The 60,948-nt window shown below is 50.8% G+C and overlaps 1 protein-coding gene across 3 annotated transcripts; it reads left to right on the top strand.

Annotated features, from left to right (window-relative positions):
- The first annotated feature begins 20,372 nt into the window (after positions 1-20,372).
- On the top strand, positions 20,373-58,353 carry Ptgis (prostaglandin I2 synthase). 3 transcript variants are annotated; one of them, XM_038330417.1, is made up of 10 exons: positions 20,373-20,526; positions 32,473-32,596; positions 35,118-35,296; positions 36,443-36,586; positions 39,031-39,182; positions 44,018-44,199; positions 50,769-50,937; positions 52,042-52,223; positions 52,431-52,582; positions 55,254-58,353. In XM_038330417.1, exons 2-10 carry the CDS (start codon positions 32,567-32,569, stop codon positions 55,396-55,398), a joined length of 1,335 nt encoding a protein of 444 aa, XP_038186345.1. In that variant the 5' UTR covers positions 20,373-20,526; positions 32,473-32,566; the 3' UTR covers positions 55,399-58,353. The 3 variants fall into 3 exon arrangements, with proteins under 3 accessions (XP_038186345.1, XP_038186344.1, XP_038186346.1); XM_038330416.1 differs by lacking the exon at positions 20,373-20,526 and adding an exon at positions 20,669-20,920; XM_038330418.1 differs by lacking the exon at positions 20,373-20,526 and adding an exon at positions 21,813-21,947.
- Positions 58,354-60,948: the final 2,595 nt, after the last annotated feature.

Consider the following 60,948-nt stretch of genomic DNA (forward strand, 5'->3'; position numbering starts at 1 on the left):
CATGAACTAGCAGTGCCTGGGCCGCCTCCAGGTCTGGGCATATTTAGTTTGCTTAGTACTGTGTGTACGTGTTGGAAAAATGCACTTGGGAAAACAGGCATCGCCCCTGGCCACAGTCTCTTTATAAAACCATAGGGCTGGGCTGAGAGCTTTAAGGGAGTCAGTTCACCGCTGAGGCCCCAGCTGGGATGAGGCCACTCTGTGGTGGTTTTCTGTGCCCCGCCTGGCGGTCTCTTCTGGGTAAACCCAGCCACTGACTGGATCCTGCAGGGCGGATGAGGTATCTTATTCCGCCAGCCATTGTCTGTAAGGGGCAACCAGGCCTCCGTGCACACCAGACCCCACATCTCAGCTCTGTGGCTACCTTGCCAAGGCCTGTGCTTCTCTGGCCTCTGTGTTTCACATCTGTGAAATGGGCACATACCCTCCTGACCCTCCTTTCCTTATTTGGCCATCCATCAGGTTTGATGGGTGAGTGTGTCATACAATCCAAGATCAGTCAACCTGACTCTCTCAGGAGACTTGGTCCTCCAGGGGAGCCAATGGCAGCAAAGGAAATAGCTGAGCTGGAAGTGTTTGGGGAGCAGAGTGGGAGTTGGGTGGGGGTGTCTTGCTCTGTTTCTCCCTGCCTGGGAGGAGCATTTCCTGTATCTTTTAAGTCTTCTGGTTGACTTTTCCTTCCAGCGAGCCCCTGTTGGTTTCTGATGCTCCCCCAAGCCCGAGTGCTCTCCCGCTGCCAGGGTGACGTCTATTTAAATGTCTGATGTGTTGAACGGCCTGGGCTGTGTAGACTGTGCAGAGGTCATGGTCACCCGGGTGCTGGCCCAGGAGGACTTCGGTCACGTGGAGCTCTTGAGCTCCTTGAGTCCCTGTTCTGAGTCTCAGTTTCCTCAGCTGGAAGGTGGAGTGACTGCTTGGATCAAGACTAGTGCCAGAGTTTGTGGGGCCCCTTTTCAAGGACATGTAAAAGGCCTCCCTTTTGCCAGGGTGGTTGTTGTGTTGTTTTGATTTCTGTGAAGTAGGTTCTTATGTAGCCCTGCACAGCCTCAAGCCTGCTCTGCAGCTGAAGTTGACCTTGAACTCCTGAACCCCTGTCTCACCTCCTGAGTCTGCGGTGACAGGCTCATGCCACTGCACATGGCTCTAGGAAGGTTTCTGTTATTATCTATTATTTATTGTTTTGTGTCTTTGAGACAAAGTCTTACAAGGTAGCACTGGCTGTCCTGAAACTCTCTATGTAGATCAGGCTGGTCACAAACTTACAGAGATCCACCTGCCTCTCCCTCCCGAGTGTGGGATTAAAGGTATGTGCCACAATTCCTAGCACTTTTCTTTATATTCTGACATTAATCTAGTCTAATATAATCTAACCCAATCCAATTTAATTTAATTTAATTTGACTGGCCTCGAGGTTAGTAACAATCCACCTGCCTTAGCTTCATAAAGGCTGGGATTATAGGTATGGCCACAACCCCCAGCTGCCCTAGTTTCTGTCTAGCTAGTCCCCGACCCCAATAGTCCCTAAATCTCATCGTTTTGGAAACTTTTATGCCAATTTCTCCCCCCCAGAAAGGGTTTCTCTGTGTTGAACTCAGAGATCTGCCTGTTTCTGCCTCCTGCTAGAATTAAAAGTGTGTATCACAGCTGCCTGGCTCTTTGCCAGTCTTCCAGTCTCCTCACTTGGTGAAACTTGCTTACGCAGAGGCCCTGCTGTGCTCCCAGATCAGCCCACCCTCCCTCTGCTTTGCCACTTTTCCTCTGTTCAGATTCTATTACACCAGCCGTGAAGGACCGTGGGTTGGACCCCAACCAATGGGGAAAAGACACAGTCACCACCATGTTAGAATAAAAACCACGTGGCCATCCTGACCCAGCCTGCCAGCAAGTCTGGTTTGGGTCATGAAGTAGTACCCTTTTTGTGAAAAAGAAATTGCCTTGCTGGGTTGTTTCTGCTTTGTTCCTGTGTTTCTTTGTGGGACTCTGAAAACATGTGTTTCCAACAGAAACATGTGTCTTGCGTTAATTATTTTAGAGAATATCTCAGCTGCCCCAACACCACTTATAGAATAACACATCCTTTTGTCAGTGGTTTTTGGTGTTAACTGTTCCATTGTGCTCACCTGTCCATACCTGTGTCCCTGCCACATATACATATGTGTATATGTATTAAAAAATCAATCTTAAAAATACAAACACAATCTGCCACATTGATTTTTACTGTATAGCAATTTCTGAATAGACTTGGGTTTATTCTTAGGCTATTTTCCCCATTAATCTATTGATATACCAGTGCAAAAGAGTTTAAATTATCAACTTTGCAGCACCTAGTGGAGCTCTAGTAACCCACGGAGCTCATTGGGACCCTTGTTCTCATTCTAGAGATTTTTCTGGATATTTTTGCTCATGCAATTTTTCATTATTACTTTAAAAATTGGAGTGGAAAGGCTACTGGTACTTCTATTCCGTTAACAATGAATCACCCTGGGGGTGACAGACATTGTTAGCTATGAGCCTTCCTGTCCATGACCATGGTATACCCTTCCATCTCTCCCAGTGTCCCTCAGCGGTCAGGTCAAGTCCGTTACATCTCTTGCTAAGTTTGTTCCTAGAGAGTTAATCTAATTTTTTTGTCTGTGTGTAGGGGTGGAACTGTGGCTATGTGCACTGTGCGTGTCTCTGCGTAGTCCTTCTTTTCAGTTGTCTCGGGCTTCCTTGAGGACCCAAGCTGTGCATCTCTTGCCTTCTACCACGTTCCTGCCCTTGCCATTTCTGCTGGTCTAGCTAATGCTTTCTTATCTCTAGCTGCTTATTTTTCTCTTCTCGTTCCCATGACTATTTCCATCACGGTATTTCCTGCAGAATCGATTTAGGCTCCTTCCATATTTGTCTTCCATTTGTTTGTTTGTTTGAGACAAGGTCTCACTCTATAGCCCAGGCTGGCCTGGAACTCACCATGTACCTCAGGTTAGCCTCAAACTCACAACAATCCTCCTGCCTCAACCTCCTAAGCGTTACGATTGCAGCACAAGCCATCACACTATGATTTGTCTTAATTCTTCTCATGTCCCCCATCGCGGTCTTTCCAGTGTGTGATTATAACCAGGGCCCTCACTGCCTGTCACCTCAGAGGCCGACGGATGAGCAGAGGCAGGAATCGAGTCTTCAAGCTGTGCTTTACTTACAGAGCCAGCACTCGGAGAAGGCAGCAGGCTAACGCCCTAAAAACTGCCTTCCTCTCATCTCCGGCCAGCTGGCTTTATTGGGGAAGGAAGGACAGAGGCGGTCAGCCATTCCTGTGCTCAGGCTTGCCTCTCCTGTCACGTGGTCAGTCACGTGGCTGAGACTTGTGACATCTGTGCCCCTCTCCCGATCATCCCTTGCACTCTGCCCTGTTCCCTGGATGTCTGGACTCAGACTTTTTTTTTTTTTTTTTAATAATGTCAGGCTGCACTCAGAAATATCTCTAAGGTCGAGGCCATCCTGGTCTGCAAAATGACCAGGACAACCAGAGATGCATGGAGAAGCCCTATCTTGAAATACAACAACAATAACAACAGCTATAACTATTTTTTATGTATATGTGTTTGTGCCTGTGTGTATGTCTATGCACCATGTATGTGCAAGTGCCTGCAGAAGCCAGAAAAGGGCATCAGATGCCCTGGAGTTCCAGGTAGTTGTGAGTCACACTATGTAGGTCCTGGGAATGGAACCTGAGTCCTCTGCAAGAGCAGTCTGGGTTTTAACCTCTGAGCCATCTCTCCAACCCCTTAGGTACTTCTTAAACACTGAATCTAGCTATTTCTGCCCTCTCAGCCCCTCCAGGCCATCAGGACAGTGTGTATACATGCTGGGCTGCAGCCACACCTGTGCTCTCTGTCTCCTTCCTCAATGTGCAGTGTGTCTCTGAAATGCAGGGTTCACGAGCACGCAGCCTGTCCCTCCTGTCCCACCGCCTGTCCCTCCTGTCCATCATCTGTCCCTCCTGTCCTGTTGTGACCATCTTGTGCTCATTTGACCTTTCCATTATCAAGTTCCCTCTGAGCTCACAAACTTCTCCTTTATTCTGCTCCCTCCCAGATGCAATTGTCACTTGACTGTTTTTAAAGGTTTTAAAACCTTAGCTGGGCGGTGGTGGCGCAAGCCGGGCAGTGGTGGCACGCGCCTTTAATCCCAGCACTCGGGAGGCAGAGGCAGGCGGATCTCTGTGAGTTCGAGACCAGCCTGGTCTACAAGAGCTAGCTCCAGGACAGGCTCTAAAGCTGCAGAGAAACCCTGTCTCGAAAACAACAACAACAACAACAAAACAACCCTTTAAGACTGGTTTTCCAGCTAGGCATGGTGATCCCAGCACTGGTGAGGCTCAGGCAGGAGGGTTCTCCCCACGTCTCTAAATTTGCGGCCAATCTAGAATACATATCAATATCCTGCTTCAATACAACAACATACACACAGCCCACATTTCATGTCAACATGATTTGGACACTGGTCTGTTTTATTTGTTTGAGACACGGTCTTGCTGTGTAAGGCTGGCCTTAAACTCACAATCCTCCAGCCTCGGCCTCCCCCAATATGAGGATGATAGGCACCCACCACCATTCCTAACTCCACTCCATCTGTAGCAGAAGGGAATGCTTCTTCCCAGGAAGTGTTTATTTTGTCTTGAGATAGGCTCTCACTATGTAGACCAGGCTGGCCTGGAACTTGCTACATAAACCAGGCTGGCCTCAGATTCACAAAGATCTAGCTGTATCTGTTGGGAGTAAAGGCATGCATCTGCCCCTGCAAATGTTTTGCTAAAGCTTCCTGGGGTGTCACCAGTGACCCCCTCCCCTGCCCCCAACCTTCCACCGCGTGTGACTTCCCCTCTCTCACCTGCTTTGGGAAACCATCACCCTCACACTAAAGTCCATGGACTCCTTTCTCTGCTGGTTTTGTTTGCTTCTCTATTCTTTGATGCTCTGGTACAGAGGAGAGTGTTGCTATGCAGCCCCATCCCTGACCCCCACCATGTTATTGGGTCCCTCTAGCAACTCTGGACACAGAACGGCCATGACTGGTCCTCATTTTCCACAAAGGAAGGCAGGTTCCCAGGTTGGGGCAGGGGAGGCTTTCAAAGTGGCAGGAGAATGAACCAGTTCTGGGGCGCGTGGGGGACAGGGGGATGAAGCAGTGGTGCCTCTTCTCTGTCCTCCCTGTCGGGCAGGCTCTTGTCAGGACAGCAGGAGTTAAGAAGGTTGAGACCTGGCTGCATCATGTCCCTTCTCCAGACTGCTGAAGGGGCTGGTGAGGAGCAATACAGCTGCCTGGACCCCAGTACTGGGCACTCAGAGGCAGAAGGAGACACAGTGGACACCGTCTCCCAGCCCCAGCTGAGGCCCAGGTGGGATTAGCCTGGCAAAGAGCAGAGACCGCCAGCCAGCCAGCGCTGTGTTCATATGGGCTGCCCTGGGTCCCAGATCTGTTCTGGCTACATTCTCCACCTAATTCGGCTCTCCCTGGGGAGGCTGCTGCAGCTGAGAACGGAAAGGCCTGGGTTTGAGGGGAAGGTTGTTTCTTGCTTTGGCTTCTGACCTAGACATGCTTCATCTACTGCACAGAAACTTAAAGTGAGGTGGCTCTCTTTTTTTAATTAATTTATTTTTTATTTTGCTCTGCTCCCCCCCCCATCTCTCTCTCCCCCCTTCCCTTCTACCCTCTCCCATGGTCTCCATGCTCCCAATTTACTCAGGAGATCTTGTCTTTTTCTACATCCCATGTAGTTTAGATCCATGTATGTCTCTCTTAGGCATTAGGTTCTCTGGGGTTGTGAATTGTGGGATAGTTTCCTTCGCTTTATGCCTAAAAGGAGGTGACTCTTTTTTTCTCCTTTAAATTCCCAGCAGAGAGGCTGGCATGGTGCTGAGGACTTAAGTACCTGGTGTGGGTACTTATTATTATCCTTTGTCTTTTCTATTTTATGTGGAGTGGGGTGTGTTTGTCCCACATGGCCATGTGGGAGTCAGGAGACAACTTTGGGAGTCAGGTTTCTCCTTCCACTGTGAGATCCAGGGATTGAACTCGGGTTGTCGGGTTTGTGCACACACACTTTGACCTGCCAAGCCACTTCACTGGCAGACATGAACTTGATTAAATCCTGGGGTCATTGCCACAAGAATCCTGGTCTCTGTGACTGAACCCGCGTGACCTTTGCTTCTTTTTGTAGTTTCTCAGCAGATTATAAGGAAAAGCCAGAGAGAGAGAGAGAGAGAGAGAGAGAGAGAGAGAGAGAGAGAGAGCCCCACTCTGATCTCAGTGTCAGACAAACCAGGACTTTGCAGCCAAACCACTTGGTCTCGCTGTTGCTAAGTATCCTCAGCTGAGGTCCTGTAGGTCTCACTCTGCCATCCTGGGTCGGTCGGCCTCTCTCTTTAGTCTTGCAGTACCTTGAGGCTGATTCTCAGACAACTACAGATTGTTTCAAAACGCAGGCCCTTGGCACAGCTAGACTCCGGGGATCAAACTAGGAGACAGATATATGTTGTTGGCTGTCCTGTGTTTTGAAAGAATTTGAGCCGCTATTTCTGGCCTCTCTTCAGTCAGGAGACCTGGCCATGAGGGCCTCTCTGGCTGGAACTGAGAAGCTGGGGTGGTTTGGGATAGGAAATCACCCTCCAGTTTTCCGTGGTCCTCACCCTTTCCTGCACTTTCTCTGACATGCAGGCTTGCACCATTCATTAGTAACATTTGCTGGGAGACAGAACCCCTGTTTCTCTCTGGAGCATGAAACAGCAGAGACTTGGCAGTTGGGGGCTCTGTCTTTTCTGGCAGTCGAGGGGGCTCTGACTTTTCACTTCATTGTTTAGCACTTGTGAGTGGAGGGTACCACCCTTGCACCGAGGAGATAGGAGGGACACCGGGCACAGCTCCCAAGGGCTTCTCGGGGCTCCCTAGTTGGGGCCTCATGTGCTGAGACCAAGGCTCCTCTTTGCACTGGGTGTTAGTTATGTTTCCGGGTGCTCAATGAGAGAGATGGGAGTTCTCTGGCTTCTTGAAACTCCCCGCAGCCCCCCTCCCTTCTTCTTCTCCTTCCTTTCCATTCTGTCCTCCCCTGCCCTCCCCTTCCCTCTCTCTCTTTCCCCCTTCTTCCAACCTCCCCCGGCTTCCTCTCAAGTACATTCTAGCCTAGTTTGGAGGTAATGAGCACCACAAAGGCTTATGCCTTGAAGCATGGTCCCCCATGTGGGGTTCAGAGGTGACTGTGGACCTCATCAATAGAGTAATTCGCTGACTCTTGGAAGTGGTAGGAACTGGAAAGTGGGGTCTGGCTGGAGGGGGTGGACCACTGTGTCCCCTAACCTCCCACCCCTCTGCTTATTGAGTGCTGTGAGCAGACCCTGTCAGCCACAAGTCCCCACCACAGTGCTCTGCTCACTGCAGACCCATTGTCGCAAAAGCTAGCCAGGCTGACACCTCTGAAGCCATGAGGTGCACTGTCTTAGTTTGTCCTCCAGGGCATGGCACCCTCTTTCTGTCCTAACTGATGAGGGCTCTCATCAAGCACCTGTCCCCATAGCTGGCACATATCACCCACAAAAAGTGGAAGAGAAGGTATCCAGGCAGCCAGCAGCACAAGCCGGGGATGGAGGTCAGAGGCCTCTGTGTTCTTAGCAGAGCCAAGTGGGCATGGACACAGAGGACATCACAATCCATACCCAGGCCTAGCACAGGAAGTGCTGTGTGGCCTTGGGCAAGTTACTGATCCTCTCTGAGTTTTGAGCTCACCTTCTGAAGATCGGGGATAGCTACAGTACCTACTTTAGAGGGTCTGTGTGGGCATTAAATGAGTTATGAAAAAGATCCAGATGCCCTAAGTCCCCAGCGGAAGCCAAGGCTTCTTTGATGACCCCATTTTCAGTTTCAAAGACAGCAACGCATGGTGTTCCCTCTTCTGGATAGTTTGCAGTCTTTCAGTTACAGACACGAAGCAGCTGGAATCCTGGGGGGAGAAAGCAGGAGGAGGAGAAAAGGGCCGCGTGTTCCCAGGCCGAGCCCCTGTTCCGAGGCTGTGTCCTGACACCGTCCTCTGACTGTGTGGCCTCGGGAAGGAGAGCAGAGGTTGAATGGAGATTCACTCATCTGTCAGCCTGCTGCAGACGGGGGACATCTGGACACAGGGGCTTCTCCAAGGCAGTGCTGGGCGCGCGCCTCAGTCCCCAGAGGGGGGGCTTCCACGCCAGGGTTGGCAAGCTTTATTTTTAAATTATCATATTTCATTTATTTATTGTGTGTTTGTGTGCACACGCCATGGTCACCGTCAGGGAATGTGTAGTAGCCAATCCTTGCCTTCCACCACGTGAGTTCTGAGGACTGGACTTGGGTCTTCAGGCTTCGTGGCACCGAGCAGCCCCACTTGCCCCATGCCAGGCATAAAACTTGGCTGAAATCCCCTTCTGTTCCAGTCCCAGTCATATACCTTTGGGCAGCTGAGGCCTGGGGTCACCTTCTGGGCAGCCCTCATTCTTCTTCCTGTTTGAGGCAACACTAGCCCAGTCCATCCCTCAGGCCCTCAGCAAATCCTTTTAACTAATCCTCAGTGGGGTAAGAGGTGTAGGGAGTAAGGGGTGTGGGGTGAGGGGATGGGCTGAGGGTGTGGGCGTTCAGGAGTGTAGAGTGAAGGGGTAGGGGTGAGGGGTGTGGGGGTGAAAGGTTGGGGTGAGGGAGTAGGGGTGAGGGGTGTGGGGGTGAAGGAGTAGGGGTGAGGGGTATGGGGGTGACTTTTGAGAGGCAGGGAGGGTTTGGTTTTCTGAGTGTTTTAAAATTTTTATCTTATTTTCTATGTGGTGGTGTTTTGCCTGCACAGATGTCTGTGCACCAAGTGCATTCCTGGTGCCAATGGAGGCCAGAAGAGGGTACTGGGTCCCCAGGAACTGGAGTTAGAGATGGTTGTGAGCAGTAATGGGTATGGGGAATGGAACCCAAGTCCCTTTCAAGAACAATAAAGGCTTTTAACTGATGAACCATCTCTTCAGCCCTGAGACAGACTCTTAAGTTGTGCAGGCTAGCCCAAACCCACAACGACTTCAGAATCCCCATCCTCTGAAGTGCTGGGATTACAGGCATGTGCCATTGTGCACACTGGTGTGCCCTTCCAAGTTTCCACAACTGGAACCTGAGGACTCTCTAGATCCTCTTATGGGAGGTGTACCACAGTCCTTGGTGTGGTAAAACTGAAGCAACCAGCGGGTGGTGGTGGTGGTGGTGGCGGGGTGGCACACACCTTTAATCCCAGCACTCCGGAGCCCAGGGCAGGCGGATCTCTGTGAGTTCGAGGCCAGCCTGGTCTACAATGCGAGTTCCAGGAAAGCCAAAGCTATACAGAGAAACTTGTCTCGAGAAACCAAAAAAACAAAACAACCCCCAAATGAGGCAACTGGCCAGGCAGTGGCTCTGGGCTCTCCGGGTGAGTACCCCTAGTGGTTCCCTATGGCTCAATGAGCCCTGTTGTCAGGGAAAGGTCACTCAGACATGCTTGGCTGCAGTGGTGACTGAGTGATCTGCTATCTTATCTTGATGCACTGAGCTAAAGTCTAGAGACAAGCACTCCAGGCCTGATGACTCCACAATTTCAGGACACTGGTTGCCCGCCTTGCCCTGTCCCCACCCAGCCACCTCCAAAAAAGAGGAAGCAGAGAAGAGGGAAGACAGTTTAGTTCCCAGCAGTCCCAAGAGGCATCCAGAAGGATCCAAACTCTGGACTAAGCTCCTGCAATGAGGGGTTCCCATACTTTCTGGGAAGGATCAAACGGGGCCCCAGCTCATCAGTTTCACCTGTGAAAGGGGTCAGAAGTAAACACACACCCACTTTCTTACTCTCTTGTCATGATGAAACCCCATAACCAAGGCAACTTATAAAAGAGATCATTTAATTTGGGAACTCATTCCAGAGGGGTAGAGTCCATTACCATCCATGGTAGGGAGCACGGCAGCAGGCAGGCAGGAGCCAGAGAGATAGCTGAACACTCACACCTGATTCAGGAGCAGGAGGCAGAGAGAGAGAGAGAGAGAGAGAGAGAGAGAGAGAGAGAGAGAGAGAGAGAGAGAGAGGAGAGAATGGATTAAGCTTTTAAACCTCGAAGCCCCTCTATGCCAGTGACACACCTCCTCCAACAAGGCCACACCTCCTAATCCTTCCCAAACAGTTCCACCAACAGGAGACCAAGCATTCAAATATGGGAGCCTGTGGGAGCCATTCTCATTGGAACCACATATCCACTCCCCTGGTGTGTGAGCAGGGGCTCTTTCTCTGGGTGAGAGGGAAGAGGGCTCTTGGAGGGATTCAGGCCGAGTCTCTGTTGGAAGAAGACCTAACATATATTGAGCACGGACAATGAACCTAGCCTTGGGCTGGTGGATATCATTCTTTAATATTTATTTATTTATTATGTATATAATATTCTGTCTGCTTGTATGCCTGCAGGCCAGAAGAGGGCACCAGACCCCATTACCGATGGTTATGAGCCACCATGTGGTTGATGTGGTTGCTGGGAATTGAACTCAGAACCTTTGGAAGAGCAGGCAATGCTCTTAACCTCTGAGCCATCTCTCCAGCCCATGGTGGATATCTTTCTTTGTCCTCTAGTCCACAGAGATTTGGGAAGAAGGACAGGCACATCCCATTGCTCAGATAAGAAAACTGAAACCCTGGTCAGACACCGAGTGGCTCAACTGGAATAAGCGGTGTTATGATTGATGTACTGTGGTTGACTGGCATGGGTGCTCACTCTCTGTCAGGGACTCTGGGTGTCTGTCCTTCAACCGCAATCTCATGAGGGTCTCTCTCCATTCTCCCCAGCTGGGCAACATACATAAACAAGAGGTTCTGGAAATGACTCTTGCTGTTCTGAATCTCTTGAGCTCACTTAAGATCCGTGCGGCTGTCTTGAAGGCCAGCATGAGGAAGGCAGGCAAGCGAGTCCCTAATATGACTGAGTTTGTGGAATAGACCCTCAGAAGCAGCCACATGGAAGGCAAAAGGAAGTAGAGTAGTAGTGGCAGATTAAAGTCACTGAGACGGTTGTTTTTAACTTGACACCATCTAGAACCAACCGGGAAGAATGTCTCTGTGAAGGACTGTCTAGATCAGGCTGGCCTGTGCCTGCCAAGGGTGGGAGGTACCTTTTATGGCCTTAACTGAAGAGCCACCTTGAAAGCAGGAGGCGTCATTCCCTGCCTATGGGGTCTTGAACTGTATAAGTAGAGGAAGCTGAGCAGTGAGCTGGAATGCATTCATTTCTCTCTGCCCTTGACTTTGGATGTGGTGGGCAGCTTCACCTCCTGCCCCGACTTTCTGCTGTAATGGAGTTGTGAGCTGAAAGAGACTCCTTCTCTCTGACTGACTTTTGTCAGGGTGATTTTTGGTTTTTGTTTTGAGACATGGTCTCCCTATGTATCCCTGTCTGTACTGGAACTTTCTATATAGACCAGGCTGAACTCTAACTCACAGAGATCTGCCTGCTAAAGGTTTCTTAGGGGTTGTTTTTTCTTTTCCTTTCTTTCTTTTTTTTTTGTCACAGCAACAGAATGAACTAGGAGGAAGGGACAGTTGTGCCAAGACATGGGGACACGAGCTTAGGAGAGAGCTGTGAAAGTCTCTCAAGGAGAATTTCTGGAGATGGGGGGTAGCTAGCAAAGGCCCTGGGGCAGTGTGAGTTTCTAACAGGGCAATTTGTAAAGTGCCACAGGCTCTCCATGCTGCCAAGTGACTGACTCCACTAAGCGAAGCTGGGTGAATCCCATAGACACAAGGACCAGCCTGACAGTGTGTCGTCATTAGGGCTTCCCCTGCTGCGACAAAGCACCTGCTGCACCGTGACCATCGGGCAAGCTGGGGAGGAAAGGGTTTATTAGGCTTTCACTCCCACATTGCTGTTCATCACTGGAGGAAGTTAGGACAGGAACTCACACATGGCAGGAACCTGGAGGCAGGAGCTAATGCAGAGGTCATAGAGGCCTAGAGGGGACCTGCTTGCTGGCTTGCTCAGCCTGCTTTCTTATAGAACCCAGGACCAACAGCCCAGGATAGAACCACCCACAATGGCTGGTACTCCCCACACTGATCAATAATTGAGAAAATGCCCTGTAACTGGATCTCAAGGAGACATTTCCTCCACTGAGGTTCCTTCCTCTCTGATGACTCTAGCTTGTGTCAAGTTGACACACAAAACCAGCCAGTACAGGGTCACAGCTAAGTCTACACAGCTTCCGGCCTTTGCCTCATGGGCTTCTGTAGGTTATAAGATTGCTGTGGGCACAATGGAGAGAAATTAACTTCTTAAATCCTTTTGTTTTCTGATTTCTGCTAGAACATGGGGGGGGGGGGGGTGGAAACTGAGGCAGCAGACCTCAGTGTCTGGTAACAGTTTTGCTTCTCTACACAGAGGAGGTGGCCAAGCAAGAGTTCAGCTGCATGGCGGTAAGAGCTGCCCTGAGTGTGTCTCTTTCAAGAGGCCACCATGCTGCATGGGTGCTGCATGGGCGCTGCACCGGTGACAGTGGACAGAACTTTGAATCCTGCTGTGGTCTTATTTCGGAAGCACACTGATTGCTGTTATGATCTGGAATGTCCCTGGTAAACGCCTGGGGTCAGGACCTGGTTTTGTTTTGTCTTGGCACCGTTCTGTAAAGATGTTTTGAAACAAGCCAGGGGCCTTGGAGACGCCTGTCACTGAGGCCTGGACCGAAGAATCGCTTGGCTACATGACAAGGGAGCTCAGCTTTGTTTGCAAGTCGCTCTACTTGGTCTGTTAGGACATCTGTGGGCTCAGCTGGCACCTTTAGGACACTCGCCTGGCTGGTCCATCTGGGTTTTCTCATGCACAGCGTCCAAAGTGGCATCTGTCTGTCCAGATTGGGAGTTATTTCTTTCTTTACTTTGTTTAATCTTATCCCTGCTCCCCACCTTGGAGACAGAGTGTCACTGTGTAGCCCTGGCTGTCCTGGGACTCTCATGTAGACCAGGCTGGCCTCAAACTCAGAGATTCGCCTGCCTCTGTCTCCTGAGTGCCGGGATTAAAGGCGTGCGTGGCCGTACCCAGCTCCAATTCTGTTTTAATCTTTTTTTCTGCATTTGAGGAGGGGAGATGGTTTGGGCACCTCACCGCATCAGCTGCCTGAGGTGTGGGTGGCAATGTTGCTTAGTTTTGGGGTACCACTTATGTTGGATAAAGATCCAGAAAGCCAAAATTTCCAGCAAACCTGTCTATTTGAATTTTAATTTGAACACCATTTTAAAACCATTTATGTTATATTGTCCCCTGAGGACATGAAGAGGTCAGAGGACAATTTGTGGGGGTCAGTTCTCTGCTTCTACCACGTAGAGGACAATGTGGGGGGTCAGTTCTCTGCTTCCACCACGTAGAGGACAATGTGGGAGGGGGTCAGTTCTCTGCTTCCACCACGTAGGTTCTGAGGACTGAACTCCAAGCATTAGGCTGATAGCAAGCACGTTTACCAGCTGAGCCATGCCACCCGCAAGATGAAAGCTCGACATTAAAATTTTTGTATTGGTTATAAAGATCTGGATAAGAAGTTCTTCCTAAACTAGATTCTGAAAAAGAAATTAAATTTACATTGATTTTCTTACTGAGTAACCAAGGGACACAAAAAAATCAAGAGGATACAAAAATATTTTATGTTAATCAAAATACATTATTTGAAATACATTGGAGGAATCCAAATGCAATTGCATTATGACATTTTCTTGATATGTAGAGGCTGCCACACATGAGCTTGCTGAGATGTATAAATAGTTTGATGCATAATTATGGAGATGAGATCAAATCCCTCTAAGTGATGTTCCTCAACATTTTTTATTGTATTATTGCTGGGGGCTTACTTTCAGGATTGTAATTGTTAGTTAAATAGGAGATTTTAGAAAAGATTACATGTAAGATCACAGGGGGTTTGGGCTGGCAAAATGGCTCTTCAGGTTAAGGCGCTTGTCCTTAATGATGAAGACCTGAGTTCAATTCCAGGGACCCACGTGGTTGAAGGGGAGAACCAGCTCCTGCAAATTATCCTCTGAGATGCATATGTATGCTGTCGCTTAAGAGAAAATAATGTTGGGCAAAAGATACTGCTTAGTGGTTAAGAGAGACTGTGGCTCTTACAGGTGACCCAAGTTGGGTTCCTAGTACCCACATGAGACCCTCACAACTCCCTGTAAACTCCAGCTCCAGAGGATCCGACGCCCTCTTCTGGCCTCTGTGGGCACTGCACTCACATGCAAAGACACAAACACATGAATAAGAAAAGATCATAGATGTATATGTTTGTTAGGAGTCTTTTTTTTTTTTTTGGTTTTTCGAGACAGGGTTTCTCTGCAGCTTTTTTAGAGCCTGTCCTGGAACTAGCTCTTGTAGACCAGGCTGGCCTCGAACTCACAGAGATCCGCCTGCCTCTGCCCCCCGAGTGCTGGGATTAAAGGCGTGCGCCACCACCGCCCGGCTTTGTTAGGAGTCTTTTTATTACACATTTTTTTTTGTGTATGAGGTGTGTATGTACGTGTGTGTAAGTGGAAGACAGCCTAGTAGTTAAGAGCATGTATGCTTTTGTAGAGAGGTTCCAGGCACACCCACTTCAGGTGGCTCACAACATGCCCATGACACCTCCAGGAGATCTAGTATTCTCTCTTGGCCATATTTGGTACTGCACTTGTGTGCAAAATTCACATTCTCTCTCTCACACACACATGTACTCATAATTAAAAATAAAAATAAAAACAAGCTGGACTTAGTGGCATGCTTATAATCCCATCTGGAGAAGTGGAGACAAGGGTTCACCAGCCAGGCAGCCGAGACTACATGACAAGTTCCAGGCAAGTGAGTAGTGGCTCTGTCTCAAATTCAAGGTAGATGCTGTCTAAGGAATGATACATAATATTGTCCTCTGACCTCCACATATGTGTGTGCCTGCGCATGAACACAGGAACACATTCTTACAAAAAAAGATTCAGAAACAAAACAGAAAACCAAAACCAAATAAACCCTTAGACTTTTCCTGCCAGGCTGTCTGTCTGGAGTGGCAGTCTGAGCCAACACACATGTTAATTAGCCAAGTAATATCTGTGAAGCTGTCAAGAGGGCCACTCACTAAGTTTAGCCATGAGGTGAAATTCTAAAGAGTTTGGTACATATCATCAGAAATCAGCGTTTTTTTCATTTGTATTTAATTGGTTATGAGTGTACATGGGAAGTGTGTGTGCTGGCACACTTGTGCCTCCATACTCGTGTGGAGCTCAGAGAATAGCTCACACCAGTTGCTTCTCTCCTTCCTTTATTAAGTGGATTCTGGGATTGAACTCAGGTCATCAAACTTAGCCACAGGTGCCTTTAGCAGCTGAGCCAACTCGCTGGCCCAAATATCTGCATTCTTATGCTCGAAAGATATAATTCTGGGACTGGAGAGATGACTCAGTGGTTAAGAGTACTGGCTGCTCTTGCAGAGGTCCTGAGTTCAATTCCCAGCAACCAAAGGTTGACTCACAACCTTCTGCAATGAGATCTGGTGCCCTCTTCTGGCTTGCAGGGATACACTCAGGCAGAACACTATATACATAATAATATTAGTAATAATAATATTAGTAATAATAATAATAATAATAATAAATCTAGCTCTGCCAGGCGGTGGTGGTGCACACTATTAATCCCAGCACTCAGAAGACAGAGGCAGATGAATCTCTGAGTTTGAGGTCAGCCTGGTCTACAGAGTGAGTTCTGGGACAGCCAGGACTATATAGAGAAACCCTGTCTCAAAAAACAATGAAACAAAACAAAATATCTAATTCTATTTGGTCTTACCTTTTCTTTCCTTTTTTCTAATAATTTATTTTTATTTTATTTGCTTTGGTGTTTCGCCTGCATGTATGTAGTGTGAAGGTGTCAGATCTTATAGTTACAGACAGTTGTGAGCTGTCATGTGGGTGCTGGGAATTGAACCCAGGTCCTCTGGAAGAGCACTCAGTGCCCCTAAACACTGAGCCATCTCTCCAGCTTCCCATGTCTTACCTTTTCTTATTCTGAGCCAAGTTTTTGAAAAGGAAGAACAAATGGCTTAAAGAGTAATAAAAGCACAGCCGTGGTGAGATGGCCGACACTGAGCAGCAACCTGACGGAACGTAGACTCACCTGGCTGATGAGCCCTGGACAGTTGGCATTAACTGAAGCGGGAGGACCCGCCCACTGTGGGTGGCACCATTCCCTGGCTAGGATCCTGGCCTCTACAGTGGACGTAAATGGAGAGGGGCACTGAGTGGCAGCATGCACTCTTCACTGTGTCCTGATGGTGGGAGAGATGTGGCCAGCTGCTTTGAGCTATTGTTGTGACCTCCGTGATGGACTGCACTCTTGAACCGTAAGCCAAATGACCCCTTTCTCCCTTAAGCTGTTTCTGTTGGGGCATTTTCATCACAGCGACAGAAAAAGAATCTAAAACATCTAGGGCTTCAGATTTCTGGGATAATACCCTCTTCTAGCAACGTAAAGAATACGTGGTTTAGAACTCCAGAGGAGTTTCAAAGGCTTACATCAGTGGTTCTCAACCTTCCTAACGCTGCCGTGACCCTTTAATACAGTTCCTCATGCTGTGGTGACCCCCATCACAAAATTACTGTGTTACTACTTCATAATCATAGTTTTGCTACTGTTGTGAATTGTAATATAAATACCTGATGCAGAATATCTGATATGTGACCCCTCTGAAAGGATTGTTTGACCAAAGGGGTCCCGACCCACAGGCTGAGAACCATTGATTTCCATGGTTGCAAGAAACTTAAGTGTGTGTGTGGGTCCACACGTGCTGTGTGTGTGTGTTGCGTGTGGTGTGTGTGTGTGTGTGTGTGTGTGTGTGTGTGTGTGTGTGGTCAGAGAACACTTTTAGGAGTTGCTTCTCCCCTTCCATCATGCGTATCTTGCTGACCCATTGTCTTTATTTTTTTTGTTTTTTTGTTTGTTTGTTTGAGGCAGGGTCTCTCTGTGTAGCCTTGGCTGGCCTGGAACTCTCTGTAGACCAGCGGGCTGGTTTCCAACTCAGATCCACTTGTTTCTGCCTCTCCAGTGCTGAGATTAAAGGAGCGCACCACCACGCAAGGCTGTCATCTTCATTTTTAAGCACAGCTAAATTAGATGTGCCTAAGTACTCACATTCCAAGAATACTACTGTTCTTACAGAGTAGAGGGTGAAATCACGGGAGGAGTCCTAGTGCAAGCCTGAAGTCCTCAGCCTTCTTCCTCGGTTGTTTTGATGTCTGTTTTTGAAACTTTGTATCTGTTGATACTTTGGCTACAATCCTAAAACACAAACTTCTGTCAATTACAGGGTGTGATGGTTACTGTGCCAAATTGATACAGCCTGGGAAGAGACTCAATGAGGGGCGTCTATATTGCGTTAGCCTGTGGCTGTGTCTATGAGAGATTGCCTTAGCTAATTGGTGTGGGAAGACCCAGGCCCCATTCCCAGGCAGGGGAATTCTGAAGTATATAAGAATGGTGTGGTGGTCCTCAGGCGGTGGTGGCACACACCTTTAATCTGAGCACTCCGGAGGCAGAGGAAGGCAGATCTCTGTGAGTTTGAGGCCAGCCTGATCTACAGAGTTTGTTCCAGAACAGGCTCCAAAGCTACACAGAGAAACCCTGTCTCAGAAAAAAAAAATTGTGGTGTAGTGGTTTGAATGAAAATGGCCCCCATTGACTTAAAGAAAGTGGGCGTTATTTTAAAGGATTCGGACATGTGACCTTGTTGGAGTAGGTGTGGCCTTGTTGAGGAAAGCGTCACTGGGGTGGGCTTTGAGGTTTCGGAAGCTCAGGCCAGTGCCAGTGGCTTGCCCTCTCTTCTCAATGCCTGGCTATCGGATGTAGGACTCTTGGTCTCTTCTCCAGCACCATGTCTGCCTGTGTGACGTCATGCTTCCTGCCATGATTTAATGACTAAACCTCGTAACTGTAAGCCAGCCCCAACTAAATGTTTTCCTTTATAGAAATTATCATCATGGCGTCTCTCCACAGCATAGAACCCTAACTAAGACAGGCGGAGGAATAGAGCTGGGCTCAAACAAGCCGGTGAGCGTGCATGCATTTGTTTCTCTCTGATCTTGATTGTGGGTATGTTGTGACCAGCTGTTCTAAGTTCCTGTCTTGACGTCCCCATTGTAATGGACTGTGCCCCAAACTGGAAATGGAAGTAAGCCCCCTTTCCCTCTAAGTGTGTTTTTGTTTGTTTGTTTGTTTTGTCAGAGTGTTTTACCCCAGCAGCAGAAATGACTCTAAATCAGAAGTTTAGTCTGCCAACTTGTCACTACTGGAAACCTAACTTAAAGGTGATCTCAGAGAGTAAAACAGGGAGAAGCTTCCCCTGAACAACTTGTCAAAGAAGGAGCTTGGCTGGGCTTTGAGACAGAGCTCTTGAGAGGACCCAAGTTCATTTCCCAGCATTCATGGGATGGTGGCTCCTATGGATCTGATGCCCTCTTCTGGCCTCCACAGGTACTGCACCCACATGCACATACCCACAAACAGAAACATACATATACACTCTTTTTAAAAGTAAGAATAGATTCCAGGTAAACAGCCTGATCAACTAGGTCAGATTCCTCAGATGCTTAATTTTGGTCAAGAAAGTAGGCTTCAAGCACAGGTCTATGCATGCCCCTGTCTCCTCCTTTGAAGTATCATAGCAGACCAAATGTAAAGACCCTACAATGAGGGGCGAATAAGCAGCAATGTGTTCAGAAACTGTACCAGACAAGGGAGGAAACTAAAACCAAAATAATACAGGGTGAGAGGCCAAACCAGCCTGGGCCACAAAGACATCAGCAAAGAGCAGGCTGGTTCTGGTTTGTGCTAGCCCTTCCCGACATAGCTGCAGCTGGGAGCTTGGGCAGAAGCAAGCTGGGCTGGCTGTTTCCTCAAAGTTTTCAGCTCCTGGCAGTGCTTTCTGATAGGGACATAGCACAGACATGTTCACACTGATCCAACAGATGACAGACTGGGGAAATATGTGAAGAAAGTGCTTGTTGGGGCTGTCTAATGTCTTGTGAACATATAACAGACCCCGTGCTGAGAGCCCAGGTAATGGAGTCAACCTGTGGCCCTCGTTATCCTCCTGAGGAGGACTGACGAAACTCCACAGCTGGATCTACCCCCTCCTCACCTTCTGGCCTCTGTCTCATGGGTGTCTATAAAGTTTAAGATTGCCAAAGCTGTGATGAGAAGGATTATGTCTACCCCAGTTTGGCTAAATCATATATAGATCCACTAGACCTGAACGTCCGGTAAGAAGCTTGGTCCTCTGGGGCAGGGACAAGAATAGCCGCGTGACCAGAAGAGAGGACAAGGTCTAGTAGTGAGGGTGGGCTCAGCAGATACGCTTGTTCCTGGGGGGGGGCATGTAGGGATGTGGCTGTGCTCTGAATGACAAGGAGCCAGGGTGGACTCTGGGCTTGTACGTCGACAGTTCTGGTAGGATGTATGTGTGTGTTCTCTGTGTGTGCCTGTGCGTGTGCATGGGCGTATGCACATGTGTGCGTGCACGTGTGTTGTATGTGTGCTCTGTGCATGTGCGTGCATGTATGTGCATAAGTGTGCATGTGTGTGTCTGGGCTTTATGAAGCTCAGACTGGTTTCCAACTCACTATGAAGCCAAAGCTGGCCTTGAACTCCTGATCCTCCTGCCCCCACCTTCTAAGCGCTAGGAGATTGCAGGCCTGGTAGGCAGGCTCAGCTCTGGTGGGATTCTTCTGATACTGTGGGGGAGGACTGACAACCGAAAATGAGCATGGAAGCCAGAGGGCCAGTTGAGGCAACACCTTGGGAGATGGTAGGAGCAGATGAGGAGGTACGGGGGGGGGGGGGGGCACAAATGCCAGGACTCAGGAGTGTGTGACTGGGGTGTACGGGTGGAAAGTGGGGTCCAGCGCCACCTGGGTCCCCTTTTTATGGCACTTGAGAGAAAGTCTGTGATCTTTTTTTAAAAAAAATTTATTTATGTATTTAGCGTGTGTATAAATGTTTTGTCTGCATGTATATCTGTTTGTCACATGTGTGCCTGGTGCTTGTGGAGGTCAGAAGAGGGCATCAGATCCCCTAGAACTGGGGTCACAGGTGGTTGTGAGCCACCGTGTGAGGGCTGGGAACTGAACCCAAACCACTGAGCCATGTCTTCAGGCCATGATCTTCCTTTCTTGACAGACACATCAGTCACTCTTAGGTAAGTAGAGCCCTGATCAATGGTCTTCAGAAGAAACTGCCCTCTAGGCTTGGAGTCAAGCCCTCCCCGAGTGGGCGGGGTGGGAAGGGGGGGCGGACGACACTGATGGCGGATGGAGAGACAGAGAGAGTAAAACCGCGTGGGGCTGACTCCCGAATGTAATGTGACCACAGGATCCTAAGGCCCTGCTGTGATCTACACTACAGTCAGGACTGTAGGCTTGGGGCGATTCTGAGTGGCCCTAGTCCCGGTGAGGTGGACAGTTCCCCAGCTCTCACGGAAACGAAGGTCAGGGCGGGCGGGGGATGGGCTGGGAAGTGTGGTTTGCACGAATGTGTAGGAAGGGCTTCCCCTGGTCGCTCTGATTCTGTCTCCTCCTCTCTGCCCCCTCCCATCACCACCGGGAGCCCGCCTTCCCAATCCCCTCTCCTCCCCTCGGCAGCAGCCCTGGCAACCCCTCCCTTCCCGCTCCTCCCTCTCCATCCCACGTTTTCCAGCCCGGCCCTTAGAGTGGGGGCCTTCGGGGCTGGCTGGACTGGGGCTCCTGTGGTCTGGTGTTGGTGGCGGTGACCTGTTGCCACCCTAAAGCCGCACACCCTCGAGCCATGTCCTGGGCCGCTCTGCTCGGCCTCCTGGCCGCGCTACTGCTGTTGCTGTTGCTGCTGAGCCGCCGGCGCGCGCGGTGAGTGTCCCCGGGACCCGCCAGGGTGGGGAAGAGAAGCCAGGTGAGGCCGAGGGTTGGAGGTGCGCTACAGGGACTGAGTTACCGGACTGAGTTACCATTACCCACGCTGCAACCTCCTCGGAGTCCCGTGCCCACTTATCTCTAGACTCACCTTAGCTCGACCAGGGTGGGAATGCTGAGGCTGGACTTGAGGCTCTGCTGGGGACACACTGATTCTGAGGGCTCCCCACTCATGGATGACGGTCCCAGGATTCACGACATGACAGCAGAGAAACTGAGGCCCTCCAGTCCCACAGACTGGGCAAGGTCGGACCAGATCCTTGGTCCTTAAAGTTTAGTGCCCTTGGAGACACTGCCTTTTGGAGAAAAACTAAAAACTTCTCTTCATGCCGGGTGGGGGGGGGGGTGGGTTCAGCTGGCAGTAAGTCTTTGTGTAAGGTATTTTAAAGTTAATTTGAATTGCTCGGGACCAGAATACATTTGACTTAAACCAAGGGCCCTCCTCGTCCTGACTCTCTTCCTTTCTCCAGGCCTTTCCTGTTGCTCAGTTTGGGAGGAACTTTCCAGATTTTTTTTTTTAAGAAAAGAAAAAAAAAGAAAGAAAGAAACGCAAAAATAAAAAAAAACAAACAAATCCCAGCTCTCCTAATTTCCAAACACTATTTCAGACCAGTTTGGAAGTTAGGAGAAGTGGCAAGTGTTATCGCACTTCCTTCGGCTACTGCTCCAGCAACTCAGGGCTCACATCCGACATTCTTGTGGGATGTTTGTTTAAAAGCCAGCCCTGGTCCACGGCTGGGCTGGTCGCTGAGTTTCAGACTGTGGGAGTCCATCAGCCTTCTCAGTCAGCTGCCAGGGTCGCCTGGAGTTGTCCCACCCGGCATCCGCAGCTGGTTCATCGATGGAGCTCTCCTGTGTTTACATCGCAGCGCCGTAAAATCTCAGAAACACTGAGAACCTCACATTTCAGACAGCGTGTGAGTTGAGTTTTCCAACAGTCAGCTCCTTCCAGGCACTTTTCCAGGTGAAATTTAAACTATGTGTTTGCTTATCTGCCCCAAAAGAAGGGAAGGAAAATTCAAAAGCCGTTTCTGTAAGGAATAGCTGGGTGTCCTCAGTTGCTGGCTCTGTCTGCACCAGATCTGTTTGTGGTTTCAGCTTCCAGAGTTTCTTTCCTCACACCAGATGTTAGACATCTGTTCATGCTTCCGTCCCGGTCACCTGTGCGCCTCGTTAGCCTTTCTGTCCATGTTTTTGTCTATGGACTTTTTGGTTGTCGTGAGAGCTTTCTTTTTAAACAAATTACTTTTGCTTATTTATTTATTTGTGTGTCTGTGTATGTGTGTGTACGTGTGTGTGTGTGTGTGTGTGCACGCGCGCACGTGCATGAGCACGCACACCACAACACACATGTGGAGGTCAGAGGATAAGTTGCAGGGAACAGTTCTCTCTCCATGCGGGTCCTGGGGATCCAACTCAGGTCAGTAGACTTGGTGGTAACCACCTTTACCCACCGAGCCATCTCGCCGGCCCTGTTTCTATAGCTTTCTGCGACTCACGTATGGTGCTCTGGTTTGCCTGCAGGGGTGTGTGACCTGTGCTATGCCTTGGGGCAGGTAGGACATCTAGGAAGGGTGGACATCTGGGTTCTGGCCATTCTCCCAGCAGGAAGTTCCCAGCCTGAGGGGCAAGTGAGTGTCCTCTGCCCCAGTTCTGTGGTTAAAGATGACGATGATGATGATGATGACAGTGTCCTGGGGTGGGGGCGGGGGTATGCAACCTTCCAGCGGTGCAGATTCTTGTGGTTTGACGATTTGAGAGCTCCTTTATCAGTGGTTTTTACGCCTCTGAGCGTTAGCAAAGATTCTTAGTGCGGCACAAAGAACCATGGGGGAAAAAAGCAGAAGGAACCCAGCAGGGCAATTTCTTTTTCCCAAAGGGCTGCACCATGACCCAAGCCGGGCTGGCAACAGCTTGTCTAGCACCTGGCCATCTGTCTTTTGGTTTCAACCGTCTGTCCATTTCCAAGACACAGCCCTTGCGTGCTGTAAATTCACATGAGCCTCCCAGGTCTGGGCCACCTCCGTCATTTCCTGATGATGTGCTACTAGTGCTGGAGTACGTGGCTGGGAAAACTCTAGGTCCCCTCTGAAAACCAGCTAAAAACAGCCTACAAAACAGTACGTCCAACATGCAAAAGTCCACCATGGTGAACTGGTGTCACTTCCTTAGCTTGACATAAAATACAATAGAGCCAGTGTTGATATCTCTCTGGAGCTCCCATTTCCACGACCACATCAGACATCCAGCAAGGTGAAGAACCAAAACCAGAGAAGGATTGGGACCTGGGACCGAATGCCTGTGGTATAGGAAACTTTAGGGGTGTTTCCCCTAGAGCCCCCCCCCCCAAGGACTCAGTGGTACCAGGAAACTTTAGGGGTGCTGCCATCTTGGCTCATGTCATGTGGTTGGTTCACTGTCTTCATCATCTTGATGTTGTCACCAGACAAGACAGCAACCAAGTCACACTGTTGCCTCCATCTTGATGAGGTCACCAGACAAGATGGGAACAAGCCGCAGGGTTACTTTATGTTTCCTGTGGGCTCAGCTCTGTGGTGAAATGAGCCCACCCACACTGGACACACGTTCTTATGGGATCTGTGTAGTTCATGGGCTCAGTGTGGACTATCACCCTCTTAATTTTTCAAATCAAACCTGAGTCTGTTTAGCATTGGACAGAGCAGCGTAAGTTACTAGCAAACTGAAGAAGCAGAGAAAGGAATTCTGTTGTCCCGATCCAAGGAGGGAGTCCCTGTAGCTTACCACAAATTATACTGGGAGACACAACAGCGTCCAGATGTTTTGATGTCCCCTGGGTTCCGAGGTACAGGTTGTTGCTGGCCTGGGAGTCCGTGAAGGAAATGGAGCAAAAGGGGAGCATGCCCAGAGCCTGTAGGGGGCACCATTTCTCAAGAAGCCTAGGAAGAAACTGGGCTGGAAAAAGTGACCTTTGTGCCATTCTGTCACACCTGAGCATGGCACGGCCTGGGACTGGCAGGGGTTGGTTTTCTTTTTAATTTTATGTGTCTGTGTGTTTTCCTCGCATGTATGCCTGTATGCCATGTATGTGTCTGGTGCCTATAGAGGCCAGAAGGGGGCACCAGATCCCCTGAAACTACAGTTACACGTGGTTGTGAGCCATTATGTGGGTGCTGGGAACTGAACCTGGGCCCTTTGAAAACAACAAGTGCTCTTAATCACTGAGCTGTCTCTTTAGCCAGCATTGGCAGGAATTTAAATCATTGAGAAACCAACTTGTTAAAATAGTTAATCCTGATTTAAAACCTTGGCAGCTGTGTGTGGTGTTTTTACCCAGTCAGAAAAGCAGCTGCCTGGAACCATATGGTCCCAGACACTGTTGGACCTGACCACACTGAGTGGATGTCTCTTGTCCCTTTCCGAAGTCTCCCGGGCTCGCTGAGGGAACTGGTCGGAAAGGGAAAGACGGGACCCACGCCCGAAAGGGGAGATAGGAAATTGCACGTAGAGTTTTGAGGTCTCTTGCATTGTTCAGTCTCTCCTTTGGTGGAAAAGGAAGAGAATGTTGAATAGGAACCTCTGGGCTGGCCAGAGGAGTTGGTTCCCCCATCTGGAGGAATCTATTTCCTTTCTTTTTCTTTTATATTTTTGACCTGATTATTTTACATTCCAATCCTTAGAGATCAAGCCCCGATTTTTGTATCGAAATACAGAGTCCATTCATGTAATATTTTCCTGGGCCCTTCCCTGAATTGCTGGAAATTTTTCCATTCTGGTATTGTTACTTATCGGAAAGAGTTTCGTTTGCCCCAGCCCCTGTGGGCCCCAGCAATGGGCCATGGGATGTGTCTCCCCCAAGTGAAGGGAGCCAGGTGGATTTGAAATCCAGGATGAACCTTAAAATCTCTGGAAGAGAATAATCTTGATGCCGCACAAAGGAACACACCAACAATGTCAAAAGTAACTAGGCAAGGGAGTTTCTTTTTTGTAAAAGTTGTGTGCCATGACCCAAACTGGGCTAGCGGGCATGCTAGGGCAAGGTCACCTCGTGTCTGTCTTAGTGCACGTTGTGACTCTGTGTTTCTCCATGGCTGGCGTCCAGTCTCTTAGTCTGTCTTTTAGCGTTCTGTGGTTTTAAGTGAATCTACGCAAAGGAAATGAGGGACTGGTGGGGTGGGATCAGCTGCGCCAGTAACTGAGTTCTGGGGATGATGTAGCCTCAGCCAGGGGAGGAGATGAAAAGATGTCCATAAACGTTTTACAAGGTGGGGGAGATTTATGGAATATTGGCCCTTGGTAGCCTAGCCAATTTTTTTAATAGAAAAAAAAAACCAAACCAAAAACATTCCTCACATGGCACCTGGGAAAGTAATTGAGAAGGCTTGGGAAGACATGGGCGTGGGAGATACTGGTCACTGGGGCTGACAGTAGGACCCTACTCACCCGCCTAAAAGCATTCTGGTTATTCCCAATAATATATATATATATATATATATATATATATATATATATATATTTAATTTTATGGGTGTGAGTTTTTGGCTTGAATGTATGTCTCTAAACCATATGCATGTAGTTCTCAGAAGACAATGTCAGATCCTCTGGAACTGGAGTTATGGGTGCCGGGAGTGGAATCTGGGACCTCTGAAAGAGTCACCAGTGATTGTAACCATTGAGCCAACTCTCCAACTTTGGTTACCCTCTTTGTAGAGGGGAACACAGAGGCTCAGGGAAGCCCTATAACCTGTTGGAGTTCTGCCCTGATTAAGACTCTGGGCTGCAGGCATTTTCCAATCCCTGGAATGACTCCTTTCCTTTTCCCTCTGTTGCTTCGCTGATCTGACCACTCAAAAATCCCAGACGATAAGATCCACGGCTCCGAACCAAACAATCCCATGGAAGGAAAAGATAGGCAAGCATTGGAAGACAAGCACATAGGCGGGACCCAAAGTTCGGGTGGAAATACGCAAGGCTCTCCTCCACCCTGCCCCATTCCTTTCTCCTGACCAAACTTGGGGGTGACTTCTACCACCCCATCACACTACTGAGGTTTGACAGGCTGCACAGAAAGTACATGCCATATCTATCCTTCAATTCCCCAAGTCCCTGCTTGTCCCAGCAAAATTAGATTATGCCAGTGGGTGGGTGACTATCCACCCTCCAGCATTTCCAAAAAAAAAACACCCCAAAAAACAAACCCTCAATTTTGTTTTTAAATAAGAGCATTGTTTTCAGAAGAAGAGGCTTACTACACAGCGTTAAGGAAGCAGGTCATAATTACAATAATTTAGCAGGGTGTGAGTCGGTTCCTGTCACCTAAGACTCTCCTCGGTCCTGGAGTCCAAATTAGAAATGAGGACAAAGGGAACACGAAAACCATCTCTTTCCTGGGACTCTTACGTTCCCACGTGTTTTGTGGTGTTCTTTCACGTTTAAAGAAGCAAAGCTCGGTCATAGGAAAGACAGCAGAAGTGAACCGTGCTCTCTCACGTCCCATGTGAGTCCCCAGATCTCCACACAGTGCTAAATGTAGTAAACTTTGTACACACAGAGGATTCAGCTATGCCTGAGATGAGTGATCCAAGGCCCCCTTCCCCCGTGTTTGTTTTAAAATATTACATAAAAATGTTATGATGCTGTACTCCCAAATGTTCCAGACCATGTATCAAAAAGGGAGAGTCTTAATTCCATGATCCTGTCCCTAGTGAAACACTGGGCTTGCTGGCTTGCTTGTCCCTTCCAGATGCAGATTTCTGTGACTGTTGACAGGACTTTAAAGCCTTGTTTAACATCTATGGCTGTTCTCTCTGGGGACAGTGTAGATGACGGACGGCTGTGTGGGGTGGAGTTAGCGATCTCCTGTGTGGGCCCATTGAGCCTAGTGACTTGCCAAGTAGTTACCAGCAACGTTCTTTTGGCTTTCTGGGCCTTAGTGAGAAGATGGTCAGTCAGGATAGAGTCGTTTGCTGCCAAGCCTGGCCTCCCAAATTCACTGCCCAGAACCCACGAGTGGAAGTTAAGAACTGACTCCCCCAACTTGTCCTCTGACCTCCACACATGCATCACAGCCCACAGACCCACACAAGTTTCCCCACTGGTAATCTGAGGTAGCTTGCAGAGGCGTGTGTGTGTGCTTAGTCTCTAGCCGCTTTTCCAGCGGAGTGTGGGCTGGCTGCTGTGGGAAGCTTTGAGAGAAGTCTCATGAGTGGGGTCCTTGACTGAGGGATTAGAGGAGGTCCTCAGTGTTATTGAGGAAGGCGTGGCTTGGGCTGGGAAGGAGGCGAGGTTTCTATGTAGGAATGGATGTCGTTTTAACAAGTGTAAGACAGAGGTCACTAAATGGTCCTGCTACAGGGTTAGTTCCTTCTGGTAACAAGTGGGGGTGGGATGGGGGTGAGATGGGAATGGGATGGGGGTGCGTGGAGGGCTTCATACACAAAAATCTAGTCCTCCAGCTTCACGTGGAATTGGGAAAGCACAGTCACACTTCCTTGGGTTTTGTGCTGCAGCTGCCTCTAAGCCTCACCACAGACCCTGCCTTCTACTGCTGCTACTCCAGCCCACAGCTGGTCTGTCTGTCACAGGACCCTCTGCTTGCTGTGGGGAGCCATATGTAATAAGAAACTGGACTCCCTGTCTGCCTCAAAAGCCAAGTCCAAACTAAGAACCTGCCCCGAGCAGGCCATGCGCCACTACCAATGCTTTCTCTAAGGATTTGGCTACATGTGTTTATGCTTGTGTGTGCATTGTGTGGGTCTGTGGGCTGTGGCACATGTGTGGATGTGGAGGTCAGAGTACAAGTTAGGGGAGATGCTTCTTAACTCCCACTTGTGGGTTCTGGGCAATGAATTTGGGTGGCCAGGCATGGCGTCAAACGACTCTACCCTAAATGACCATCTCGCTGGCCCCTCCTCGTGTGCATACATGTTTGTGTGTGTGCTGTGGAGGAGGCTGGAGGTAGATCCACGGTATTGTCCTCAGTTGCTCTCTACCTTATCTTGTGAGACAGTCTTTCACCGAGTCTGGAGCTCAAAAAGCAGTCATATTTGATTTTTTTTTTTTTTTTTTTTTTTTTGGTGGAGGTTAACATCTGAAAACCCTCCTTTTCTTTTCTTTTCTTTTCTTTTCTTTTCTTTTCTTCTTTATTTCTTCCTTCTTTCCTTCCTTCCTTTTTTTTTTTTTTTTTTTTTTTGAGACAGGCTCCCATACCTCAGGCCGGCCTTGGCCTTGAGTATGACCTTGAACTCCCCACCTCTGGTGTGCTGGGGTTCCGGGGTTTACAACCACACCCAGTTTATTCATGCTGAGGATGAATCCACGCGTGCTTGGCAGGCCTTCTACCTACGGAGCCACAGCCCCACTCTCAGCCCCACTCTCTGCCATCTGCTTTTTCTAACAGGCAATGGGAAGCAACATGGAATAGCTTTAGGAGAGTCTCTGTTAGTGGAAAGAGGAATCCCCAGAGGTCTGTGGGTGCATTCTGGAGGAAGGCTGGGCTAAGTAGGTTAAGATAATTGGAGCTCCCCAACCTGCAGAGAACTGAGCCTGGCTCCATTTCTGAGAAAACCCTTCCGGGGTTCCCCCTCTACTCTGAATTCAAGTTCGCACAGAGAGGTTGGGCAGCCTGCTAGCAATGCACAGCCAATGAAGCCAGTCTCTGAGCTGGGCGTTCCGGAACCCAGACTGCATGCCAGCTTCTTCACCTGCCTTGCTTTCTCGATCCTCTCAGCAGCTCTGGTAGGCTAGCCTGCTTGCTGAGTCTGACTATGTGCACAATGCGGTCATGTGACGTATGTTCTTTTTTTTTTTTTCTTTTTGGTTTTTCGAGACAGGGTTTCCCTGTAGTTTCTAGAGCCTGTCCTGGAACTAGCTCTTGTAGACCAGACTGGCCTCGAACTCAGAGATCCACCTGCCTCTGCCTCCCAAGTGCTGGGATTAAAGGCGTGCGCCACCACCGCCTGGCGTGACGTATGTTCTTTAAGCACCTAGCAGGTTCCATGCAGTTCCCAGAGTTTGAGTCTTGGAATATACCACCCAGTGAAGACACCATCCTCAAGTCGGGTTACCGTAGAGGGCGCGACAGCCACCACAGGCTCCCTTCCCTGCTTCACAAAGGCTGTGGCAGATCTGGCTCTGGGGTCCGCTAGTGAGAACCCATCAGAGTCTAGAGGCCCCTGCCTGGTGGGATCAACCCTCTAGGAGAGGCCACAGGGACGTCTTGGTGTCTGACCGTGGAACCCAGGAGAGGAGGGCCAAGCCTCAAGTATTTCCCTCCCCCAGTGTCTGGCCTGGCAGCGCCTCAAAAGAGTGAGAGTGTCAGTTAGCCTTGGGGGACCGCAGGTCCTGAAATAGAGCCTCCTTAGCCCCAGCTGTCCACAGGCTGAGTCACTCTGGAATGTGGCCGGCTAGGATTGGCTTAGGGTCCTGAGCAGGGGAGCCGCTGGCTGCCTGAGGGGCTGGGCGCCCAGGCTCCAGCTTCCTGCCTTTGTCTGGGCCTTCTTGGGTTTCTCTGTGGGAAGAAGGGCATAGCCAGAAATAACACCTGGTTCAAGCCTGGAGGAAGAGGCCCCGAAGATGGCCCAGGGACAATCACAGGTGACTGTTTCCTCAGCTGTAAAGTGGGGGTACAAATGCTCACTAGGGGTGACCATGTGGAAACCCAGCACTCCCGTGGGGAACCTCCAGGCAAGGGCCTCAGTCTCCCCATGCCTCAATTTTCTTCACTGTAAAAGTGGAGCCTGTGGTCTACCGAGGATCAGGGGAGGAGTCACGGAGTTAGGGGAAGAGCCAATGAGTCAGGGGAGGAGCCACCGAGTTAAGGTCTCTAAACACCAACTGCAACTACCCAGGAAAGTAAACTCTGATGTTCTGAGCGGCAGCTCCGGTGGAACTATAGCTCAGTAAAGCACACTCAGGAGGCTTCTGGGTCTTTCTCCCAGTTGCTCCTGGCTGCCAGGTGTCATGGGATTTCCTAGACATTCTTTTTACCCTTGTTGGATGGACAGTGTTCATAATCAGCTCTTCCCATTTTATAGACCAGGAAACGGAGGCAGAGAACAGCTAAGTTATAAACTGGCTGGAAGTCCAGCTGGATTTGAGGCCAGGAAGACCAGCGTCCAAGTCTGGGTGATGACCGCTGGCCATCTGGCCATCTGGCCACCTGTGCACAGCCCACTTTTCTGGGTCTTGATCCCAGACTTGGGTCTGGGTTGGTAGGGGCAGGTGCACACTAGCCACTGGGCCCCGGCATGACAGAAGAGCCCTCTAGCCCAGGACTACAAAGGGATTGTGAAGGCAGAAGGCCCCTGCAGGCCCTGGAGCCCCTAGCAGCGGAGACAAGCTGACTTTGTTGGGCTTCTCTTAGCTCAGAGAGGCTGAGTTTGCCAATGATTCAGAAGCAGTCTGGTGTGTGTGTGGGGGGGGGGCTGAGGTGCTGAAGAGCGAGGCCCTTCCTGAGGCCCCCAACATCGTCTCCTGGTATGCTGCGGTCTTCTCCAGCCTTGGCCATCTTGTCCTGTACGCCTCTGGCCCCCACTCTCTAGGGACAATCCAATGGAGATGCAGGAAGCAGAGGGAGAAAGGTTGGGGAAAGCCCTGTGAATTGCTGGATATGAACCAAAGTGGAGAAACGGATGCCAGACCTTTCCTCTTAGACAGTCACCCGAATCCCCAGCCCTGTCCTCCTCCCTCTTGCCCCACCTTACTGCTACCCTATATAAAACACAGGTCACCGAGAGATTCCTGCTTCGACCGCTCCACAGTATCCTCGGTATATGTGGTGTAGAAGCCAGACTCTCTCCTTGACCTTCAGTCCTCAAGGTCTTCAAAGTCATCTCTAACACCCTTTCTTACCTAACGTCTGTACATTGTCCACTTGGGCCACACCACCCTAGAAAGCCCCATCCCGCACGCTTCTACCCCAGGGCATTTGCACTCGCCATTCCCTCTCCCCGCAGCTTCTTCTCCCTCCTCCCACAGTCTTTCGTGAGGACATCCTCCTCCATCACCTTTTTCTTCCGTCCAGGCTTCCACTGTTCTGGTCATTGTTCTGAACTTTTTATTCAGTGAGATGCAACTCACATATCATAAAATTCAACACTTAAAACTGTAACTCAGGGTTTTAGTATCGTCATGAAGCTGGACAGCTGTCACCCCAATTCCAGAACATTTTCTCGTTGAACCGAAACATTGTATCTGTTGGCAGCCATTCTCCGTGCTCGTTCCCCAGACACCCTCTAATCTATGCCTAGCCCAGTGGATTTCCCGACTCTGGGTCTGGCTTCCACTTAGCACCGTGTCTGTAAGGCTCATCACTGCTTCATTCTTTCTTCGAGGCTGAATGGTATTCTGTAGCACGGCCACGCCACGTGCAGTTGATCTCATGCAAAGCTGTTTCTGCTCCGCAGCTGTTATGAGTAATGTTACTGTCAGCAAGAGCGTGCCTGCTCACCTGTGAGCATGTTTCTATTTCTTGGGGATAGATTGCTTCGTTGTGTAGCATGGGTAAAGGTTAAGGAGCTGCCAGCCTGGTTTCTAAAGTAGCTGCATCCGTGAACACCGCGTATTCCAGTTTCTTATTTATTTGTTTATTTATTTATTCATTCAGTTGTTTGTTTTTTCAACACGGGGTTTCTCTGTGTAGCTTTGGCTGTCCTGGAACTCATTCTATAGACCAGGCTGGCCTCGAACTCACAGAGATCCTCCTGCACCTGCCTCCCAAGTGCTGGGATTAAAAGTGCACACCATTACCGCCTGCCATGTTACAGTTCCTTCATATCCTCGCAAATTCTTATTTTTCTTTTAACTTAAAAATAAAAAAAGCCCTGCAGCCAGGGGTGGAGAGTGGGCACAAAATAAGGCCTTTGTGGGAAGGAGAGACAGCCTACATTCTTGGCCTTCCCCCAGGACATGGCCTGGCTCTTGCTGTGAAGGGCTCTCAGGTTTGGAACCACTGAGCAGAGCTAAGCCTGCATCCTGCCAATCTGTCACTGGCACTACTCTCTTCCTGTGGGCAGCAGAGGGAATGTGAGATGACCCAAGCCTAGACTGGCTCAGAGAACTCTGCTTTTCTGCTGGGTGCTGGAAGCTTCTTCCCACAGGAGCTGCCTATGCCTGGCCCTCAGCCTCCACCCGCACCTTTGAGTCTATTCTCTACCCAGAGGCCAATGGGTCTACAGAACTTCATGGCACTGGTTGTTCTCAGCACACACCCTCCCAGGAACCCCATCTCACTGGGAGACTAAGTCACAGTCCCACTACCCACGAGGCCATAGGGCCTCACCCAGAGTCTGTCTAGCTCTGGATACGGCTGCACGTCATGGTTCGTGGCTCACCACACCTGCTCCATACTGTTCTCTGAGCCTGTTATACAACCCCAGGACCTTTGCTCTTGCTGTTCCTCCTGCTGGAAGCCTCCAGCTGTCTGCTGAGTGCCTCCTATGACTTCTCTGTGGCCTCCACTCTCTGTTCTCTCCCTTATCACACGGGGCTAAGTGCTGTGGTTTCTGCAGGCGACCCGGCGAGCCTCCCTTGGACCTGGGCAGCATCCCCTGGCTGGGCCATGCCTTGGAGTTTGGGAGAGATGCTGCCAGCTTCCTCACCAGGATGAAGGAGAAGCATGGCGACATATTTACTGTAAGTGTCTGTTGGGGGAAGGGGTGAGTGGCTGGCTCATCACTGGGGTCATTAACTCCTTCAACATCCACCCACACACTGACCCATGCATTTGTCACCCACGGGGGTGGGGCTGACTATCTGCCCATCTGTCCAACTATACATACCATGTATCAGTCATCAGCAGAGTGCTGGGCTCTAGGGTGTGTAGAACAGCTCTCAGAGGCACACCCAGGGATGGGCTTCCGTGTTTAAGGTGCTCCTCGATGCAATCAGGTTGGAAATTAAGATTAAATATTACACTTCCCCCATCCATTAATCCATCTTTCTGTATACTCACCAAATTTGTCTTTTATCTCTCATGAATCTATCTATCATCTATCTAGTCTATTGTTTTTAAGATTAATTTTTATTTATGTATACCTCTCTCTCTCTCTCTCTCTCTCTCTCTCTCTCTCTCTCTCTCTCTGTGTGTGTGTGTATGTGTGTGTGTGTGTGTTTGTAACATCTGTTTGGGTGACTACAAAGGCCAAAGGAAAATGTACGATCTCCTGGAGCGGGAGTGACAGATGGTTGTACAGGAGCTGAACTCAAGTCCTCTGGAATCCAGCCAGAGCTCTAACTGCTCTCCAGCCTCTGCCACCTCTCAAAATTCACCCAACATCCTTCCACTCATTCACCAACACCCACCAGCCTCCGTCTCTAGGATCCATTTCCTCTGACTTCCCTCCATTCATCTCCCCACCTCTATCTCCACCGACCACAGCCGACCCAGTGCTCACCATCTACCCATTCAGCACCTGACTTTGTCTACTCTCTGCACATGTACTTTTGTATTTCATCCATCCACCCACCTATCTACCTACCACCTAGCCACCCACCCATCTGTCTACCTACCCACCCATCCACCTATCCATGCATCCACCCACCCAACCACCGACCTTCCCACCACCCACCCATACATTCACCCACCTACTCAACCACCCATCCATGCAACAATGCATCCATCCACCCACCCACCCACCTACCAACCCATCCAAGCATCCATGCATCCACCCACCCACCTACCCACTTCCATCCATCTACCCACCCACCTACCTACCCATGCATGCATGCATGCATCCATCCATCCATCTACCCACCCACCCACCCATCCATGCATCCACCCACCCACCTACCCACTTCCACCCATCCACCCACCACCTACCTACCCATGCATGCATGCATGCTTCCATCCATCTATCTAACCATTCACCCACCCACCCATCCATCCACCTACCCACCTACCCATCCATCCAAGCATCCATGCATCCACCCACCCACCTACCCAGTTCCATCCATCCACCTACCCATGCATGCATGCATCCATCCATCAATCCATCTACCCACCCACTACCCACTTCCATCCATCTACCCACCCACCTACCTACCCATGCATGCATGCATGCATCCATCCATCCATCAATCCATCCATCCACCCACCCACCCATCCATGCATCAATGCATCTATCCATCCATCCACCTACTCACCATCCACTCATCCATACAACAATGCATCCATCCATCCACCCATCCATCCATCCACCTGTCCGTCTATCTACCCACCACCCACCCACCCACCCGTGCATCCGTGCATCCACCCATCACCCACCCACTCCTTTGTCATCATCTGTCTTCTCAGCACCTTCAAACACCACTCGTTCTTGAATGCTTCAAGCTGTTGGCCCTCCAGCATTCCTCTTTAAGGCTTTTATTTGATCTACTTAGTATCTCGTCACCCATGTCCCCAGCATTCTAACATGGAGCCATCCACCTAACAGATTCACCGATCTGTCCTGTTCTCCCTCTTGATACTCCCTACCTAACGCCCTCTTTCTTTTCTTCCTTATATTTTGCTTATATTTTCCACCTACTCCCATTTTCCTCAGTTTATTTCTCCTTCCTCATCTATTAATCTATCGACGCAGCTCATCTACAGTCACCACTAGCGTTTCCCCACCCACCCTTCTGCTCAGCTGCTCACTTCTCTACAGCTGGTCTGCTGGTTTTTAATCCAGCAATGCTCATCCATCCACTCACCCACTCCCTTTGTGTGGTGCCGGGAGTTGAACTCAGGACCTCATGCACACAAGGCAAATCCCATACCATTTTTCATCTTCATGCCCCAGCTCCTTTCTCCCTCTTCATTTGGAAACAGGGTCTTACTATTATCTGGGTTGGCCTTGAATGCACTCTATTCCAGTCAGGCCTTGAACTTGGGATCCTCCTGCCTCAGCCTCTCAAGTAGCTGCGATTATGGTCCTGGTTACACCCTTTCCTTTAGAAGGCTTTGGCTGGTCTTAGCTCTGCTGCTTTTCAGCATGGAGATCTTAGGCGCGGTGTCCTTTCTCCCAGCCTAGACAGGTGAATGGCAGTCCCTAGTTCACATGATTGGTGGGACAAGCAGGAACGCTGCTGCCCAGTGCCTGTGGGGCCAGAGCTTGCCCACAGATGCCTGAATGCAGAGTCCGCCATGACTCCTGACAACCAGCTCCTCCAACAGGTGCTGGTGGGAGGCAGGTATGTCACCGTTCTCCTGGATCCACACTCCTACGACGCGGTGGTATGGGAGTCGCGTACACGGCTGGACTTCCACCCCTATGCCATCTTCCTCATGGAGAGGATTTTTGACCTGCAGCTTCCAAATTTCAACCCCAGTGAGGAGAAGGCCAGGATGAAGCCGTGAGTGCAGAGATGGGCTTGTGGGTGGGCCTGGGCTGGGGCTTCAACCCTGCATCCCAGATGGGTGGTGCTTGGGCCCTGTCTTAGTCAGGGTTACTATTGCCATGACAAAACACCATGACCAAAGCAGCGTAGGGAGGAAAGGGTTTATTTGGCTTCCACTTCCACACCATCATAGTCCATCACTGAAGGAAGTCAGGGCAGAAACTCAAACAGGGCAGACACCTGGAGGAGGGAACTGATGCAGAGGCCATGGAGGGGTGCTGCTTACTGGCTTGCTCAATATGACTTGCTCAGCCTGTTTTCTTATAGGACCCAGGCCCACTATCCAGGGATGGTACCACCCACAATGGGCTGAGCCCTCCCCCATCAATCACTAACTAAGAAAAAGTCCTGCAGGTTTGCCTACAGCCAAATATTACGGCGGCATTTTCTCAACTGAAGGTTCCTCCTCTCAGATAACTCTAGCCTGTGCCAGGTTGACCTAAGATTAGTTGCACAGCCCTGAAGCCACTGTCCAGGAGCGACAGTTAGAAAACAAATGCAACCGGAATCCCAGTCTGGCGCACACCTGCTGGTTCTTGTTGCCACCACTAGATTCCGCAGGTAGCCCTGTCCTCTAGACACTCCAGCCAGTTGCTGCCAATTGTGGCTTAGGTGGAGCCTGACGTGCAGGCGGTCGCCTCTCACCTTGGCTTTGCACAGCCGCTCCCCAGGCTCCACTTAGTCTGAAAGAGGCCAAGGCCCCCCTCACTCTCGCCACATGCTCCCCTAGTCTGTGTCACTCAGATCCACATGAGGAGACCATTAGCAGCCCTCTGCTGGATTTCCCAGGGGAGGAACCGGTTTCCTGGGCCCTCCATGTCCAGAAGCCGGTGGGGAGCCCATGGGTCCCTTGTCTAAGTTTGTGCACCAGGCAAGGACAGATTGTCCTGGCCAAGAGCTCTCATTATGTGGAGTGGGGCCGACTAGGGTTTAGCCACAGTTTTACCACTCACTGGCTGCGTGGCCTTGTTCTGATGCTGTCCCTCATGCCTGAGTTCCTCCACCTTAAAACTGTCTTGGTGGTGACTGTCATTTTAACACACACAGCCTTTTTGCTGAGTACAGTAAGGGTGAGGAGCTAACTTCTGTTGCTGGTCTCAGGCTGCTGATGCACAGAGACCTGCAGGCGCTCACGGAAGCCATGTACACCAACCTCCGCACGGTGCTGCTGGGTGACTCCACAGAAGCAGCCAGCGGCTGGCATGAGACAGGCCTCCTTGATCTTTCCTACAGCTCCCTCCTCAGGTGAGCCCACGACCTCATCATGGCCAAGAGAACTGGGGATACCCTGTGGGCGAGGACACCGTGGGAGGAGCTCAAAGCAGAATGTAGGAGGGGGGTGGTTCAGGTGGGACCCAAAATTCACCTCATACAACTTAGGCAGTAAAGCTGACGCTAGCTGCACAAGGGCCCCCAGCGTTCCCTGGAGCGGGAGTTGCCGAGCCGGGCATCACAGAGCATCTGGCCTGGGGTCTAGACTCTGGCTCTCAGAGGCTAACAGAGAGGATTCTCAGGGGACCAGGGAACTCGTCCTGAAGGCAGACCTCATGACTGTATGAAAACAGTACAGCCAAGTGCAACTCCTTCAGCTGTGCTGGGTCCTCAGTGTCCCATGGGACACAGCAGGGGACACAGCAAATGTGTTCCTTATGCCTAGGAAGGCATAGATCCCGAGACAGGACATCTGGGGGTATTTCCAGCCTCACTAATGAGCTCTAACTGTGGGACCTGCTGTGCCAAGACCCTGGTGAGGGAACAGCGAGTGCAAAGGTCCCGGGGTGGGAAGAGGCTGGGTGAAGGGGTCAGTGCGGCTAGAGCAAAGGGGACAAGTGGAAGAGGGGAGACCAGGTGGAGAGGTCTGCAGAAGCCAGGCCTGCAGCCTGGAGGAAGATCTTGGAATGTAGATTCAGCCGGGTGGCGGTGGTGGTCCTTTAGGGACTGACATAGGGGCCCGATACAGTCTCATTCATAAGCTTTATGCTCCTGTGTAGGGGACATCTGTAGGTGAGAACCAGACAGAGGGACCCACTAGGATGTGTGTAGTCTCCCAGGTGGGTCCCAGTGGTAGCCTATTACTTGGGAGAGGACAAGAACACGCGGTTGACACAGACCACTGAAGGCTTTTAAAGGTGGGGAGGCTTGAGAGACTGTTTCTCTCTCAAACGTTAATAGCACCATTAAAAAAAAAGTTTTAATTATCCCCAGAAGTTCAGAGCAACATGTGTGTGCTTCTGATAAAAAGGCGGCTATTTGTTGACACATGTGCGCACACAGGTGACATCAAGTCTGGGTGGCTGGATGGGTAAACTCACTTCATCTTCCACAAGGTGGTAACTTACAGACCCCACTTGTCAGATGGAAAACTGAGACCTGGGGACCCACTAGAGTCTCAGGGTCACAGGTGTCCACTCTCAGCCACACCTGCAGCGGGGCACTCCTTCCTTCTCCCTGTGCGCTGTTTGCGCAGGGAGCAGGCCTGCACTGGCCTACACGCTGCGGCTGCCGGTTCCCCATCCTTCAGGATGAAGAGAGGATCTGCAGACAGCCAAACAATCTCTGACGGTTTACGGCACCAGGCGCCACCTAGTGGCCTTCTGGATCCACTTAACGTTAGTGGACTCTTCCGGGCTGTTTCCCCACAGCTACCCAGAGGCTATTCAAGAGAGAGGAGAAAAAGAAACTTCCAGGATGAGGCTGAGGTGTGGGAAGGTTGAGCTTACCTCTGATTCCTAGAAGTTCCTAGGGGGAAGTAGGCTTCTTGTTAGCCCAGAGGAAAGAGCAGGTGCGGGTCCCCTGCCCTGAGGACTTGTCCCCAGGGACAGACGCTAGGCTGGACTGGGAAGAGAAATGGAGGGCACACAGGGGATGTGATGGTGGCCTGGATGGCTATTGTGATAGCCTGTCACCAGAGTGCTCAGCAGTGTGCTCTATTTATCCACCCATCTTTCCACCCATCCGGCCACCCACATCCATCCTTCACTCACCCCTTCACCTCCTACCTAGTCCCGTCCACCTACCCATGTATCTGCCCACCCATCCACGTGTATCCGCCCACCCACCCACTCACTTATTCCTCCATCAGCCTACCTACCACTCCCCACTGACCCAACACTCACTGCAGGCCTACTGCTGCATGCACTGTGTGAGGGAGGTGCAGGCCTACTGCTGCATGCACCATGGGGGGGAGGTGCAGGCCTACTGCTGCATGCACTGTGTGGGGGAGGTGCAGGTTAGGGACTAGGCATGGTTCTCTCAGTCTCATCCTCCCTCATTCCGGTTTTCCCCATCTTCCTGCTTGGAAGATCCTCTTCTGGGAGACCCATGACTGGGGGAGTTCAAGAGTAGAGTGGTGGTCTGCTTCATTCTGTTGCTGTGGAAAAACACTCTGAGTAGAAGAAACTTGGGAAAGAAAAGGTTTATTTTATGAAAACAGGAACTTGAAGCAGGGCGGTAACTAAAGACAGGAACCTGAGGCAGAAACTGAAGACAGGAACCTGAGGCAGGGCAGGAACTAAAGACAGGAGCCTGAGGCAGGGCAGGAACTAAAGACAGGAGCCTGAGGTAGGGCAGGAACTAAAGACAGGAGCCTGAGGCAGGAACTGAAGACAGGAGCCTGAGGCAGGAACTGAAGACAGGAGCCTGAGGCAGGAAATGAAGACAGGAATCTGATTTGTTGCTGTCACCCCCAGAGCCGGATACCTGACCCTGTATGGAGTGGAGGCCTTGCCACACACACCTGACAGCCAAGCCCAGGACCGTCTCCACTCAGCTGATGTCTTCCACACTTTCCGCCAGCTGGATCTGCTGCTCCCCAAACTGGCCCGAGGCTCCTTGTCAGGGGGTAAGCACTATGAGGTCACATCAGAAATGGGTAGTGGTCCATGTCACAGGGTTTTTATTACTGTGAAGAGCCACCATTACTACAGCAACTCTGGTGAAGGAAAAACACATGGGTGGCTGACATCTTCAGAGGTTTGGTCCATTATCATCATGGTGTGTCATGGCAGCCTGAAGGCAGACACGGTGCTGGAGAAGTAGCTGAGTCCTCCATCTTGACTCACAGGTAACAGGAAGTGGTCTGTATCACTGGGTATGACTTGAACATATGAGACCTCTAACCCGCCTCCACAGTGACACACTTCTTCCAGTAAGACCACACCCACTCCAACAAGACCACACCTCCTAGTAGTGCCACTCACTTTGGGGGCCATTTTCTTTCAAACCGCTACAGATTTCATGCAAAGACTGGATGGTATTTTCCTCAAGAAGCAACAAGAGCCAGGCATGGTGGTACACGCCTTTAGTCCCAGCACTTGAGAGACAGAGGCAAGCAGTTCTCTGTGACTTTAAGGTCAGCCTGGTCTACATAACAAGGTCTAGGACAGCTGAGGCTGCATATTTTGGCCTCAAACAGCCAAAAATTAAAACAATTAACTAATTAATTAGTTAATATAAAAGAAGGAGTGATGAAGTATCCAAGGAAAACATCTTAAAGCTGGAAGGGTGGGTTTTGGCTCCTGGTTTTCTAAGGTTTTAATCCACAGCCACATGGCTCTATTGCTGTTGGCCTGAGGTGTGGCTGAACATGATGGGGTCAGCAGCATTGCCTCATGGCAGCCAGGAAGTGGGGAAAGCTGGAGGAAGGGCCTACGGGGAAAAGACACCCCCTTCAAAGGCACATCCCATGACCTGCTGCCTCCAGGTCCCTGCTCCCACTAGCCCTTTCTAGCTGGGAACTCCATTGGGCATTAACCCATCCATCAGGCCAGTGTCCCCACAGTCCAGCGTTCTCTCCTTAATGCCACCAGCTGGGGACCAAACCTTCAGCACATGAGCGTGTTGGAGATACATTTCATATCCAGACCATTGTTGACAGAGGTTACTGTCCCGCCCAGCCCCACAACCATTCAGCCCCAAAGAAACACACACATTAATTATAAACTGGTTGGCCTAGTAGATCAGGTTTCTCTGGATAGCCCTGGCTGTCCTAGAACTCACTCTGTAGACCAGGCTGGCCTTGAACACACAGAGATCTGCTTGCCTCTGCCTCCTGAGTGCTGGGATTAAAGGCATGCACCACCACCACCCAGTACATCTTTGTTTTTTTTTTTTTTTGAATATGTTTTCTTTCTGTTTCATTTTGATATTTTTGAAACAGGGTCACTCTGCAGACCAGGCTGGTCTTAAATTTAGGATCCTCCTACCTCAGCCTCCCAAGAGCTAGGATTACAGGTGCCATGGAGCAATTCAAACACCTACCCAGAAGATAAGGCCTAGGGCCACCACCTGCTTTCTGTCGGTTTGCCAGTCTGTTGGGTAGATGCTGTCACTAATGCATATCATCACAGCATTGTCAGAACGCAGCCATCAGTCTAAGTTCTTGCCAGTCTGGAGGGCAGAAAAGGTACTAGCATCCTGCTCACCTCCCCACCTGCTGTGCTGAGGCATCGTGTGGCTTCTCTGGCTTCCGCATGCCTTTTCTGTGAGCTGTCCACACAATCGTCTTTATAGAGAAGGCTCATGTTCTAATGCAGTCCCTGGGGCTGATGTCACAGAACCCCCTTTGCAGACAGAAAGACTGAGGCTCACACAGGTGATATCACTTGTCGTAGATGCAGCAGGTAGGTGGCAGGGTAGGTAACATGCACACTTTGTCTTGTTGGAAAATACAGTGTGTTAAACATGTGTCCTACCCAGCACCAGTTGCTTCTCCAAAAAACATTAGCGTTTCTTCATTGTCCCTTCTTCCATGGGAGCTGAATGTGCACTGAATGCAGCCATGAAAGGCTGCACTTTCCAATGTGAGCAGCAGGTGGCAGTGTTGGACAGTTGCCCTCAGGTGGAAAGTATTTCATGGACCTTTTGAGTGGCACGGCGTGTGCACCGAAGACCAAACTGGGCAAAGTCCACCAAAATACCAAATGTAGATTTTTTTTTCTCCTGTGCTCCCTCTCCCAGGAAATAATCCTCAAGAAATACACACATATGGTACAAAGAAAGATACTCATGGCCATGTTGCCTTTGACAGCAGGAGCTAGAACTCAGCCGGACCAGAGTAGGGGCTGATTAAATACATAGGCATCTATGAGAGCAGCCCCCAAATCTGTGAAATAGAAGGGGATGAAACCCATGACAGCTGGTGAACAAGGTGCAGGATGTTGGCCAGAACTTTTCACCTCGATCCAGATGTGCCAGTGAGGTGTGGCTAAAAAGACAAGCTGGAGGTTCAGCAAGAGAAACTCTGTCTCAAAAAATAAGGTGTAGAGCAATAGAGAAATGGTTCTCAACCTGTGGGCCGTGACCCCTTTGACCTTTGGGTCAAATGACCCTTTCACAGGCATTGCCTAAGACTATTGGAAAGCAGAGATATTTACATTACAATTCATAACAGTAGCAAAATTACAGTTATGAGGGAGCAACCAACAGTTTTATGGTTGGGGGGTCAGCACAGCACTGTATTTGGGGCATTAGGAAGGTTGAGAACACTGATCTAGAGGAAGACTCCCAACATCGATCTCTGGTCTTCACATGCACACAGATGTGAGTGTACACGCACAAACACACACACACACACACACACACACACACACACACACGCACAGCCACAGACTGCACAAGGGACTGAAACTCTCAAGTTGGTCCTCAGGGGCAGCAGACATTTCTGTGGTTTGTGTTGAGCTCTTTGCCTCTTCTCTGGCTATCTGGTCAGGCGGCCCTTTTAAAACCCCCCCCCCCATGTTGGTCTCACCTGGGGATTCACACAGCCAGCCTGGCTGGAGCCTGGGCTCCCAGGACATTGGGAGCGCTCAAGAACCCAGCACAGTGGGAGATGCAGGAAAGCTTTGTGCTTCAGATGAGCCCATGGGCTCACTGTTTAAATCTGGACTGTTGCGCCACCCAAAATGGTATAGAGAAGTTGAACCCATTGTCTGAAACAATTGCCAACCGACTTCAAAAACAGTAAAGCCAGGCTGGGAGATGGCTCAGTTTGCAGAGTGCTGACCACGCAGACGTGAGGACCTGAGTTCCGATCCCAGAGCCCACATAAAAGCGGGCTATGGCAACACACCGATAGTCCCAGCACTGGGTTGACAGCTTTTTCAGTGGAATCCCCTGGGACTTGCTGGCCAGCCAGTATACCACATCTGCAAGCTCCGGCTTCAGTGACGGATACAGTGCCTCTGAAATACTGAGCTTTAACTTCCATATATACATGCATGCATGTCCCTCTCAACACACGCACACTAGGAAGCCTTTGCATGCATGCCTCCCTCAACATGTGCACACTAGTGAGCCTATGCATGCATGCTTTCCTTGACATGTGCACACTTATAATCCTATGCACATATGTCCCCCTCAACACGTGCACACTAGTGAGCCTATACACACATGCCCCCCTTACATGTGCACACTTGTAACCTTATGCACACACCCTCAACACATGCACACTAGGAAGCCTATGCACGCATGCCCCCCTTACATGTGCACACTAGTGAGCCTATGCATGCACCCTCAACATGTGCACACTCGTAAGCCTATGCTTAGCCACGCGTTCCATTCTCACAAACTCCTGGGACTTGAGGCTGTCAGGTCTGTTGGGCAGGTCACCTAGCACACAGTGAGAGAGCTTCTAGCAGCCCCAGGAGGTACCCAGCTTCCCTGGGATAACTTTGGAGACCAGTGAACCTCATGTTTGTGTGTATGCTCTGAGGTGGGGTGTAAAGATGAGACTAGTTCCCCAAAAAGCGTTGCCAGGCATGTCCCCTGGTCCAGATGGGCAACCACTGTGGATGTAATAGATGGGACACTGTACAGCATTCATGTCAACAACCCAGCCTTGCCTGGTAGCTCACAGACTGCAAGCCAGCGGTGTTGGTCCATGGAGACCCTCGGTGCCTGGCTTGGTTTCAAGCACAGAGCCCTGGTGGACCACCTCTGTAGAGAGAGGTCCTCTCCTATCCCTGCTTCATGTCCAGGCTGCTGTCCTTGAAGCAAAGCTGACCTTCAGATAGTCTGAGGTACTTTTAGTGCCACTGTCACAAATGCAAGGAGCAGCAGGAACTATAGACAGACAGATAGAGAGACACACATGTGTTTCCACAACACCTGGATCATTGGCTTCTTTAGGAAACACCGAGTCTGCCTGGGTGGAGCCACTTGCTCCACCATGCTGGAGGGTGGGTTGCAGCAACCAGGAGGTCTCCCCTTTATTCAGGTCTGCATGGCCTCCTCGGGGTCTCTTCCTTTGCTAACCTTACCTATCTGCTCTAGAGGAAGTTTAGTGGAAAGCCCAGGTCTGTGTCCCCACCAATGGCCAGTGAGGCTCTTTCTGGTATGCTGAGGCCCTGATCTTGCGTGCACAGGTCCCAGGGAGGGAGGCTGTTGCCTGGAATGTGGTCCTCCTGTGCAGCCCTGAGATTCCCACACATTTATCCACATTAATTAAATCTCAATTGAGTTCTTGCTATGGAGAGTTCTCTTGCAGGGACAGGCCCTTATGCCTTTCTGCTAAGCGCCATGGGTCCTAAACAAGGCGTCTTACAGGGCTTCACCCCAAGCCTTCCCACCAGTGACACCCAGACTGTCTAGTGTGCAACTTTGTGAAAACCTGAGGCTGGGTGGCCCTGGCCTACAGGTGACTCTAAAACCTTCCTCTTCTGTGTTCTGTCCCTGCAGGGGATAAAGACCGTGTATGCAGTGTCAAAGGCCGCCTGTGGAAGCTACTGTCCCCAGCCCAGCTAGCCACCAGGGTTGACCGGAGCAGCTGGCTGCAGAGTTATGTGAGGCATTTGGAAGAGATGGGGGTGTCGGAGGAAATGCAGGCCCGGGCCCTGGTGCTGCAGCTCTGGGCCACACAGGTGGGTATATGGGTGTGTAGGTGTGGAATTCACATGCGTGTGCTGGTGTGAGCACACAAGGGTGTAAGCACACAGCCTACTGGCCACTCCCACTCCTCTTTGTCCTGTTCAGCAGCTTTGTAACCAGGCAGTCCGTATGATAGGCATTGCCTATTTAACATATGGAAAAATGGCAGACTGATAGAAAAGTGGGTTTCATGTAGCCCAGGCTCGCCTCAAACTTCCTATGTAGCCAAGGATGACCTTGAATATGTGATCCTCCTTCTTCTACTTCCTGAATGCTGAGATTATAGATATGTGCCACCACGCCTGGTCTATAAGGCACTAGGGTGGACAAGGGCCTTACGCATGCTGGGAAGGGTTTACCTCCGGTCCCATGGAAAATTCACCTGTAGTTTAATGAACTCCTGTACACGCTGCCTTGGTTCTCCAGCCTCTCGTGCCCCAGTTCCTTTCTTTCCCTCTCTCCTGCTGTGATTTTTGTCCCGTTTGTGACTAAATTGCAGATAACCGAACTCTTTCCCTCTGCTTACATCAGAACATCTCCCACATGACCACAGCCTGACATCAAACTAGACAGCTTAGCCCAGCCCCGGGATCCCAGAGGTGCCTCTATCTTTGTTACTTTCCCATCGCTGTGATGGTCTACTCCAACAAAAGTGTCTTCAGGCAGGGAGGGGGTATTTTAATCACAGTTCTAGGTCACAGGCCATCACTGTGGGAAAACCGCAGCGGCAGGCAGTTGACAGCTAGTCACAGTACACTGTTGATCAAGAATCAGAGAGCAGCAAGCATCGTCTGTGCTCAGATCCTCTGACCCCTCACACAGGGCAGACCCTAGCCCTGGAGCACAGTTGCCTCGGATAAGGCAGGTTTGTCCTCACAGGTGTGCAGAGCCCTTCTCTTCTCCCAGGCCGTTCCCCATCTCAAGCTAACAGCTGAGAAGAGTCACTCGGGGCTCACCCTGGCCTGGGCCTCTGTGTCAGCATCTGACGTGGCACCGAGCCGTCCCATTTCTTCAGTCCCGGCGATGTTCTCGTCTTTTCACTGCTTTCTGTGACCGTGGCATTTTTCGTGGTTGTTCTTGTGGCATGCAGACCAGCGATTCTTAGAGAGCTCCTTCGAGGACCTGCAGCAGGTCCTTCTGGGAATGCCTGCACTTCAGACAGGCTGGGGAAGGGAGCTGGGATCCAGGAACCACACTCAGTGACTGGGGAGGAGAATGTGTGGTGGGAAGCAGGGCTGGGACTGGAGCCGTCCTGGGAGTCACAGCCAGAGGCGCGGTGCGGAGGCTCACGGAAGCCTCTCTTTCTAGATGTCCAGAAAGCCAGACTTAGGGGTCTGGGAATTTGGAATATTGCAGGCAGGGGAAGCAGCAGGTGTGAAGTGCTGGAGCCTGCTAGGAGCAGCCCCAAGGGGTTGAGCAGGCTGCAGCCAGGTGAGCAAGCACACCAAGGGAAGAGTGCCCGTGTGGAGCTCCTCTGGAGGAGATGACTCCTAGGAAGAGTTCCAGATTTTATTTATTTATTTGTGTGTGTGTGTGTGTGTGTGTGTGCGCGTGTCTCTGTGTGTGTGTGTGTGTGTGTGTGTGTCTGTCTGGTACACTGAGAGGCCAGTAGAGGGTGGCAGATCTCCTAGAGCTGGAGTCACAGATGGTTGTGAGCACCATGTGGGTGTTGGGAATTGAACCCAGGTCCTCTGAAGGAGCAGCACATGCTCTTAACCTCTGAGCCATCCCTCCAGCCTTGATTTCTGAGATCTTAAGATTCCCCTTAAGGACAGGAACAGGAGGCTATGCTGGCCACTGAGATATTGGAGAATGACGTGTAAATCTAATTAATTGTATCAATAAAAACCAGGAATCAGAAATCAGGGTAAAAATCTGAAAGATGAGAGAAGCAGAGGGGCAGTCACAGTCCTTTCCCACCTCTTCTGTTCCTTCATCCAAAAGACCAAGATCCTATCTCAGCCCCTCCTTACTGCTTCCTGACCTCTCTCTACAGTCCCCCAAACCTCTATGGTCAGCTAGTGGCTGGCTCTGCCCTCTGACTCCAAGCAAGCTTTATTTGTCAGAACGCAATGGAAACATCACACAGCGGGAGAGTCAGATAGATGCAGGGAACTAAGCCGGCAGTCAGTGACGTGGGGCCCTGGAGCAAACGCTGACGTGTGAGAAAGGCGTAGCCACTTGAATGCGGTGAATCTGAGGCCTGGACACTTCTCTCAACCCACCCAGCCCCTTGCCTTCTTTAGAGAAGGCCCCACTTGGCAGTGACTGTCGGACAGGCTGATGTCCCTGGGTGGTTCCTCTCCATCGACCGGCAACTTATTTTTAGTTGTCCTCAGAGCTATTAACTGTCCTGCAAGCGAAGGCTGGCAGGGGCCGGCCAGGGCTTAATCAGCAGTTGGCCCTATGCAGGCCTGATAACATATTTATGGGCTAAAAGGACAGGGTGCTCCAAAGTGTCCTCAGAGCCCCCGTGGAAATGACCTCCGCCCACAGAGTAGGAAGTTGGCCAGGGACTCGAGAGCCAGATCCCAGGGAGTGGCCTCTGGCAGGGCTAAGAGTAGGGACAGGTCCTCCCAGCAGAGGGGGTCCGAAGGACTCTGAATCGGGACAGCAGGGCAGGAGGCCGTATTGTCCAACAGTCTGAAAGCCAGCTGTGGGGCCTGCCTGCCTGGGTATGGCTTTCACTTTCTAGCAAGTCAGTTGCCACACCCTGCAGTGCCTCGGTTTACCCAGCCGTACAACAGCTCTGCAGCCCCTTCCTCAGGGTTAGCTGTGACAGTGAGGGGAGCTTTTAGATCCAGCCCCAGCAGTGGCAAAGGCTCATCAGGCGTTTCCTCAGAGATCTATAGAACTAGGCCCAGAGTGCACGCCTGTGATCCCGGGACTCGGGAGCTGGAGGCAGGAGGATCAGAAGTTCAGGATCAGCCTCTTCTACACAGTGAGTTTGAGGCTAGCCTGGGATACATGAGACCTTGTTTCCAAAACCAACCAAAGGAAACACCGGCAACAGAAATGCATCAGGCTCCACGCGTGCGTGGCCTCATTCTAGAAACTGGGTATGGAGTGGTGGGAAGGGCAGGTGAAAGTTCTCGTCTTGGAGCAAGCCTCTGGCAGGGAAGAGCACAGTTAATGGATTGGGGAGTCAGCGAGGTCACTAGAGAGTAGTAGAGAGGCCTCAGTGGGCAGGAGGCATCTGAGCAGAGGTTTGGCGTGAAGGGTGAGCCACCGTGGGGGTCTCCGGAATGAGAGTTTCAGGCAAAGAGAATAGGTGCAAGGGTCATGGAGTGGGCATCAGGGTGATATAGAGAGAGGCAGTAAGTGTCACAGAGCCCCTCCAGACCTCGTGGTCCCCCTAAAGACTCTGTGTAGCAGCACAGTATGGCCTGTTGGGCTTTCAAGGGGAAGTGGAAGCTGGGGAACCACAGTCTCTAGGTCAGAGAAAGTGGGGTGGAGGGCAGGGGAGAGGTGGTGGGCTCTGAGGTCCCCCATGGTAGATGCAAGGCTGGGAGTCGGTATCAGTAAATATCCAGTCAGATTTGGGTCTGAGCCCGGGAGGGTGAAAGGACTGTTAATGGCCGGGGAAGATGGTGGGGGGAGCAATCAAGGCAGAGGCTCGGGGTTTGATCACATGAGATGCGGGTGGTCTAGATGCTCAGGGTAAGGGTGTAGGCCCAAGAAAGACCTGTGGGACCCAGTGGTGGACAGGTGGTCCTGGGGACAAGGGGAAAGAAGCAGGGTCCCAACCCAAGGGTTCTCCAGAGGGAAGGGTGGGAAAGTCAGGGAGCCAGCCAAGGAGGTATGGGGGTGGGGCTGAGGAGGTGGGAGATACCCATACAAATAGTGTTTGAGAGGCCGGGTGAGGAACCCGAGGATTCTGCTGAGGTAGAGTAACTGTAACTGCGGCGGCTATTACGGATTGGAGACTGTGAGTCTGAGCTGTCCTGTGGGCCAACCGTCCCAATGAACATGCTGCAGACATCATCTGGATCCTCTCAAAGCTGGGTGAAACTGGGGGCCCAAGGCCAGGAGGAGACTGCTGGGGGAGGTAGCACATAGCCCAGCATCCCAAGGTCTGGGAGGAGGCAGCTCCTGAAGACTGAGGTCTAAGGTCCAGGCTGGGCTGGGTTGGGGGTGGTGTCTGGAGCTGGCACAGGCTGGCTCCAGCCTCAGGCAACCACCGCCCAGGGGATCCAGGTGATAGGAAACTGATTGGCATCACCCCCTCAGCCCAGCCTCCTGTCCGCATCCTCCCACGGGAGAAAGCCAGGGTGCACATATGTGTACACACACACATACATACACACACACACACACACACACACTGTGCAGTTGGCAGAAGGCTGCACACACACACACACACACACACACACTGTGTAGTTGGCAGAAGGCTGCACACACACACACACACACACACACACACACACAGACACTGTGCAGTTGGCAGAAGGCTGCTAAGGCCGTGCACCTGCTTCTCTCCAGTTTTCTATTTGATTTCACATCCTGACGTGGACAACCCTCACAACATGGCAGACCACCATGAAACCGTGCAGGGCACACCCCACACAGTACATCCGTTAGAAGCAATACGTCCAATAGGAAATTCAACTGGGGCCGGGTGTGAATTCACACCTTTAATGCCAGCACTCTGAGAGGAGAGGCAGGTGCATCTATGGGTTTAACGCCAGCCTGGTCTACATAACAAGTTCTAAGTTAGCCAGGGCTATGTAGAGAGACTCTGTCTTTAAAAAGAAGTGTAAAAAAAAGGCCATATATTTAACAGAGAGCAAGGAGTGTACAAGGAGGCAGGTTTGAGGGAGGAAAGAGAAGGGAAAAAATGATGTCATTATAGTATAAGTTCAAAAAATAAAAGAAAATTAAAACAACAACAAAAGATATTCAAGCAGGTTGAACAGATATGTACGTGCAAAGGAAATCTGTCTGGGGCTGGGGACACGATGGGGAGATGACTCCTTTTGTAACAGGCTCGCCTTGCAAACATAAAGACCCAAGTGACACTCCCAGAACCCATATTACAAAGAAAAACAAGCCAGGCATGAAGGCACACATCTGTGGTCACAGCATTGGGGTGACAAGACAGCCACATCCCTGAAGCTCACTAGCTAGCCTAGCCTACCGAGACAGCCTATCTTAAAACAAGGTGGGCGGCACCTGAGGACCAGCAGCGGAGGTTGCCCTCGGGCCTCCATGTGAACACACCTGCATGTGGACCCCACCCACCCAAACAGAAAGTCAATCAGCCACTTCACCCTCCCAGCCCCCAGCTTCTGTCCCACAGGGAGGGGTCCTGCATTTCCTAAAGATAGTCTGTGCTCTCGCATGACCACTCTTCAGACACACACAGTGGCTTGGACGAGCTCTGCTCCACACCTTGCAGCCTGCCTGCTCCCGTGTGTCTTTCAAACTCAAAGGAACGGGGATTTTGTTGTTGTTGTTGTTGGTGGTGGTTTGTTGTTTTTTTAAACAACCTACCACATGGTAGGCCATCATTCCCACTGGTGTCAGCTTGTTTCTGATTTGGGAGTGCTGTGTTAGGGCTGCAACTCGTGTCCTCTGCCTGGTGCAGGTATGTTTGCAAGACCTTATTGGGAATGATGATGTCTAAGGGGGCTGCTTGGGTCTCTGACTACAGCTGCATTTAGGGCAGAGAAAACCTCCCTGCAGCTTGAGGTTGCTCGGGATCTATGTCTGCATCATTGGGAGGTGCCGAGGAGCTGGGTGAAGAGGTTTAGGCAGGTCTGCTCTGGGCTTGGAGCACACCGTGGCATTGATTTCCCTAGTTTCTCTTTAGGAAGGTTTTGTTAAGAAGCTAACGGCCTTTAACTGCCCCTCTGCCCATCCTTCCGGAGATTAACCGGAACACAAGGAGCAAGGAAGGAAATTTCATCTTCTAAACTATGAATAGCTATTGTTATCAGCTGGTTAAACCCGGCAGCCTGTGCTGATAGACATGAGCTCACAGGTCTGTGGATCTGACTGGTCTAGACTGGCCCAGCTGGGGCAATGTAGCTGTGCCCTGTGTGTCTTTCATCTTGGATCCAAGGCTCAGTCAAAGGGAGGGGACACAAACATGGTCTCTGAAGGCCAGGGCTTAGATCTACTATCCATTAATTTCACTTTATGCTACTTATTGGTCAAAGCAAGTCCATGGCTGAGCTCAAGTTCAAAGGCAGGGAGATGAGTATTCTGCCTTTTCTCTGCAAACTATTGAGGAACATGGGAAGCCCCAAGTGAAGTCACCCCCAGACATTGTCAGTGTTCTTGCCTTGCAACTTTTTCTGCTGAAGGAGGCTTCCCCAGGTGACCCCAGACCGGGGGCTTCCCTTGAGGTCAGGCTGGCATGTGTGCTCAAGTTGGTACCAGTCTCAACCAAAGAAAACCCCAAGCATATTTTGGTCACAGTCTGGGGCTGAAGTGACTGGTGATGGCTGGGTGACGGGCCAGTGTGGGAACCGGGCATGCTGAGCGCTGCACCATGCATGGTTTAGCTCGAGGAGCCCTCGAGGTCATTTGGTGAGCGACAGGCTTCTCTTTGTTGCAGGGGAATATGGGTCCCACGGGCTTCTGGCTCCTTCTCTACCTCCTCAAGAATCCTGAGGCCCTTGAGGCGGTCCGCGAGGAGCTGAAGCGCGTTGTCTGGCAAGCGGAGCAGCCTGTTTCAGAGATGAGTACCCTGCCACAGAAGGTTCTCGACAGCCTGCCTGTGCTAGGTAGGATTGTCAAGCCTGCTAACCTGGGTACCTCCAAGGGCCCCTCGGTGTCCTCCATGCCCAGTATCACTACCCAAAGCTCCTCCTGACCTCAAGAGATTTGTGGTGTTAAGTGACAGAGAACCAGAAGCAGGTGTAATGGAAAAGAGGCTCAATCCGAGTCAGGCAACTGAGAGCCTTGAGCTCTCTAGCTTCAGGCTCAGGTGAAGCCAGGGGCTTGAACAATGTTGCCAGCGCTATGTCTCTTTCCCTCCTTCAGCCCCATTTTCTACTGGGGTGCCCTTGGACTATGCAGGCTGGACAGCTGCCAGCAGCTGGAGGCGGAGCCTCTCATCCAGCATTCCCATCTAAAATCCCAGGAATGTGTTCATCGGCCTTTTGGGTTATATGCCCACCCGGAAACAAACTCGGGGCTCAGAGGGGGTGGGGCCAATTGGACAATGAAAGCTCATACCACCAGCTAAAAGTAGATCAATTGGGCTGGAGAGATGGCTCAGAGGTTGATGGAGGATTCCCATTGGCTAATAAACAAACTGCCTTGGCTTTTTGATAGGGCAAGATTTAGATAGGGGGATAGACAGAACAGCTCCACACTACAGAATGGCTAGCTGGCAAAGCCACTACAAGAGGTTAAAAGCACTGACTGCTCTTCCAGAGGTCCTGAGTTCAATTCCCAGCAACCCACATGGTGGCTCACAGCCATCTATAATTGGCCAGCAGGAATATATGCAGACAGAACACTGTATAAATAATAATAATAGTAGTAGTAGTAGTAGTAGTAGTAGAACAACTGTCCAACTTCTGGAAACAGGGGTGTGGTCCCTAGACGAAGGTCAGGGGACTGTTTCCACAAGAGTGTACAGGTAGAAGCAGACACTGAAGCCCTAAACTCTCCCCCACAGGTGTCAGATAACCCTGTGGCTCCCACTTTCCCATGGCCCCTCACACCCAAGGTTTCTCATGGACCACAGATTGCACACTTTGTCACCTGGCTTTTCCCACCTTGCTGTATGACTATGTGCAAGGTGCACCCTCTGCCCATTGCTCTGTTTGTCCAGTGGGCCAGAGGGCAGCTTAGTAACCCTTCCTGCCTTGCACTTGCAGACAGCGTGCTAAATGAGACCCTCCGACTCACGGCTGCCCCCTTTATCACTCGCGAGGTCATGGCAGACCTGGCCTTGCCTATGGCAGATGGAAGGGAATTCTCTCTTCGACGCGGTGACCGCCTCCTCCTCTTTCCTTTCCTGAGTCCCCAAAAGGACCCGGAAATCTACACAGAGCCCGAGGTCAGTAACAGGGGCAGAACTGGACATCTCAGGAACTGTGGGAGTGGGGGAAACGAGAGACCTGGGAATTGTCATCTCTACGGTCCTTAAAGCCAGCCCCTGTCCAGTCGCTTCCCATCATGCTCAGTTGTGACAAGTCTGCACGAGCTCCCCAGTCCTTCGTCCTGGTGCAGGCTTATGTGGGCTGACATCATCTTTTTGTCTCAGGTATTTAAATACAACCGATTCTTGAACCCCGATGGGTCGGAGAAGAAAGATTTTTACAAAGACGGGAAACGACTGAAGAATTACAACATGCCATGGGGAGCAGGGCACAATCAGTGCCTGGGGAAGAACTATGCCATCAACAGCATCAAACAGTGAGCGGTGGCAGGGTGTGGGGGCAGCGATGCATGGCCCAGCAGGGAAGGAGCCCATTGGTGGGATGTGACCAGGGCAGGGCTTGGATGTGGCCCAGGAGGTAACCAAGGTGCGGTGACACCTGATGCCTCTGTGGTTTTGACTAATGGCCTCAGGCTAATGGTTACAGGATTAGATCCCAAACTGGCAGAGAGTCAACTCCTGTCCGCTAATCTGTTTGTGTTTTTGAAATGTGGGCTCTTTTAAAAATCAGAAGCATTCTCGAAAAAAAAAAAAAAAAAGAAAAGTTCACATCTCTGATTTCTTACACAATGATCAGATCTGGCAGCAGGGTTCTCCCTCTGAGGGTGGCGTGGGAACGCCAAACGCTGGCTGCTGAGTCCAGCTGGCCGTGGCTGTCCATCTGGGGCTGCCAAAACAGGTTCAGACCTCTGTGGTAGAACCTGGCTGAACTTCAGGGTCCCCCCTTGGCTGTTGTAACTCCTGAGAGACTAAAGAAGCTCCTATGTTCTCCTCCTGGGATTCCCCGAGCCTCAGTTTCCAGGATCACAGACTGCCTGAACCAGGGGCTGTGCTCTCTGCCGTTGTTCCATATAGCTCCTGTAACCTGAGCCTGGCTCCCCAGCTATAAAATGTGGGTGCTTATTTCAGCTCCAAAATGGGTCAGAATGGAGCTTCCTAAGTGCCCATTCCATCACCTGACTCATCCCAGGCTCTGAGAGATGTTAGCCAGTGTCTGTATTAGTCACGTGATTAGCATGCAGGCATCACGCCAGGGGACAGCAAGTCACATTAGCTTTTTGGTCTCACTTTTCTCAACAGTAAAGTAGAAATAATGACAGAGTCGGTTCTGCCCTGATGCTTAATATGCCTGCACCAAAACCACCTTGTCATGCATAATCAGGAAGTAGAAACAGCAGGTATCGGGCTTGGGAACGCAGGCCAATCATGCCAGCTATGGGGCAGGCTAAGGCAGGAGGATGGTGAGTTCAGGGCCTACTTCGGCCACTTAGTGAGCTCTTATCTCCAAATTAAGAATAACAAGACAGTTGAGGCTGGATCTCGATGTGGGGCTCTTGCCTAGCACATGCGAGGCCTGAGGCTTCATCGTCAGCATCACAAAACAGAGTGAACCTCAAAAAATGAAACCATAGGTTATAGGCAAAGGAAATGTCGTCAGTAACACACGAGGAAGATTGTTACCAAATGCTAGGTGGTCATGCAGCTTTACACGTGCTTACAGAATGCACAAGAGGTGGAGAGCTGGCTCAGTATTAAGCTAGTGCAGAGGACCTGAGTTTGGTTCCCAGCACTCTGGTTGGACAGCTCACAACTGCCTGTAACTCTTGCTCCAGGGGATCTGGTGTTCTCTTCTGGCCTCTTTGGGTACTGCATTCATGTGCACATATCCCTCCCTGACCACACTCACACATAATAAAAAACAAAACTTTTTAAAAGGCACAAAGTCTGATGAACAGGGCGGTCAGCGGATGCTCATGCGTGTATGCTTGGCTACTGTAGGCCCTGCACTCACCCCTGCATCTGAAACATGAAACAGCATGCCAGCCAACTGAGGTTTGCTTTCTGCTCATATTTGCGCCCTAATGTATCAATCACACCAGGACAGATTGTCTCATTCAAATCAATAACTATGATAGAACCTTGCAGTTCCTGCTTCATCCGGTTTAGGCAGACAAAAGAGGGTTTTAGGTGTTTGGCACCGGGCTCATGGCATCTCAACAAATGAGTAAATTTGTTGTGACCACCGTCATTGTGATCCCCTGATAGGAAGCTCGCAGCCAGGGATGGTTGTGAAAGCTCCACCCACTAGGGACACAGATAGTAAAACCTATCTCAGAGAAACTATCCCTCCAAACTGGGAGAGCCAGCTTGTCTTTACTCCCTTTGACCTCACAGGAGAGCCAAGCCCCAAGCAGGACCCTGGCGAGGGTTTCTTCCCTTCAAGTCTCGTGGGTTACTTTCCTCAGCTCATCCACTTACCTGCTCCTCTTTCAGTGAGAGGAGAAAGTCCTTGCTGTGTGCTCATCGTGGTTCCAGGCCCCTGAATCGAGGTGGGGGACAGTGATGAGGCACGGGACATTAGGATCACATGGACAGCAGTGAGTCATAAGGCAGAGAGCCTGTCATTGTGTCTTTGAGGCAATGATGGCATCCTAGGCATGACAGCTTTATATGTCTCCAGTAGGTGGCGGTAGAGAGTGCTGCCTTGCAAAGGTGGCCCTTGGTGCCAGTTGCGTCACATATAAGAAGTCTTGAGGGAGTGGTGCAGGTTTTAATTTTACAGACCAGGGCTAACTATAAGAGTTCTAAGCTTAGGGAAAGGGGGCACAGGCTTGCACAGAGGCTGGGAGAGACAGTCTTGTCGCCATGAGCACTGTGATGTACCTGGGACTCAGGACTCTCCAGGTGCTGTGGGTGTAGGGTTAGAGACTCATGGCCGGGCCCTCCCTCTGGCCACGCCATTGTCTGCACAAGATACCGCAGGCAGGAGAACTGGGGAACCACACTCGGGCTCTTACACGATGGGGGGATGACTGCCACAGACATAGCCACTCAGCCCCACTCAGCTCTGAGCTGTCCTCACCTTCCTGAGCTCTGCCAAGTCCAGAGCAGCACGCAGTCTGAAGCACCCTTTCTTTCCTCCTGCAGATTTGTAGTTCTCCTGCTGACTCACTTTGACCTGGAGATGGGCAGCGAGGACACAGAGGTCCCTGAGTTTGACCTCAGCAGATACGGCTTTGGCCTGATGCAGCCAGAAGAGGACGTGCCCATTCGTTACCGTATCAGGCTGTGACCTGTGCAGCAGACAGCTCACTCCCCTGGGGCCTCCTGACTTCCTGTGCCTTCGTCATTGCCCCCCTGTTGCTCTCCTAGAATGATGTGTCCAGAGGAGGGGACATAGAAGTCACAGAGAGCAGGAAAAGCCAATGAAAACTCTACATCCCACTGTGAAGACTTGCTTCCAAATCAGGCTATCTGGGCTTTGGATTCACCTGTGCCCCCTGTCCTGTGGTACCCACAGTCCCCACCACCATGTCCCTGACTCCCAGCAGTCACCCTCCTTACCTTCAGCAGCCGTTGTAGTCCAGGCCTTGGCCAGCATGGCAGAAATGGGTCATGGGAGGGTCCATGAAGATTCGTCAGTGTGTTTTAAGTTCTGTCCCTAGATTATTAAAGAGACATGGCCCTCCCTCTGTTCACATGGATGCCTGGGAAGATGCAAGCTGTACTCTGTGGGATAAAGTCCTCTGTCCTTGAGTCACAGGCAGTAGGTAGCAGGGCTTTCCTTATGCTAAGACTGGGGTGGAGTGTGGCCTGGAGAGACCTGGCCCTGTGAGATGTGTGGAGAGCCAGTCTAAGGACTATCCTGCACCTCAACGTACAAGCCCCAGAACAAGCCGGCAGAACAGCTTTAAATATCAACACAGCGAGGCATGGCGGGTGTGAGGCAGAGACAGGCACACAGATCTTGAGTTCCAGAACAGCCAGGGCTGCACATGCCCTGGCCACACTGGGCCTCAGTCCCAAGCTGCCAGGGATCCCCAGCGTTCACCTTCCTAGTGCAAGGTTTTGGCCGAGTCAGCATCAATACCCATAGTTCCTTCTGGTTCTGAAAGCACCGGAGTCTGAAAGCTAGCTCGTTCTCAGGCCACGCTGCACACCCCACTCCGAACGCCCCAGCTTTGTACAAAGTCTGGTGCAAACTCACCTTTGTCTATTTTAGGAGAGAGGGCTGTGGCTCGCAAACCTCCCTGTAACTGCAGACATGCTCACTTACTGTTAGGTCTTGTTTCCCAAGTGTCTTTTTTTGAAACAGGGTTTCTCTGTGTAGCCCTGACTGTCCTGTAACTCACTGTGTAGATCAGGCTGGTCTTGAAATCCCAAGATCCGCCTGCCTCTGCCTCCCAAGTGCTGGGATAAAAATGTGTGGCACCGCACCCTGCATCCTAAGTGCCTTTAGTGCTGAGACAGGCACAGCAGACCTGTATTTTCATTCCTCACAGCATCGTGGGGAAGATAGGGTGTTATGCCAGCTTTCCAGATGAGAGAGCCAGCTCAGAGAGGTTAAGTGACTTCCCTGGGGTCACACAACTCTTGCCAGTAGAGCTCAGCCTATGCACCTCTCCTAGAAGCAGATGTCAGGTGGGCAGTGTGTACTTCATTCCTAGGGCTCTAGGGGTGGCAGTGGGACACTTCTGTTTGGCATTGGAGAGCTGACAGCCGGAAATACCCAAGCGTGGTGCAGCTTATGAGACGCAGGCACATCTGTGATGCGGTCCTTTTAGGTGGAAAGACAGAAAAGGCCCTGTGCCTGTGCGTTCCAGGGCTCACCTCTTGGAGCTGACCTAGTGCTGGAGGCTTCCCTGGCCCCTTGGGATTCCCAGATAGACAGTGTGATTGGCAGGAGTCTGGGCATCCCCAGGGAAACCCATCTCCATGCTTGGGTGACCCCCCACTGCTGCCTGCTTCTTATCTTTGCAGGAAATCAGAGCTGGCAAGCCTCCTGTGGGAGGATGAGCCAGTTTCCATGGCAACCCCCAGTTGCCTCCTCAAGGCTGGAAGGGGAGGAAGAAAGTGGCAGAAATAGCTGCTGAAGGTCTCACAGGCTTCAGTCCTGGTGTGCTAGAGGGAAGCCCTACAGAGCCCCATCCTCATTGAATCCGGCTGGTCTGGTCCCAAGATGTTCACCTGGCTCAGCGAAGGGCTAGTTCCCTTTCGAGGTGGCGTCTCCTCAGCCACAATCATGAGAGAATCAAATATGAGGAAGATGGTTAAGGTCAGGCAGCTCTGGCGGGGACCTGAGGTGCTGAAGCAGCACTCAGAGGACTCATGCCTGCCCTCACTTCATTTCCTCCCCCTTTCCATTTCTTCCCTTCTTTAAATTCTGGAAATTTAGCTCAGCTGGCAGAGTGGTTGACTTGCACGCACAAAGTCCGCAATTCATCTGCAGTTCTGTATAAATTGGGTTATGGTGGGACATGCCTGTCATCACAGCAAGGTGAAGGCAGAGGATCGGGGGTTTAAAAGTCAAACTTGGCTACACAGTGAGTTTGAAGTGGGCTTGGGCTACACAAGATTGTCTGAAGGAAAGAGGAAGGGCCAGAGGAGTCAGTAGCTTAGAGGAGAGATGCATTAGCCACCTGCGTGGGCAGGACCTCGGCTCTCCACTCCTGGCTCCACTCCGGGCAGCAGGATGTCTTCAGGTCGATCTGATGGAGCACTTCCTGGGTCATCTCACTATGCGTCTGCTGCTGTGTGCTGGACATCAAACGTTCTCCTTTAAGCAGATTCGCTTGTTTTCCCCATGCTGGCAGGAGTGGGCCGGTATCAAGCATACCCCCACAGAACTGTCAAGAATAAACCAGCCCTAGACAGTAGAGGTCAAGACTCTGGGCCCCAGAGCCTGTGTGCCTGGGTTAGATGAGCCAACGTGCTGGCTGTCTGAGGCCTAACTCATGTCTCTCCTCAAGTTTCTCATTGGCGGACCCACTGTGGGTAAGGGGTCCAAAAGAGGGGTGAAGGGCTCATGGCAGGGGCTGGGAGCCCAGTCTCCGGATAGAGAGGCCTACTATGAGAGCTCTCCTGGGCGTTGGTTTTGATGCTTTTGTTGTTTTTAATAAATACAGCGTCATAGTGTATTTTGTGAGCAGCATGGTGGTGATGCCTTGCCATTTTGACACAGCGCTCAAGCTTCATGTCATACTGTGTTTAATGGACACGCGCCTATTAAAGTGGTCTTGCTCATGAACTGCCTCTGTGTGATTCGGAAGAGGGCGCTTCTGGGTCTGGGGATGAGGTCGTCTGCTGGGAGGTAAACAGGAATTACTACGCCACCAGGTCTCATCCTGGGAGGTCTTCTTTATTGTAAACAATAAGAGGGGAAGGGCTATACGGAGGGAGCTGGGAGGGTGGGTTAACAAGAGCGATGAGAAGGGAGGTGGGTGGCCAGGAGCACTAGGCAAGGGACAGTAAAGAGGAGAGGAGAGGGTAGAGGCATCAGGCCTGCAGGACAGGGAAGCTGAGCTCTCACGAAGATACTACGCCAGGAGCATCTGCTTGCTAGCCCTTCATCTCTGCAGCTTTGGTTTCTTCTTTTGCTGACTCCTCTTGTGTGTCTTGGAGTTCCCTGGCTCCTTCGAAGGGGAGAGAGATTAGCTGACCTTTAATTGCTCCGCTGGAAGCCTGCGTCTTCGTCGCTCTGCATTTCATCATCTTTTGGCCCCACACCCTGGAAGTCGATGGCTTTCAAAGTCCTGGCCATGGAAAGGCTCCCTCTGTGGGGACTTTCTCTGGTGGCACCCATATGTCTAGCCTGGAAGAGAACTCAGGAAACTGTGCTGGGGTCTCACAGAGTACAGCCTGCACAAAGCATTATAACACACAAGGGCCTAGGCCATTGTTAGGTGGTGGATGGGAAGGTTCAAGGATGCACAGGTGAAGGGATGGATGGATGGGTAGATAGATGGGTAGGGGGTAGGTGGATGGATATGGAGTGATGCATGAGTATCTGGGGCGGATGAGGGGTTGGGTTCTGGTAGATGAACACCTGATGGGTGGAGGATGGGTGAGAAGTGTGTGGGGGAGGTGGGTTGAAGGATAGATGGGTGGGTGAGCGGCAGGTAGATGGACGTGTTTAAAGGTAAGTGATGTATTGGTAAAAGACAGATGGGCAAGAGGTTGGGTGACTGGGTAGGAAGGCAGACAGTGTGGGGCACATGACTGAATGGAGACAGAAGTGAGTTGGCAAGTGTGTGGTGGAGAGAGTGGATAGATGGCTGGGTGGGACTTAGCGACTGGGAACACGGAAGGAGGATGGTAAGGCTCGAGGACAGGTGATACGCTAAGAGATGGAGGAACGAATCAACATTGGGTTGGCCAGAAAACAAGTTTTGTTCATTTAGGCCAGGAAACCCAGGGCTTGATAAAGACAAGCGGACTCTGAAAGGAAAAAAAAAAAAGGCAGTTATTGGAGCTAAGTCTGGTGGTGCAAATCCGGGATCCCAGCTACTCACACAGCTAAGGCAGGAGGATGGCAAGTGTGAGCCAGCCTGGAGAGGGACTAGACTCAGGGTCATCCAACAGTTTAATGGTCTCATTTGTATTGTTCTCAGTGCCTGGTGCAAGGGGGAGATAAAATCAGTAGAACAACACACACAGACACCTCCCCCTCCCCAGCTCTAATATACATGGTATATTAGTACATGGTCAACCAGTCTTGTCGTTATTGTTGTGGTTATTGTTTCAGTGAGTGCTTCCCAGAGTTAGGCGGGGTACGTCATGTATCACCTCATCCATGCCCCCAGGACCTGGCCAGCTGATGGGCTGATCCCTGGGGCAGCCGGGGTCCCATGCAACATGCACTCTGATATGGAATGATGCCTTCATGTCCCCTGAGTCTCTCAGGGTCCCTCTGTCCACTTCCATCAAGTCGCTTTTCTCTACCATGGGATTTGAGCACACAAGCGTGTGCACCTGTGTGTGCGTGCGTGTGCGCGTGTGTTTTGGGGAGTATCTTAGTTAGGGTTTCTATTACTGCGATAAAACACTGTGACCAAAAGGCAAGTTGAGGAGGAAAGGGTTTATTAGGTTTTCACTTTCACACCGCTGCTCATCACTGAAGGAAGTCAGGACAGGAACTTAAGCAGGGCAGAAGCCTGGAGGCAGGAGCTGATGCAGAGGCCATGGAGGATGCTGCTTACTGGCTTGCTCATCCTGCTTTCTTAAAGAACCCAGAATTACCATCCCAGGAGTGGCTCCACCCACAATAGTCTGGGCCCTCCCCCACTGATCACTAATTGAGAAAATGCCTTACAGCTGGGTCTCATGGAGACATTTCCTCAGCTGAGGCTCTTTCCTCTCTGATGACTCTAGCTTGTGTCAAGCTGACACACAAAACCAGCCAGTACAAGGTGGGGGCAAGGGCGTATGGTATTAATTAGCCTTACTCTACCCAGAAACTCAAAGAAACCTGAGCCGGCTGCCCAGTGGGACATAAATGATGGATGGTATCATGGAATCCACAGAAGGCCGGACTTCCAACAGAGGAGCCTCTAGCCAAGCACGGTCAGAGTGAGTGGCGTGGGTGGACCTCGGCTCCTCCTAGCAAGATGTTGGGCTGAGGCCCCAGCAGACAAGTCTTGTGAGAGCAGTGGCCAGAATCAGATGGTCTGAGGTTGGAACTTGGCTGTACTGGGATGCCGTCCCCTCCATAAGTGTTGTGGCTTGTCCTTTAATCAGAGGTTTATGCAGCATCCCTTCTTTATAGAAATATCACAGTTATAGCTCAGCTTTCCTTCCTTCCTTCCTTCCTTCTTTTCTTCCTTCCTTCCTCCCTCCCTCCCTC

Source organism: Arvicola amphibius, chromosome 5 (genome assembly GCF_903992535.2).
Source record: "Arvicola amphibius chromosome 5, mArvAmp1.2, whole genome shotgun sequence".
NCBI lineage: Eukaryota > Metazoa > Chordata > Mammalia > Rodentia > Cricetidae > Arvicola > Arvicola amphibius.

Bases quoted from the DNA above. Each gene is read 5' to 3' on its own strand.
- Ptgis (XM_038330416.1), top strand. From the start codon at position 20,844: ATGTCCTGGGCCGCTCTGCTCGGCCTCCTGGCCGCGCTACTGCTGTTG. The intron at 32,597-35,117 runs GTAAGTGTCTGT...CTCCTCCAACAG, and splicing joins AGCATGGCGACATATTTACT to GTGCTGGTGGGAGGCAGGTA. The intron at 50,938-52,041 runs GTAGGATTGTCA...TTGCACTTGCAG, and splicing joins CGACAGCCTGCCTGTGCTAG to ACAGCGTGCTAAATGAGACC.